Source organism: Hakea prostrata, chromosome 3 (assembly GCF_041222555.1).
Source record: "Hakea prostrata isolate BN-2017 chromosome 3, UWA_Hpros_2, whole genome shotgun sequence".
NCBI lineage: Eukaryota > Viridiplantae > Streptophyta > Magnoliopsida > Proteales > Proteaceae > Hakea > Hakea prostrata.
Genome location: NC_142602.1, coordinates 35568487 through 35640575, shown reverse-complemented (window position 1 = coordinate 35640575; position 72089 = coordinate 35568487). Strand labels below are relative to the sequence as shown.

The 72089-nt window shown below is 40.4% G+C and overlaps 1 protein-coding gene across 2 annotated transcripts; it reads right to left on the bottom strand.

Annotated features, from left to right (window-relative positions):
• Window positions 1-33326: 33326 nt before the first annotated feature.
• Window positions 33327-57559, bottom strand: LOC149022163 (topless-related protein 4-like). 2 transcript variants are annotated; one of them, XM_089150329.1, is made up of 25 exons: window positions 56875-57559; window positions 56569-56748; window positions 56242-56355; window positions 55972-56130; window positions 55683-55854; window positions 55473-55590; window positions 54894-55009; window positions 54577-54745; window positions 54291-54400; window positions 54119-54191; window positions 53874-53947; window positions 53624-53719; window positions 53451-53546; window positions 53175-53302; window positions 52794-53028; window positions 52513-52677; window positions 52352-52441; window positions 52028-52177; window positions 45512-45622; window positions 45248-45427; window positions 45038-45166; window positions 44814-44909; window positions 40406-40594; window positions 34505-34671; window positions 33327-34425 (listed from the first exon to the last, which is right to left on the bottom strand). In XM_089150329.1, exons 1-25 carry the CDS (start codon window positions 56952-56954, stop codon window positions 34227-34229), a joined length of 3396 nt encoding a protein of 1131 aa, XP_089006455.1. In that variant the 5' UTR covers window positions 56955-57559; the 3' UTR covers window positions 33327-34226. The 2 variants fall into 2 exon arrangements, with proteins under 2 accessions (XP_089006455.1, XP_089006456.1); XM_089150330.1 differs by having other exon boundaries at window positions 33329-34425; window positions 55473-55587; window positions 56875-57558.
• Window positions 57560-72089: the final 14530 nt, after the last annotated feature.

Genomic DNA, 72089 nt, shown 5'->3' with positions numbered 1-72089 from the left:
GCAGTTCGTGACGAGAGGAATGTTCGGGAAGGACGGGCTGTTCATGATGATCGAGTAGCACGGGATGATCGTGTTAATCGAGGTCGTGATCATATTGCTGAAGATCACCCGACCCAGATTGGTCAAGAATTGGCCAACATCAATGAGAAATTAGGGCAGTTGGCTAAGGGAAGAATAACTGAGGATATTTACTCAGTCATTCGGAAGACTCCTTTTTCTGAGCCAATTGCGGGATATCGGTTTCCCCATAACTTCCGTTTACCTACCTTCTCAACATTCGATGGCTCCGGAGATCCAACAGCTCACATCGGCTATTACCAATGGACCATGGCAGTTTCGGGTAATTTCGATGAAATTTTATGGTGGTTTTTGGTTCATCTTTAATCGGAGCAAGCACAAAAGTGGTTTTCTAACCTCCCCTCGGAAGGATCGTAAACTTTGACAAATTGGCGCGCCAATTCATAGGGCGATTCCAAGAGTGGGATACAGGTCAAGAAAACGGAAGAAACCTTGTTTCTTGTCAAACAAGGAAAGAGCGAATCGATCGAGAGTTTCTAAAAAGATTCAACAAAGTGACGATGGAGATAGAAAACTTGGAGGAACAAGTAGCCGTAACCGCTCTATTCACGGGACTCACTAACCGGAAACTCCGGAGTTATTACTACGGGATATACCTACGACTTATGCTGAGTTGGTACAGAGATGCCGAAGCGTGCTGAAGTCATGGAGATTCTAGATGCGCGCCAAGGAGATAATAAAGTCTCCAATAAGGAACAAAAGGCTCCTGAGCGAATGCGAAGCCAAAGAAAAATGTTCGCGATCGGGTTGGAAAATCCCAGCCTTGGCGCCAAAGATCCCCCGGTAGAAGTGAGTACACTCCATTGAATGCTCCTCGGGCTGATATTTTGAATATCCTCAAAAGAAAAAATATTTTGAAGTGGCCACCTAAAATTCTTTTGAAACCCGGAGAGCAGCAGGATCGGGAAAAGTATTGCCGATTCCACAAGGACTATGGTCATTATACTAATGACTGTCGTCATTTGAAGGCAGATATTGAGAGATTGATATCTCAGGGACATCTGTCCAGTTTTGTTAGCAGGAGAAGGGAGGAGCCACGTGGGCCACGTGCGGCTGCTCCAAAGAGGGATTGTTCGGTTAGTTCAGAACGATCGAGGGAGGCCCCGAAGTCTAAAAAAGGCAAGGAGGTGATTGAAGCTGCTACTCGGTCACCGATCCTTACCATCTTCGGGGGACCAGAGCCCGAATCATTCCGGAGTCTGAAAACCAAATCCAAATTTGTTGGAGCCGGAGAGGTGCAGAAGCGGAAGAAGCTGAATGGTGAAGATTCTATCACCTTTAGCGAGGAAGACGAAAGAGACGTTTGTTTACCTCATGATGATGCTATAGTCATCAAGGTAGAGATTGCACGGCGGGAAGTGCATAGAGTTTTGATTGATACAGGGTCTGCAGCTGACCTAATTTCCTACGAAGTGTATCAAAAATTGAAGGTTGATCAGGACTTGATGAAACCTTCATCTACACATTTATATGGCTTTGCGCGGGTCATCTGCAGTAGCGGAAGGATCGGTTCAGTTGGATTTATCCATTGGAAGTTTTCCTAAGGAAACAACTGTCTGAATCAATTTTTTGGTGGTTCGAGAACTACCAGCTTATAATATGATTCTTGGGGGACCATCTTTATCCAAGATAGGTGCTATTGTTTCGACAAAACACCTGAAGATAAAATTCCCGACTGATATGGGAATTGGTCAAGTCTCCTCGACCTTAAGATCTCTCGGCAGTGTTATGTTGCCTATTTAAAAGACAAGGAGGGTCCGAGGAAGGTTACTGCCCTCCCCATAGAAGTTCAAGATGATCGGGAAGAGACAGAGATGCAAAGGCCCGAACCAAAGGAGAAATCGGAACAAATCCAGCTGTGAACCGAAGATTAGAAAAAGATTACTTATATCGGGTCCTGAACAAGTGGAAGAGTTTAAAGATGAGTTGAAGTTTTTTCTTCAACAGAATAAGGATGTATTCGCATGGTCTGCTGAGGACATGCCGGGGATCGATCGGGCCATTGCAGAGCACAAACTCTTGATAGACCCTAAGGCGAAACCAAGTGATACGAAAAGAAGAAATTTCTCTATTGAAAAGTATGAAGCCGTTCGAAGCGAAGTTGAAAAACTTAAGAATTCTGGTTTCATAGAACCAATCGAGTGCCCAACTTGGTTGGCCAACGTGGTGATGGTGAAATAGGTGAATGGGAAATGGAGGATGTGTACAGACTACACAGATCTAAACAAAGCTTGCCCGAAAGATTGCTACCCGTTGCCTCGGATTGACCTCTTGATAGATGCGACTGCAGGATATGAAACTTTAAGTTTCATGGATGCCTACTCGAGGTATAATCAGATCCTTATGAATAAGGAGGATGAGAAGTATACGGCTTTCATGACTGATCGTGAGAGCTATTATTACAAGGTCATGCCTTTTGGCTTGAAGAATGCAGGAGCAACATATCAGAGGGCCGTCAACAAGATTTTCAAAGAGCTGATTGGAAAGAATGTTGAACCTTATGTTGACGACATGCTAGTGAAAAGCTTTACAAAAGCAAATCATATTGCAGATTTGACTGAGGTTTTCTCAGTACTGCGGAAGCATCAAATGAAGTTAAACCCAGAAAAATGTGCCTTTGGAGTTTCCTCGGGCAAATTTTAGGGTTTCATGGTATCACAGAGGGGAATTGAGGCTAATCCTGCCAAAATACAAGCTCGATTGATATGGAGGCTTCGAAAACCGTTCGGGATGTACAATGTTTGACAGGGAGAGTTCGTTGCTTTAAATCGATTTATCTCCAAGTCCGGAGAAAAATGTTTGCCTTTCTTCAAGGCACTTAAAGACCTAAAGGGCAGTAAGGAAGCAAAGTGGACTGAGGAGTGCCAGAAAGCTTTCGAGGAATTAAAAGAAGCACTTGGACAACCACCGATCCTGTCTAGGCCAGAGAAGGGGGAAATATTACAGCTATAGCTAGCGACGTCCCTTTCGGCGGTCAGTGCAGTACTTGTTCGGGAGAAAGATAAGAAACAAGTGGCCGATTTACTATGTAAGCCACGTGTTGCTAGATGCGGAGACGAGATATTCGCAGATTGAGAAGCAGTGCTCGGCTCTCATGATGGCCGCTAGGAAGCTAAGGCCATATTTTCGAGCTCATCCAATTGAGGTATTTACAACTTTTCCTCTTAGTAAAGTTCTTAACAAACCCGATTTGTCCGGAAGGATGGTGTCCTGGTCGGTTGAGCTCAGCGAGTTCCAAGTGAGCTTTAAGCCCGGAACCGCAATCAAGGCTCGGGCATTAGCCGACTTTGTAGTAGAAACTACTCGCACCAAGTGGAGCCCACCATTGAGGATCCCATTATACCCACCACTTGGGAGGTATATGTGGATGGTTCGAGTAATAAAGATGGAGCAGCGCTAGAATTCTATTAAAAAGTCCAGCAGGATTTATTATTCGATATGCTTTGAGATTCGCATTTGATGCAAGTAATAACGAAGCGGAATATGAGGCCTCGATAGCAGGACTTCGGTTGTCAAAAGCATTAGCTATTGCAGATGTTACTATTTATAGTGACTCTCGACTTATAGTCAACCAAGTCCCGGGGGAGTATGGCATTAAAGAACCACGCTTGCAAAAATATCGGGAGATAGTGCGGGCATTTCAAAACCAATTTCGAAATTTGAAGATATCTCGATTTCGAGGAATGAAAATTCAAATGGCGAGATGAGCTATCCCGACTAGCCAATGCCAAGGAAAAGAATCTAGACCCTTCGGTCTACATTGAAGAGATAACTTTTCCAAGTTATCATGAGAAAGAAATTTCTTATTTTGAAGCGTAACGTTCTTTGGATGGATCCAATAATCGAATATCTAAGGGATGACAAATTACCCGAGAATCCAAAGAAAGGCAAGGTTGATCAAGATTCGATCAGCTAGATTTGTCATTCGGAATGGGAGACTATACAAAAGATCTTATGCTGGACCCCTTATGAGATGTATAGGCCCCGAAGGAGCAAAATTAGCTTTGGCTGAAGTTCATAAAGGAATTTGTGGAGCCCACATGGGTGGCCGAGCCCTGGCCCACAAAATTCCAAGACTTGGGTTATATTGGCCTAAGGTCCAAGAGGCTGCTATGGACTACGTTCGTCGATGTAGTAATCTGTCAAATTCATGCTACGAAGATCGAAGCGCCCGGCGGAAACTATGACTTCAATTCTAAATCCCATTCCCTTTGCAATGTGGGGAATTGATATCATGGGCAAATTCACCAAGGCATCAAAGTGGACGGGAATATCTCGATAATAACAATTGATTACTTCACAAAATGGGTAGAAGCTAGCATCGGCGACAATTACCGAGAAAAAAGTGGAGAAATTTGTGCTTGAATCAATCATATATCGCTTTGGGATTCCAAAGATTATTGCCACTGACCATGGTACTCAGTTCGACTGTCCACAATTTGAGCAATTCTGTGGAACATATATGATCGAGCATCGTATGTCCTCAGTGGCATACCCCCAAAGCAATGGCCAGGTAGAGGTTACTAACCGAACGCTACTGGAAGGAATAAAGAGAAGACTCGAAGCTGACAAAGCTTCTTGGGTCGAAGAACTACATAATGTACTTGTGGTCTTATAGAACTACGGTTCGAACACCTACAGGGAGAAACTCCATTCAAGGTTGGCATATGGATCCGAAGCATTAGCACCAGTGGAGATAATGGCGGGGACATTACGGGATCGTGAGTTCGAGGAAAAAGCAAATGAACAAGGACTGCTTGATAGTCTTGATTTGTTGGACGAAGTTCGGGCAAAGGCAATAGCACGAACTCAACATTATCAAAGAAGGATAGCGTCTCATTATAATACTCGAGTGAAGAATCGTCGGTACTTAGCCGGAGATTTGGTGTTGAGAAACACCCTAGCTTCCGACCCGCGTCACCAAAGAAAGTTAGACCCTTCCTGGGAAGGACCTTATATGGTTGTGAAACCGGCGGTTCAGGAGCTTACAGGCTGAAGAACATCGATTCCCAGAAAGAGTTGGATCGTTCGTGGAATGCTAGGCATCTCAAAAAGTTTTATCCTTGAGGATGATTTCAATTTTGTTCGCGATGTAATCATTTTCAACTCAATCAATGCAATTTTTGGCTTTCAACAAACTATCTTTTGATTGGGGGCATCATACACCACATTCAAGAACAAGATCCAACTATAAGGCATCGGATGAAAATTCGTATGGGTCCTTCAACACTTCAACACTTATGGAAATTTTTCGAACTTTCTTAAGTCGGGGCATTGGATGAAAATCCGAGTGAGTTCCTTTTGCAAGGCGTCGGTTTGAAACCCGAGTGAGTTCCTTCGAGACTTATTGAATTTTTGAATTATCCTTAAGTAAAGGCATCGGTTTAAAACCCGAGTGAGTTCCTTCTCAGACTTATTGTATTTCTCCGGAAATCCTTAAGTAAAGGCATCGGTTTAAAACCCGAGTGAGTTCCTTCTCAGACTTATTGTATTTCTCCGGAAATCCTTAAGTAAAGGCATTGTTTCAGACAACTAAGACCTAATACAACGGCGATTCAAGTGGCTAGCAAAGTTCAAGATAAAGTAATTTCTTATTTCTTCAAAAGATCCAAAGAGGCCAGTATCAAAACAATTACAAGAGCTGGATACAATCTTCGATCAAAGAAGAAAGTCATTACAGGTGACTGTTAACAAGTTATACAAGATCGACGCGACTTTGCTAGAACAAACATATGAGTCAACCATTGGTGGGGATTCAAGGAAAAGAAGAGAAGAAATGAGGATTACAAAAATATTTCGGTATGCAAAAAATCCTCCGCAATTTCATACTCTTTGTCCAGCTTGTCCAGAGAAGAATGGTCCTCGACCAAACTCGCATTCAAGACAAGCTCGTCATAATTGACTTCTTCTAGCGGAGAATAAACAGGAGAATCTTCCAGATATTGCATAATATCTGGATCGGAAGGTGCAGGATCAATCTTATCCTTGGTCCTGTCGGGAGGAGAAATACCCAGGTTGGTAAATACTTCAGGATGGCAAACAACACTGTAGGGAGTCGTATCAAAATGAGGATCTTTCTTTAATATTGATTCCCATACTTCGTTCTCACCATCCCGGTACGCCTGCAAGTTATAAGCATTCAGCATATCAACAAAGGGCTTACTGTGTAAATACTTGAAGACGCAGGCTCTGCGAACTTCAGTTGGAAGGGATTCGGGCAAAGGAACGACAGCTTTCCTTTCAGGTAACGTGGCAGCTGCCTTTTGCTTCCTGACCTCGCGCTCGGCAGCAGTGACACGAATTTTCGAAGCTTCGAGGGCTTCCTTGAGGGAGATCACTTCTTCCTCATGCTTTTTCTGCAGCTCCACGGTAGTTGCAGTTAGCTGGTCTATTTCAGAATTGGCCTTGGCCAATTTCTCTTCACAAGTTTGCAGCAAGGAGCTGGTGCGACCAACCCGGCTCAATGCTTCCATGTGTTGATAAAAGCTCAACACATCATTCCTGGGAAGGCGGAAGATATCAGAAGAAGTCATAAGAAATTATGAAAACATAAGTAATCAAGAAGACCGGTACCTTGTAGATTGACTAACAAGGGAGGTGTCATCCAGGGCTTCAAACTCCCGGCGATCGAAGGAGCAAGACCGAGGGAGCTCCATTCTGCAGCTTTCTCGGGATCCCGAGTAACCCCGTCGGTCATCTTCGGGGTCCACCGGGGGATGAAGACCTCCTCACCATCCGTCGAAGCTTTGGATTTTTTGTTGGAGGGAGCATCAATTGTGTCATGCCTCCTCTTGGTTCGGGCGGAGGAAGAGACATTAGCCCTCTCCACCATTGGTTTCTTCCCTTTACCCGAAGCATCGGCTACGGGCCCGATATTCCCGATACCCCTATAAGAGGGGTCGGGAGAGGGAAGAGAAGCCTCTTGATCTACGGTCAAGACCCCCGGGCGATCGTTGCTCGGCTGTCACAACGGCCCTAGCGGCCTTCACCCGCAGCTCTCGGGGTTCATTCCCGGGAGGCACCGCAAAGAAGAAGGACAAGAGTCGAATTCAAAACATATCACTTCAGTCAAATCAAAGGATGATGGTTAGAAGCTCACAATGAGCCAAGCCCCAAGATCGTAAGGATGGAGTTATACTCCACTTCATATCCATGTATCTCTTGATACCACGGAATGGATTTGATCTTTCCGATGGCCGCCTCGTCTTCTCCGGATAAGGGAAGGCCCCGGTTACTCTCGGACGAAGAAGTAAACCTCCTCCAGGTTGTTGGGAAGTTAAGATCCGATGGAGGCGCTCGACAGAAAAAGTATCGTTCGCCCCATCTTTTGTGGTTAGAAGGGCAAGTTCCTTTGACAAGGATGCTGCCCCTCCAATCAAGTTCAGCCTTATTGCGTTTGGAAAGAAAGACCCATCCGGGAGGATGGGAGATAGAAAGAACATGAAAATGTACAAAAAGAGAAAGAGATGGCGTAATGCCAAGCTCAAAACACAAACCCAAGAAGCCGACGATGAGACGCCAACTATTGGGGAGGAGCATTCCGGGACAAATGTTCCAGTGATTCAAAATTGCGGAGAACAAAGGATTAAAAAAGGGAAAGCGAACCCCGCTTTCCAAAGTGCATCTATATACGGAGAAAATTCACCCGAAAGGGATGAATCAACCCTCTCATCGGGGTGGGGAGCCCTAACTCGATATGAGGAAGGAAGATCAAAATCTTGGACAGCTGAAAGAAGGGTTTCCTCATTGTAAATGGAGGGAATGCAGAGCCAGTGTCCACCATTGGACCCGGAGGTTTGAGGCTGCCTAGAAGACTCGACAATCTTGGAAGATCCAGACTCGAGAAGGAACAGAGAAGTTTCGGTTTTTCTTTCAAAACCTTGTTGAGAAACTTCGGCGAACTCCTGCTAGAGGACAGTTAGGGTTTTGTTATCACTATCCGACTGTTCGGGAGCAGGAGAAGCAAAAGCATCACTGCTATTACCAACATGGGGTACCAAAGAAGCCCTATCGTCCGCCATTACTCGTTTCAGTAAACTACAAAAGGAAAAAGACCAGTAAACTTACTGATTCAAGTGAGACGGAAGCTTGAGAGCAGGAAGGCGCGAAGGCGGACAACAAAGGTTCAAATTCTAGACAGGGAAGAATGAAACCTACGAAGACAACGAACCGCTTTTAAAACTCCCGCACGAGTGTTCGGGAATCTGAACGATCGAGATTGATTCAAAATCAGCGATCATGATTGAAAGACGTTTTGAAAGTTTGAACTCACGAATCCGAAATAGGCGTTTGGAAACCGTCGCTTGGATGACGTGAGCCACGACAGATCAACTGCAACGAGATATGTGGCCTTACACTCACAACGCTCGAGGAAAAGTGACCACCGCATTAAATGTGATATGACATTTAATGAAGCACGTAGAGATCATCACCCGACGACGAACCAGTTAAAAACCAAGCCCCGGGATCGACCGAACGCTTGGTCTCGGGGGCTCGTGATACGGAGAGTTTATGATCAGACCGGGTTCATACCTGGTCCGACCCTCGATGTGAAACCCAGCCCTAACCTTGACCCGGAAACCTTGTTGTTTGTAGGTCCGATGACCCGAAGTAAAGTAAGAAGTCAGCTTTGGGCCATCCCAGAGAGGACTTGGTGTCCGGCTTTGAATCCATGAAAGTTGATGATGAGGTTCTATTTATGGAACCGAATCCGATGAAGATCTAATTAGTTGATGGACTTGGAGTGCTCTCTATCTTGGTTTGAAGGCATTTCTACCTATTAGGTAAGTCACTTGACTTGTGTGCAAAACCCCTTTAGGTTTGGATTTGATCTGGACCTTCAATTCCCTGCTTTGGCCTTGTCCAGCATTGGTCGACTCGATTGGTCGATCGGCGCCGACCAATCCACTCGACCAATGAGTGTCGTCTTTGGCAATTAGGTTGATTCTTGCTCTATTTAAGTCCAACCTCGAGTCCACTTCGTATTTGCGCCTCCAAACCCTCCGGAACGAACCAAAGACCTCCGCAAGTCATCTCTCTTGCATCCTTGGTGTTTTCTTGACGGATCTTCGTCGGAACTCTTCTTTTTGCATCAAAAGGTATGTCTACTCTCTCTTCTTCTCCTCCATCTTTGTTTTTCTTTCCTTTTTGAGTTGAGACAGAGAAGAGATGCTGCATCCTCTCGTTGCAAACATCTCCGAACATGTTCTCATGATCATCCTAAGGATTTAAGGCTAGAACAATGATCTTAACCATGATCATTGCAAGCTTTTGAAGGATTCATGATCAAACCATGATTTAATCTCGTTAATCTTCTAATCTGAATTCTGATCTCTTTGGATCTTCTTTCATTGATCATGTTAGTGGTTAATGGTTGTGTTTTCTTTCCATGATCCATAATCCATAGAATTCTAGTTGTTCTCTTCTACCTTACTATGTGTTCTTCATGATGCATGATAGTTACATATATGGTAGGTTTTATTTCCTTATTTAGATTTATGCTTCTAAGCCTTATTCCATGAAGACCTATGCATGTTTTCATGTTTTCATTACCGAAAGCAATGATCCATCCTCCTATAGTTCTTGTCCTTGTTTTCTATTTCAAATTCATCAAGATCCATGTTTGAGTTAATTATGGTAACTTTTTGTTTCCTAATTTGGATCTTGATACCTTGATTTGATTAGTGTTTTGAGGTCCCCTATATGCTAGAATACTACGATGTAGTCTACCCCTTGATTAGTACCCTTTGAACCACCAAATTCGGATTTCATATCTTAAAACTCGATTTTATAGGTTATCGTCGCATTGGTCGACCGATTGGTCGATGGACCACTCGACCAATCCACTCGACCAATGAGTACAGCAACTCCGAATTGGTCTGCTTTCGGATGTTTTGATATATTTTCTGTTAGGGATCTTTCCTAATATGTTGTATATACTTGGTTAGGACCTTCTTCTCAAGTTTGCCAAGATCTTACTTGATTTCTTAGGATCCTTTTGTGAGTTATAAAAGGTAAGGATGGTTATTTCCTTAATTACATAGATAGCATGAATCTAGTTTCTATATTTGAATATCATGAATATGTTTCCTAAATTAGATTCTTACAATGATATACTACTGTTGCATAACTTTGATTACAGTAGCATTACTTATTCATATTGAATTGATTCATGTATGATTTACTTACCAATGTTATACAAGTGATTGTAATATCGATTTCTTTCCATATATGTAGTTACCATATATGTGATGATATGAATTGATGCATGTGTATGCTTACGTATGGTTTGGAAAGGAGAGGTGTCCTTTCGACACTTCGTCCTTGGACTACTACGGGAATATTATGGGATGTTTCCGGAGATGCCCTCCGGACACCTTCCTAAACCGTTGGATGACATATCTAGGATTGTCTAGTAGTGTTTGGCTAGGATGTCCTGTTATGTCGACCCTAATCGGAGGGGTATTGAGACCGAACGACCCGTGGTAGCAATGGGGATTCATGGGCGCTCAAGACCGGTAACCAACCCGTGAGAGGACAGGAATCACATTGTGGGGGCCATTTATTGGTAGGGTTGCATATGGTTAGACTTGGGCTCACGGGCGCTTAAGACCGGTAACCAACCCGTGAGAGGACGTGAGAGCTTCCCGCTTACCATATGTGGATGATCAATAGGGTTGATGAGTCCGTAGTCCGAGTTGGTTGGTGCCATAGGATACGCCGACTCTAGTGTGAAGGATACTGGAAAGGATCGCCGTGGACGAGGAATGGAAGTATCTGGATCCGACTTGATGTAACCAAGTAGAAGACTTGCATTTGGCTAGGTTTTACCCCGACATGCGCCAAGACTTATACCAAATGGTTGTGAGAGAGTGTGTTGACTTAACCCCCGCCAAGGTTTGTCCCGAGGGATGAAGGACCCATTACCAATCGGCTGCCAAGACCGGTGAAATGATCCGTGAGAGAATCCAAGATATCTTAAATGATTGAGGATGTGAGTGGACTTTCCTAAAGAAGTACGGTGCTATGACTTAAAGCATGTCCGCCAATAGAGACCAGCATCCATAGAGTTAGATTCATTCATTCATTGTTTGTCTCATATCATATTGCATTTATGTTTGTTCGGAATCCGCCATTTATGTTATTATGGATTTTAACCGCCTCACCGGGTTTCTTTGAAACTCATTCCTTTATTGTACAATGTTGTTAGACTATCCCTGCAGTACCGAGTATTATGACGGTCCCTATGAAGAAGCGCAAGGCGAAGAGACATATCTCCAGGAAGGTGATTGCGGTTACCACAATTACTCGAAGATCCCGCGAGTGGTTATGCTCCGTACGATGCTTAGTCCGACCATTGAGTGGAAGCGCCCTTGTGCTATTTATGAGATCTATACATACAAGGATGTCGTCTATAAAGTGGAGAATAATTTAGTTACCCAATGTACTTGCTATCGGGATTAGATTTTGTCTAGTTTATTCTTTAGAGCTACTTTTCCGCTGGATGTAAAGTGGGATTTTTGCTTCACTTTACTTATCGCTTGATACTCCGATTATATCTATTATTCGATTCATTTATGATTCATTCTTTCATTATTGGATCTATGATTTATCTTCCGCACTCTTGTTATGATTGTTCATGATTATGTTATTGTTTATGTGGGAGGTTGATCACTCGATACCCGATCTTCGGGCCGTGGATCACACTCTCTGCGTGCCCTAATCTTACTTATGGATTAGGGTAATCACCCTAATGATGGCAGACTCAAACTGACGGCTGTGGATAATCATTATCGGAGGGATAACCATCGCATAACCTAAAGGTTATCTCAGGAGTCCTCTACTAGCCCAAACTAGTAGAAGTATATCGCTCAACGGATCTCACTGATAAGATCCAACGACTACCCGAAGAAGGCTCAAGTGCATCCAACGAAGGAGATTCGAAGGTACACTCTATATAAACCTCACTACCATACAAGGTGAGAAAAGGATCAATCGATCAAAGAGAACACTATCTGAGACTCAGGTTCAGATACATAATGATAGACCTAAACTATCAGCGATCTGCTATCTAGATCACCTTTCCCCGTTCTTCATTCCTTAGCTCTGTGCTTCTAGCAGAGCCGTTTGTGATTAAGTTCATCAACTGACTTAGCCTTCGGAGGTGGACTCCCGACCCCAGCGGTCGGGCCACATCTAATGCTTTCGTTTTGCAGGACATCACGTGGAGATCCAAGGGCTGGGCAGATTTTGGACGCATCACTCTCCAAAATGTTGAAAGGGGGATACCGAAGGATACAAATGAGAGGCTATGTGCATGCCCTACTGAAGAGGAAGTACACTCAGCAGTGAAGGAGATGGGGCCTTAAAATGTCTTGGACCTGATGGTTTCCTTCCCACCAATTTTCTATAAAAAATTCTGGGGTACGGTGAAGCTTGAAGTGATGCAGTTTGTGGAGGAATTCTTCAGGAGTGTTGTACTAAATGTGGAATATAATTGGACAATCATTTACTTGATACCAAAGGTTCCTAGTCCTAAGAAAGCTGAACAGTTTAGAGTCTTTAGACCAATCAGCCTCTGTAATGTTGTTGTGAAGATTATTACAAAGATATATCAATGAGATTGAGGGAAACATTACCAGGTATTATTTCTCCATATCAATCTACATTTGTACATGAAAGGCCAATTTCTAATAATATTATTATGGCTCATGAATTACATCAAGCATAGAAAGAAAGGAAAGAAAAAATTGATGGCCTTGAAATTATATATGAAGAAGGCCTATGATAAACTAAAGTGTATTAAGGTGGGGGGGGGGGTTTATTATGGGGTGGATCTGGATCTGGTAATCAAATGTATTAATTCAGTCTCTTATACCATCCTTGTTAATGGAGCTGAAAGGGGCTCTTTCACTTCATCAAGAGTCCTTATATAAGGTGATCCTCTCTTCCCCTTCATTTTCATTTTATGTGCCCAAGTCCTCACATCAGTCATCTCTGGGGCTGAAAGGGAGTATGCTTTACATGGTATTAGGGTCAAATCTAGAGCTCCTTCTATGTCATGTCTCTTGTTTGTTGACGACTACCTTCTATTCTCAGAAGTAAATTTGAATCAGGTCAACAAGATAAAAGATTGTGGGGAGATTTATTGCAAGGTGAGAACTATAAAAAATCCTCACTCATCTTTTGTGAAATCCTACCTAACCCTAACCCGAAAATCTATATTGTAGGTTTGAAGACCCGAAGTGAAGGAAGAAGACAGCTATGGACCCTCTCAATTTGAATCCATTAAGTCTGACCTAGAACCTTTGGAGCTAGATAATGATGATCCCAATATGGAAACCCCAAGTGAGTTTGGAAGATGAGATGATTAGAATGAAGTTTGACTTGGAAGGCGGACCAAGAAAATAGTGATGACACCTTTGGAAGGTCCTCTAAAGTAAGGTAAGACCCTTTCTTAAGTTGGTGAAGGACCCAAGTGAAGCTTGTGGCTGGCAGAGACCAAAAATCTGATTTTTGGCCTTACTATCAAGCTTGGTCGCTTAGCTTTGGTTGCTTTAAGTGACCAACCACCAAGCGAACTAGCCCTCCCAGGGACAATTTGTTCACTTTTTGGAAAATTAGGTTTTTGAAGCCCTATTTAAGTGTTTTTCGTTATAATTCATCTCATAATGTTCTAAAGCCTCTAGAAAATGTGAGAAGAACCCTAGAGCCTCCTCCACAAAGGCAAGGAAGATCCCCAAGAAGTTTCTCCTTTGAATCCTCTTCTACAAGGTTAGTAATCGATCTGTTTCTCTTTTCTGTTTCTACCCAAATTCGTGATTATGAGGAAGGTCTTACACTACTGTAAATGGTTTAATCTTAGATCCTCATAATCTTAGAGTGAATGGGAATTCACTTTATTCTCTCCGTAGACAATACGGTGTGATTTTGGTGTTTAACCTAGATGATGACCATGATCTTATTCTAATTTGAGTTGTTTGATTTCTAATCTCTTTTAGATTTATGCTTAGGTTGTTTTCTAAGCATGATCTACTATTTTCTTATCTCTAGAATGAATCCCCATTCATTCTAGTCTCTCTGTGAAATCTCGGATCAATCTGCGGATCAAGCCTAATTTATGATCCGATTAGATTTCTTTTCCAAAGGCCATATGTGAAATCTAGCCCTATCTTAACTCTAACCTTGACCCGGAAACCCTGTTGTTTGTAGGTCCGAAGACCCGAAGTAAAGGAAGAAGCCAACTATGGGCCATCTCAGTGGAAGGCATGGTGTTTGACCCAGAACCCATGGAAGTTGATGATGGTGTTCCATACTTGGAAGCTTGTTCAAAACTGGAAAGGAAACTGCACTTTGTTGAAGATGAGTCTAGTTGATGGACTTGAAGTATAGTTAGACATGATTCGAAGGCATTTCTCTATACTAGGTAAGTCATATGTTGTGTTGGGAGAAGCTCATTAGGTTTGGACTTAAGTTGGGCCTACAATTCCCTGTCTTGGCCTTGCTGACTGGCTTGGTCGACTGGGTGGTCAATTGGGCCAATCGACCAACAAGGTCAGGATTTGCCAGAATCTTCTATTTAGGTCTGTTGATGCTCTATTTAATAGAAGTATGAGATTCATAGCCTCCTTTGTTTCTAAAACCCTCAGAGAATGTGGGAAGACTCTCTCAAAGCCTCTCCTTGGTGATTGTGAAGAACTTTGCAAGATCTCAAGCTTCTCATTTCCTATTCTTCAATCAAAGGTTAGTAATCTCTCTTGTGTCATATAGATCTACTCTTTCTATGTTTTATTCTTTATGATTGAGACTATGAAGAAGATGTTACATCCTTGCAACCATCTCTTTTACAATCTCTTTTCATTCTTAAGGTTTTATGATCTTCATATTGATCTTCGCCATGATCATTGTGAAATCTTCATGAAACCATGATCATTCATTTGATTCGATTTCTTAAGCATGTCAGATCTATTTTGCATGATGTTTTCATGTCTAATCTCTTGCTTATCTTCTACTAGAATGAGATCCTATCATCTCTAGATTTTCCTTTGGATTCATAGCATGTTTTCATCAAAAACTAGGGATTTTACCAAAATAGAAAGTCATGATTCCAAATTAGTAAGTAGTGTTTTTTATCATTGTTAATGGCTAATCTATACCATTTTAGAGTTAGATTACTATTCTAGAGGTTTTCTCCAAGTTTTGTAGTGTTTCGGATCTTGTAGATTGAGTTTCGGATCAAAAACCACATTTTTGCTTCATACTGTTTCAGGCGGTCGATTGCTTGGTCGACTGGACCAAGCTAGGCAGTAGCTATGTTTTTCGTCCGATTTGATTCTTTTGATCTTCGATCTTTTAGGCCTCTTTCCTAATGATGTATCTATGATTGTTTAGGGTTTATTTGCTAAGTTTGGAACCACTCTCTTTGATCTTTGGATATTCATCGAAGCTATTTAAGGTAAGGACAGTTATTTCCATAATTACGTAGATTGCATGAATCTTAGTTTCTATTTTGGGATTCTCTTAGATTCACTACCATAATGTATTTTCTTATTATTCTATTACTGATGCAAGTACTTTAACTACAGTAGTATCATGTTCATGTATTCTTTTGATTATGAATACTTATTCTTATCAGTTATATATGCGATTGATCATGTTTATGTGTATCTTTCTATATGATGAGATATCGGTTGTGTATGTTATGACTAATTTGAGAATGTGATTGAATAGGTATGATTTGGGATTGGGAAGCGTCTTTTTGACATTTCTATCCTTGGACATCAGTGGGAATAGTATGGGATATTTCCAATGGTGCCCTTTGACACTTTCCCGGATTATTGATTTTCATACCTAGGGCTTGTATAGCAGTGTTTGGCTAGGATGTCCCCGTTATATCAGACCTGATTAGGAAGGGTATTGAGACCGAAAGACCCGTGGTAGCAATAGGGATTCGTGGGCACTCAAGACCGGTAACCAATGTGACATCCAGCCCAAACCTAACCAGGACACCCTAATTGTTTTGGGATAAAGAAAGACTTGTTTGATATTAGACCTTAAAGTTGGACCTTGATTTCAGTGTTATTATCTTTGAAAGCCTTAGGAAGTCATGCCAGACCTTTCCCTTAGGGTAGACCTGTAATATCTGGCCTTATCCTAACCTTGACCCGGCCCGAAATCTGTTATGTTTGTGGGTCCGAAGACCCAAAGTGGGGGGAAAAGATACTTGTGGACCCTTTTGGTTGTTGATGTCGGAGCCCAAGCCCTTGGACATTGACGATGATGCCCCTCACTTGAGAGCATTGTCAGTGTTAGTTTTGAATCTGCGCACCGAAGAGGGGTGAATTAGTTGAAATATCTAATGAACTCTTGTGCTCAATCCGATTATATTTCCCGAAAATAGACTTCTTGATGGACCTATAGGAGAAAACCCCACTCAATTTGACCCCATATAGCCCTCCAAATCCCTGTCCGAAGTTGCTGAACTATGTCTGGCAAATCCTACTTGTGCAACGAAGAAGGTGAGCTTAGTTTGTGGACCTAATGAACTCCCATGCTTGATCCAAAGGTATTCTGGAAACTAGACTTCTTGATTGACTTTTAGGAGAAAACCTCACTCAATTTAACCCCGTATAGCCCTCCGAATCCCTGTTCGAAGTTGCTTGAACTGTTTCTGGGTTTTCTGCTGAAACCTGTTACCTATTTTGGTCGATCCTTTTGGTCGATGCCATCAACCAAAACCATCGACCAAAGTTACCCAAATTCGAGAAAAAGATGCTTTTTGGATATTCCTTCCTCTATTTAAGTGAAACCTCGAACCTAGAACGATATTTTACTCATTTCAACACCTGAGAAAGTGGGAAGGCTCCTCTTAGGCTCCTCTTAGGCTCCTCCTTGGCTTGGGTGATGATCTTCTACAAGAATCATTGTCTCTCTTCTCTAATCTCTTCTCCAAGGTATGTAATCTCTCACTCTCTCTCTAATCTACTTCTACCTCATCTTGTTCTTGCTACTGAGTTCGTGAAGAAGGTGCTGCAACCTTGCAACCACCTCTTCTACAAGCTCTTTTGCTTTGATTAAACCTCTCTTCATCCTTTCCATGCTATGATTCTCATACATGATGTTCTTGCTTCCTTATTTTGATTTTTCTCTTCCTTACAACATGAATTCATCTCTTAATCTGATTTTCTCTTTCAATTAGGTCTGATTATATGTTAGTATGTATCTCTAATATATTGCCCATCATTCCCTTAATTGAATTCCTAAGTTCTCTTGCAATTGCAATTGATTTCATTGAAGAACATGATTCTTGCAAGTTTAAACCTAAGGCTTCAAATTGGGGGTTTTCAATTTGACCATTGGATCATGTTAATTCTTGCTACATAGTCTCCTGCTACTATTCCTAACCTATTCCCCAACTAATTCTCTAGCTTCCCTTTCAATTACATCAAATTCTCATGAATGCTAGGATTATTGTCTTTAGAACATAGGACCCCAATTTGGGGTTTTTCATTTGGACCATTGGATTGTGATAATACTTGCTAGGTAGTGTTCTTACACTGTTCCTAGCATTCCCTCCAAGTTTCAAATCGATCCGAGCCCCTGAAGACCAATTTCGGACCAAAATCCCCAAAATCCACTATTCTGTCCCGAAGAGAATTTTGGTCGATACCATCGACCAAGGACCATTGACCAAACTTGTTGCTGACAGCAACCTTGCTCCGTTTTGATCCATTCGACCTCCGATTTTCTCGATTTCTTTTCTAACCTTTCATTTGTGTTTGTCTAGGGTCTTATTACCATCTTTGGATCATTCTTTTGAGATTGTTGGGTTATCATCATCGCGACTTTAGGTAAGGACGGTTATCGCCATATAACATAGACTGTATGACTTTTACGCTGTTGTTGGTAACTTAGTAGACTTAACTTATTAGTTGATTTTAGACATCATATGACTACTGTAGTTACCTTATGACAGTAGCACCATACTTAATTACTTGGTTTATCATGTTTACTTATTCCTGTCATTTATTTATACACTGTAATATGAGATGTTATGACACGTTTTCAATATGATAATGTATTGTTGATATGCAATGGATGGAAATAAGCATGTGATTGCTTAGGTATGATTTGGGATTGGGGAGTGCCCTACTGGTACTCCTGTCCTTGGACATCGGAGGGAATAGTATGGGATGTTCTCCGAAGATGCCCATCGACGCTTTCTTGGATCATTGGATGACATACATAGGACTTGTTTAAATGTAAGGCTAGGATGTCCCTGTCGTATCAGACCCGAATCAAAAGGGCATTGAGACCGAACGACCCGTGGTAGTGTATGGTTTGATGGGCGCTCTAGGCTGGTAGCCAATCCGGTAAGAGACATAAACCATGCTACGGATACCCGAAAGGGGCCATTTATTAGTAGGGTTGCAAATGGCTAGACTTGGGCTCACGGGCGCTCAAGACCGGTAACCAATCCGTGAGAGGACATGAGAGCTTCCCGTTTACTATTTGTGGATGACCAATAGGGTTGATGAGTCCAAAATCCGGGATTTCGTTGACTCTAGTGTGAAGGATACCGAAAAGGATCGCCGGGGGCAAGGAATGGACGTATCTGGATCTGACTTTACCGACTAAGTAGATGACTTGCATTGGGCTAGGCATTACTGTGACATGCGCTAGTACTTATACCAAATGGTGATGTGAGAGAGTGGTGACCGATTCCCTTACCATGGTTTTTTTTTTTTAGATGACTTTACCGAACTTCCCTGGGCAGACCCAAGATATCTTGTATGATTGAGGGGGAGTGACTGACAACCCAAATAAGTATGGTGCTATGACTTAAAGCATGTCTACCATAAAGACTAGAATACATAGAGTTAGAATCATAATTGCATCATGTGTTTCATATCATATTGCATCATGCTATGTTTTGTATCATGTATCTATGTTATTTTTGAATAACCTGCCTTGCTGAGTTCTTTTGAACTCACTCCTTTTTGCAACATTTTTGTTAGACTCTACTACAGGTACCACCACTGTTGACTATGATGGTCAACACTCTGAAGACCAAGTTGATGACCCATACCCCACTGGTCACGGTGTACAAGTTGATAAAGACCAGTTGTGAAATCCCGCTTAATCCTAGCCTTGCTAATGTGCCAAATCCATACCTACCATATGCATTATTCGATTTATTCTCTGTTGTATGAGTTGCCTAGTTTCATTTGGTGGAAGTTTATCTCGAAGCTGATCTTTTTCCCCTTCTATTTCTTCCCTTTGATGAGAGAGTGATCTTAAGTCATTCCCATGATTGATTTTCTATACATGCTATTGTATAGAGGATCTCCATGCACTCTATAATGATCCCTCTACCCCTGCTATTGTAGAGTGGACCTCCATACACCCTATAACCTTGTGAATTCTCCACATGACAATTTAGAAGAGAAATCAAGTGTGATATTAATGATTTGTTACTCCTTCTAATTGTTCCAAGACTTTAAACCTTTCATCTCATGTTCCTCAATCAAAGGTTAGTAATCTCTCTTGTGTTGTATTGATCTACTCTTACTATGTTTTATTCTTTATGATTGAGACTTAGAAGAAGATGCCGCATTCTTGCAACCATCTCTTCTACAATCTCCTGTCATTCTTATGGTTTTATGATCTTCATATTGATCTTCGCCATGATCCTTGTGAAGTCTTCATGAAACCATGATCATACTTTTGATTTGATTTGATTTCAAAGCATGTTAGATTTATTCCTTGTTTCTTATAAAAGATGATGTTAATTGTTTTCCGAAGATTTTGAGAGAAGAAAGGTCAAAATAAAAGCAATGTCCTCCATCTCTTTAGAAGCCTAGTACTCTCCCAATTTCGAGGACGAAATTATTTTAAGGGGGGGAGAATGTAACATCCAGCCCAAACCTAGCCCGGACACCCTATTTATTTTGGGATAAAGAAAGACTTGTTCAATGTTAGACCTTAAAAGTTGGACTTTAATTCCAATATTATTATCTTTGAAAACCTTAGGAAGCCATGTCAGACCTTTCCCTTAGGTAGATCTGTAATGTCTGGCCTTATCCTAACCTTGACCCGGCCCGGGACCTGTTATGTTTGTAGGTCCGAAAACCCGAAGTGGGGGAAATGAGACTTGTAGACCCTTTTGGTTGATATTTTGGTGTCGGAACCCAAGCCCTTGGACATTGACGATGATGCCCCTCACTTGAGAGCATTGTCAGTGTTAGTTTTGAATCTGCACACTGAAGAGGGGTGAATTAGTTGAAATACCAAATGAACTCATGTGCTTAATCCGAATATATTCCTGAAACTAGACTTCTTGATGGACCTATAGGAGAAAACCCCACTCAATTTGACCCCATATAGCCCTCCAAATCCCTATCCAAAGTTGCTGAACTATGCCTGGCAAATCCTGCTTGCGCATCGAAGAAGGTGAGATTAGTTGGTGGACCTAATGAACTCCCATGCTTGATCCAAAGGTATTTCTGGAAACTAGACTTCTTGATTGACTTGTAGGAGAAAACCTCACTCAATTTGACCCCGTATAGCCCTCCAAATCCCTGTTCGAAGTTGCTAAACTATTTCTGGATTTTCTGCTGAAACCTGTTACCTGTTTTGGTCGATCCTTTTGGTTGATACCATCAACCAAAACCATCGACCAAAGTTACCCATAATCGAGAAAAAGATGCTTTTGGATATTCCTTCATCTATTTAAGTGAAACTCGAACCTAGAACGATATTTCACTCATTTCAACACCTGAGAACGTGGGAAAGCTCCTCTTAGGATCCTCTTTGGCTTGGGTGATGATCTTCTACAATAATCATTGTCTCTTTTCTCCAACTATCATCTTCCAAGGTATGATTCTCTCTTTTTCTCTCTATTCTACTCACTTCCCTTCTTCTTTTACTGATGAGACCATGGCCATCATGCTGCAACCTTGCAAACACCTTGCCATGAACGTCTCTTCCCATTTATAATTGTTTTTCCTTCATTCTTGCTATGCCTCACTTGCATCTTGATCCTTACATATACATTACCATGATTCATTGCTTAACAACTTGATTTCTTATACTAAACTGAGATGTGGAGTATGATTAGTCTAATCTTTGGCTTGCAAATGATTGTAATCATGTTCCTAACCTATTCCCCAACTAATTCTCTAGCTTCCCTTTCAATTACATCAATTTCTCATGAATGCTAGGATTCTTGTCTTTAGAACATAGGACCTCAATTTGGGGCTTTTTGTTTGGACCATTGGATTGGGTTAATTTCTTGACTTATAGTGTCCTACTACTGTTGTTAAGCATCCCTCCAAGTTTCAGATCGATCCGAGTCCCGGAAGACAAATTTCGGACCAAAATCCCCAAAATCCACTATTCGTCCCCGAAGAGAATTTTGGTCGATCCTTTTGGTCGATACCATCGACCAAGACCATCGACCAAACTTGTTGCTGACAGCAACCTTGCTCCGTTTTGACCCATTTGACCTCCGATTTTCCCGATTTCTTTTCTAACCTTTCATTTATGTTTGTTTAGGGTCTTAACAATTCTTTTGGACTAATTCTTGGTATTCTCAATTCATCATCAACTCAACCTAAGGTAAGGATGGTTATCTCCATAAACATATAGATCATCAACTTATGATTTATGTTCTTATTTATGAATAGAATCTCTTGATTACTTTTAATCTTTATAAGACTGCTATATATGTGTTAGAACAGTAGTATTGAAATATTTATACTCTTGTCATGTTACATTACTATTCTTGTTTACTTATGTCTATGATAATTCATTTCAATATCATGATTTAACTTGTATTATGAAGATGTATTGGATGCATGAAAAGTGATGAACTTGAATATGTGATTGCCTACGTATAATTTGGGATTGGGGAGTGTCCTATTGACGCTTCTGTCCTTGGGCACCAGAGGGAATAGTATGAGATGTTCTCCGAAGGTGCCTATCAACTCTTTCCCGGGTTATTGGATGACATACATAGGACTGTCTAGTGGTTTGGCTAGGATGTCTCTGTTGTATCAGACCCGAATCAGAAGGGCATTGAGACCGAACGACTCGTGGTAGCAGTGGGGATTTGTGGGAACTCAAGACCGGTAACCAACCCGTGAGAGGTCATAAATCTCATTGTGGGAGCCATTTATTGGTAGGGTTGCAAATGGATAGACTTGGGCTCACGGGCGCTCAAGACCGGTAACCAACCCGGGAAAGGACGTGAGAGCTTCCCGTTTACTATTTGTGGATGACCAATAGGGTTGATGAGTTCGTTATCCGGGATTACGCTGACTCTAGTGTGAAGGATACTGGAAAGGATCGCCGGGGGCGAGGAATGGATGTATCTGGATCTGAGATGATATGACTGAGTAGATGACTTGCACTGGGCGAGGCTTTACTGTGACATGCGCCAGTACTTATACCAAATGGTGATGTGAGAGAGCAGTGACCGATCCCCTTACCATGGTTTTTGAAATGACTTTACCGATATTCCCCTGGCATTCCCAAGATATGGAATGGGAGAGTGACTAGACGACCCAGAGAAGTATGGTGCTATGACTTAAAGCATGTCTACCCTAGAGACCAGCATTCATAGAGTTAGAACCATACTTGCATCATGTGTTCCATATCATATTGCATCATATTATGGCTTGTATCATATGGTTTATATTTTATGGAATGACTACCTTGCTGAGTTCTTTTGAACTCACTCCTTTTTGCAACATATTTTGTTAGACTTTTCTATAGGTACTACCACTGTTGACTGTGGCAGTCAACCCTCTGGAGGCCGAGTTGAAGACTTGTATCATACTAGTGGCGATGAACCAGTTGATAAAGACGACTAGACCAAGATCGGGACTTGTTTGTAGCAGTTCAGTTTTATATTTGTGTGTTAGGGATGCGATGTCGCCTCATTCCCTTTTTAACCTTTTGTTTTTGAATTGTCGGGACTATAGCTTAGTTGTTTCACTTGTTATTTGGTGAATCGGTTGTAACCTTTAATTTTAGTCGTTTCATCTTCCGCTAATATTATAGGATGGGTTTCCTCCCTCCTTTTTACACTTGATTGTTTATACTAATGAAATCCTTTCCGCACTCTGATGTTATTTGTGAATGCTTCTGAGGTACTTTCTCGATTTTTATTATTAAATTATTTGGATACAAGGAATTGTTCTTGCTTTTGATTATATTATTGTGCTAAGTGACTATGATCGTTCCTAAACTTGATCGGCGGGACTGTAATTCACTCCCCGGGTAATCCAGATAGGGTATCCCCTTGGTGGATTTAGGGCGGGATGTGACATTTGCTATCGCCAATGCTTTTGACAATTTAAGTTCAGCTATTAGGGCCTCGTACTCCGCCTCATTATTACTTTCCTCGAATGCAAATCTTAATGCATATCGAATAATAAATCATGTCGGACTCTTCAGGAGAATTCCAGCTCCTGCTCCCTGGTTGTTACTCGAACTGTCCACATATACCTCCCAATTGGTCGGGATAGTGGGTTCGGCAATTCCATTGGTGCAGTAGTCTCTACTACAAAGTCAGCTAGTGCTTAAGCTTTGATTGTCGTGCAAGGTTTAAAGCTCACTTGGAACTCACTAAGTTCAACCGACAAAGCCACCATTCTTCCAGACAAATCAGGTTTACAAAGAACTTTACTAAGGGGAAAAGTAGTAAATACCTCGATCGAATGAGCCTGAAAATATGGCCGTAGTTTCCTAGCTACTATCATAAGAGCTAGAGCCTCCTTCTCGATCTGAGAATACCGTGTCTCCACATCAAGTAGTACATGGCTGACATAATAAATTGGCCACTGCTTCTTGTCTTTTTCCCGAACCAGTATTGCGCTGACTGCCGAAGGGGATGCTGCTAAATATAACTGTAAGACTTCTCCCTTCTTCGGTTGGGACAATAGCGGTGGTCTTCCCAGGGTCTCCTTCAGTTCTTCGAAAGCTTTTTGACACTCCTCGGTCCATTTTTCCTCCTTACTGCCCCTCAAATCTTTGAGTGCCTTGAAAAAAGGTAGACACTTTTCTCCTGACTGTGAGATGAAACGGTTTAAAGCGGCTACTCTCCCCATTAAACATTGCACATCCCGAACAGTTTTGGGGGCTTCCATATCAATTAAAGCTTGTATTTGGCAGGATTAGCCTCAATACCTCTTTGTGATACCATGAAGCCCAAGAATTTTCCTAAAGAAACTCCGAAGACACATTTCTCCGGATTCAGCTTCATTTGGTATTTTCGCAGTACTAAAAATACCTCTGTCAAATCTTCAATATGTTTTGCCCTTGCAATGCTGTTTACTAGCATATCGTCAACATAAGCCTCGACATTTTTCCCGATCAAGTCTCTGAAAATTTTGTTGACGGCCCTCTGATAAGTAGCTCCTGCATTCTTCAGGCCGAACGGCATGACTTTATAATAAAAACTTTCACGATCAGTCATGAAAGCCGTAAACTTTTCGTCCTCCTTGTTCATGAGCATCTGATTATATCTTGAGTAGGCATCCATGAAACTCAAGGTTTCATATTGTGAAATCCAGCCCAAATCTAGCCAGGACACCCTATCTGTTTTGGGTAATGAAAGGTTAGTTTAATGCTTGACCTTGAAGTTGGACCTTGATAACAGTGTTGCTACCCTTTGAAAGCCTTAGGAAGTCATGTCAAACCTTTCCTTAGGATAAATCCAAGGTCCTGAAGTGAAGGAAGAAGTCTTTGTGGGCCCTCTCTATAGAAGACATGGTGTGTGACCCGAAACCCATGGATATTGTTGATGGTGCTCCATACCTGGAAGCATTGTCAGTGTTTAGTGAGAAACTGTGCATCGAAGAGGGGTGAATTATTTGAAGTACCTAATGAACTCCTATGCTCAATCCTAAGGTATTTCTAGAAACTAGACTTCTTGATTGACTTGTAGGAGAAAACCCCACTCAATTTGACCCTGTATAGCCCTCCGAATCCCTATTTGAACCTTGCTGTTCTGCTTGGTCGACCAAGCACTCGACCAAAGGTTTGCTAAATCTGAGAAAATGCAATTTTAGGGTTTTTCACTTTTATTTAAATCCTACTTTGAGTTTCTTAGTTACGGCTGCCTCCTAAACACTTTTTGAACATGAGAAGACCTCTCCGAAACTCTCTGGTGATTTTAAAGACTCCTCTGCAGATCTGAAGCCTCTCATCTCTGATCTGACAATTCAAGGTTAGTACCTCTTCTGAATTTTAAATTATTCCTTCTTCGATCTTGTTCTTGATTCAGATTAGGAAGAAGATGCTGCAATCTTGCAACCATCCCTTCACGATCTCCTTCGTTTCTTTGAGATCTATGATCATCGTCATGATCTTAACCCTAGCCTGTTTATTTTCTTGAAACCCTGACCTTGTATGATCTTTCTGGAAACCTTTGGTAACCTCCCATGCGAGGGAAACCTCATGGGCAATGTTTCTATTAATCTAAACTTGGTTTTCTATGATTTTCTTGTTATAATTGGCCAAGCATTCATTCCCTCTCATTCCGTGATCATAACCTTTTCATGGGAGCCATAAAGGTTGAAACCCTAGTTTCTTGGGTCAAATCAAGAACCCATCTTTTGACCATGACTTGATGTTTTTATCTTCCTAAATGATTCTAATACATCCTAGGAAGTTCCCCTTTGAATTTCGGATCAATCCGACTTCAAACGAAGAAGTTATGGCCAAATCAGTTTTTACTTTTCCGTACTGACTCGATTGGTCGACTGATTGGTCGACTAGACCACTCGACCAAAGGAGTCAGTAGCTTCATTTTTCGCCCAATTTGATTCGTTTGCTCTCTGATCTTTTAGGCATCTTTCCTAATGTTGTATCTATGCTTGTTAGGAGTCTATTTGCTAAGTTTGGTCTCTCTCTCTTTGATCTTTGGATTATCTTCGGCGATAATCAAGGTAAGGACAGTTATTTCATAATAACATAGATCGCATACTCTCTGGTTTCTACTTTATGAAACTATGAGTTTGTTTACTGTTCTTGTACTTTATACTTCTGATATACTATTGTAAGTACAGTAGCACTTGTTTATGTATTCTTTTTCATTATTCAAGCTTATATGAAATGTTTATTACTGCTTGATCGGATTATGCTTTTACATTCTCTTTTATATGATGAATTGTTGGTTGTGTATGTCATGACTGATCTGAGAATGTGTTTGATTAGGTATGGTTTGGGATTGGGAAGTGTCCTTTTGACACTTCTGTCCTTGGACATCGGAGGGAATAGTATGGGATGTTCTCCGAAGATGCCCATCGACGCTTTCCCGAATCATTGGTTGTCATACCTAGGGCTGTCTAGCAGTGTTTGGCTAGGATGTCCCCGTTATATCAGACCTGAATCGGAAGGGTATTGAGACCGAACAACCCGTGGTAGCAATGTGATTCACGGGCGCTCAAGACCGGTAACCAACCCGTGAGAGGACGGGAATCATATTGTGGGGGCCAATTATTGGAGGGTTGCATATGGATAGACTTGGGCTCATGGGCGCTCAAGACCGGTAACCAACCCGTGAGGGGACATGAGAGCTTCACGTTTACCATATGTGGATAACCAATAGGGTTGATGAGTCCGTAGTCAAGGACTATTAGGACTCTAGTGGAAAGGATACCGGAAAGGATCGCCAGGGGCGAGGAATGGACGTATCTGGACCTGAGTTGATGTAACTAAGTAGAAGACTTGCATTTGGCTAGGCTTAACCTTGACATGCGCCAATACTTATACCAAATGGTGATGTGAGAGAGCGGTGACTTAAACCCCAACCAAGGTTGTCCGGAAGGTGTTCCTACCCACTACCAAACGGGGTTGTGTGATGAGACCTACCCAAAGAAGTATGGTGCTATGACTTAAAGCATGTCTGCCAATAGAGACCAGCATACATAGAGTTTAGATGCATACATACATTATCTGTTTCATACTGCATTGCATCTTGTTATGTTCTGATATATGTTATTTATGCTATTATGAGTTAACTTGCCTTACTAGGTTTCTTTCAAAACTCACTCCTTTTGTATCATATCTTTTGTTAGACTTCTCTACAGGTTCGGAATACCATGACGGTACGTACGAGGAAGCACAGGGTGAAGAAGATGAAGACTGAAGAAGAAGAAGAGCTGACTGAAGATGTGGAATAGTGTTCTCTACATTCTTCTAGACTTTTACTTTACTTGTATTAGCTTAGAGCTTTACTTAGATTCGATCTACCTTCCGCATATGTTGTGGAGTATATTTCTGCTATACTCTACAGTTGTCTTTTGATTTGGTATCTTGTTAATTCGCACTCTGATATTCTTAGTGATCCTTTTGAAATCTTTTCTTGAATTTTATTATTAACTTATTAGAATACAATGATTTGTTCTTGCTTTTGATTATGTTATTGTGCTAAATGGATATGATCGTTCCTAAACTTGATCTTTTGGGCTATGGATCACTCCCCCGGATAACCCAGATAGGGTATACGCTGGGTGTATTTGGGCGGGATGTGACACATATCCTGCAGTTGCATCTATCAACAGATCAATCCTAGGCAACAGGTAACAATCTTTAGGGCAAGCCTTGTTAAGATCTGTGTAATCTGTACACATCCTCCACTTCCCGTTTGCCTTTTTGACCATCACCACGTTGGCCAGCCAGATTGGGCATTCAATTGGTTCGATGAAACCAGAACTCTTCAATTTTTCAACTTCGCCCCGAAAGGCTTTGTATTTTTCCATGGAGAAATTTCTCCTTTTCTGGATAACTGGTTTCACCTTTGGATCTATCCAAAGTTTGTGCTTTGCAACATGCCAATCAATTCTTGGCATGTCATCTGCAGACCACGCGAACACGTCACTATTTTGTTGAAGAAAAGACTTCAACTCCCCTTTGAATTCTTCCAGCTGCTCAGACCCGATATAAGTAACTCTTTTTTCATCATCGGGATACAACTAGATTTGCCCCAGTTTTTCTACCGGCTCGGGCCTTTGCATTTCTGCTTCGTCCCGATCATCTCGTACTTCAATTGGTAATGTCGTTACCTTCCTCAGGCCTTTCTTGTCTTTCAGATATGCAACATAACATTGCCGAGAAATTCTCTGGTCAGATGAAACTTGATTGATTCCCATCTCAGTCGGGAATTTTATTTTGAGGTGCTTCGTTGAAACGATAGCACCTAACTTTGACAAAGATAGTCTCCTGAGGATGACATTGTAAGCAGGAAGATCCCGAACCACCAAGAAATTTACCAGAATAGTGGCTTCCTTGGGGAAGCTTCCAATTGACAAATCCAACTGGACCGATCCTTCTACTATTGCAAATGATCCTGCAAAGCCATATAGATGTGTGGATGATGGCTCCATCAAGTCTTCATCCACCTTAAGTTTCTGATAGGCTGCATAAGATAATAGGTCTACAGCAGACCCGGTATCAACTAACACCCTGTGTACTTCTCGGCGTGCAATCTCTACCTTGATGACTATGGCATCATCATAAGGTAAACAAATGCCTCTTTCATCTTCTTTTCCAAAGGTGATCGAACCCTCACCATTTGGCCTTTTAAGCTTCTGCGTCTCTTCGGTCCCAACAACTTTGGATTTCGCTTTCAGGTTCCGGAGTGATTCAGGCTCGGGACCTCCAAAGATTGTAAGGATCGGTGACCGAGTAGCATCAATCACCTCCTTACCCTTCTTAGATTTAGGATCCTCCTTTGGTTGATCTGGGCTAACCGAACGGTCCCTTTTTACTCCTGCATCACGTGGTTCCTCTCGCCTTCTATTGACGAAATTGGACAAATGTCCCTGGGATATCAATCTTTCAATATCCGCCTTTAAATGTCTGCAATCATTGATATAATGACCGTAATCCTTGTGGAAACGGCAATACCTTTCTCGATCCTGCTCCCTAGGTTTAGTAGGAAGCTTTGGAGGCCACTTCAAGATATTCCGTTTCTTGATAATGTTTAAAATATCAGCCCGAGGAGTATTTAATGGAGTATACTCACTTTTGTCGGGAGATCTCTGCCGCCACGCCTGATGAGGCTTTCCAACTCGATCTCGAATATTTTGCTTCGGCTTCTGCTTGTTTTCAGGAGCCTTCTGTTCTTTCGTGGAGGCTTTATTATCCCCCTGGCGTGCGTCTAAGATTTCCGTGACTTCTACTTGCTTTTGGCATCTCTGTACCAATTCAGCATAAGTTGTAGGCATGTCTTGAAGTAATAACTCCAAGAGTCGTCGATTAGTGAGTCCAGTAAACAAAGCAGTTTTATCTACTTGCTCATCTAGATTCTCTATCTCCATTGTAACCCTGTTGAATCTTTTCAAGTATTCCCGAATCGATTCACTCTTCCCTTGTCTAATAGTAAACAAGGTTTCCTCGGTCTTTTTAATCTGGATTCCACTCTGGAATCGCCCTATGAGTTTGCGTGCCAACTCGTCGAAATTCACGATCCTTCCTGAGGGGAGGTTCGAGAACCATTTCGTGCCACTCCCAGTTAAAGATGAACCAAATACCCTGCAAAGAATTTCATCAGAATTACCTGCAACTGCCATAGTTTGCTGATAATAACTGATGTGGGCCGTGGGATCTCCGGAGCCATCGAATGTGGAAAAAGTTGGCAAACGGAAATTGTGAGGAAATTGATATCCAGCAATGGGCTCGGCAAATGGAGTTTTTCGAATAACCGAATAGATATCGTTAGTTATCCTTCCTCTCGCTAATTGCCCGAGCTTTTGATTGATATTAGCCAATTCTTGACCAATATGTGCCGACCGATCTTCAATAACGCGATCACGACCTCAAACAACCTGATCATTATCACGAACAACGCGTCTAATAGTTGGTGAGTGAGTTCTCACTCTGTTTCATCGATCAGTCTTTGATCCTGCTGTGATGCACGCCTTCTTGCATCACGATGGTCAGGCTCTTGTGGTACCACCACTTGTCTGGTCAGTGCACGGAGTGCCTGACTTACCTCCAGCATCTGGAGTTTCAGTTGATCCAGTTGATATTGGAGTGAATCTGGAGGATTATTACATCCTTGACCACCATCTACTTCGAGCAGTCGACTTCCTTCCAGAATGTCTGGATTGTTTACTCCGGGAATTTGGACGCTAGCATCTCGCAACACAGCAGCTGTTGCTGCTGCTGCCGATCTAGTCACCATAGCTTTTTGAAACGTTTCCCATAGACGGCGCCAAATGATGCGTCCAAAATCTGCTCAGCCCTTAGATCTCCTGAGAATGACCTGCAAAATAAAGCGTCAGATGTGGCCCGACCGCTGGGGTCGAGAGTCCACCTCCGAAGGCTAAGTCAGTTGATGAACTTAATCACAAATGGCTCTGCTAGAGCACAAAGCTAAGGAATGAATAACTGGAATACGATTCAAATAGTAAGCATTTGAGTGTTTTCGTCCGTTCCCTACCTTGTGGGTAGGTGATGTCTTATATAAAGTGTACATTCGAATCTTCTTCGTTGGATGTATTTGAGCCTTCTTCGGATAGTCATTGGATCTTAACTGATAGATCCGTTAAGTGTTAGACTTCTACTAGTTTGGACTAGTAGATGACTCCTAGGATAACCTGACTGTTATCTGATGGTTATCCAAATGATAGCGATGATTGGCAGCCGCCGAATTCTATTAGCCGTCACTAGGTTGATTAACCTACTCCGAAAGTATTGAATTAGGGCTTGCTTGTGACTGAGTAAATTTTCTTCCTCAGCAAGCTATCTCATGGACCCGGCTTGCTCGAAAGCGAGTCGATTCCTTTTGTCCCGACCGGAATCGAGGGTCGAACCAAGAATGAACCAAGTTCGATCATATTTTATCCGTATCACACGCAGAGGAGAAACTGGAAGCTTACCGAGGGAGCCAAACTTGATCGTCGTCTGTAGCCATTCGCCTTGTCTTCCCCTTCAAAACCCACGTCTCTTTCTCTCTCAGTGTTCGTTCGCTCACAGAAGTCGAAGTCGAATAAAGAAGACGAAAGCACTAGTTCGTTTTCCAGGTGCTACCACAAAGCAACAAGTCGTTGTTCGTCGTTGAAGCCCTTCACCTTGCTTTCCCCTTCAAAACCCACCCCCTCTCTCTCTCTCTCTAGGTTTTCGTTCGTTCACATTATCGAAGTCGAATGAAGAAGACGAATGAAAAGGAAAGAAAGCCTTGGTTTTCCCTCCCATCTGCGACTTTGAAATCTCAATTTGAGAGAGTGGGTTTGGTCCGGTCAAGTTAGGCTGGGTTGGGTTTGCTGTTGAGTCAAACGGTTTATATGGTTTGCTTACTTAAATTGGTTAAAAAAGCACATGTGATATTCAACAGCTGAGATTTTATCTGGTAAGATGGCTTCATCCGGACCGTAGGCAGCTCAATGCTGCGCATTTATTACGCAGCACTGAAGCAAATGGATCATCCCGTGCTACTCAGGGGTTGGGAGTGAAACCAGGTCCATGAGGAATCAAAACGCCTCTCTGACCGAGCAAACTTGCCTCGGAAACCGGCGAGAAAAGCAACTTAATGTCCCATCGGTACCGGACTCATAGCTGTAGGTGCGAACGATGCAAAGGCAACTCCTGGATATGAAGGTTTCCTGCGGAGTCTCGTTCGTTAGATTGGAGCACCGAGGGCTCCAAACCACTACAATCAGGAGCAAACCCGAAGGCAAGCCAGGGGCTGCAGGCAACCGTCGCCTCCCTAGAGATTATCAGTGCCGAGAAAGAGGTGATCGTAATCAGTTAGCGATAAATAATGAAGCTAACGAGGATTCACAGAACGGAAAACGAGAAGCAGCCGCTCGAGTAGAAGCTAACTCTCATATTAATCACGTTGAATATTCACATGAAGTGATTTTAGCATCTGCCAGAACCCAGAATCAAGAAAATTTGGAAAACTGCCACATGATGCCCATTACAAAAGATTTCAAAACATTGTATCCTGAATGTACGAAAATGAATGGCAGTTCCCAAGTTAAAGATATCCTTACTTGAGGTAGTTTCGCCACTCTACATTTTCCAAGCTGAAAGAAGACTAAACTTTAGAACAATCTGCATTCTGCTCTACTAAAATTGATTGCACAGGAGATTATTTCTGCTTTTAAAAACCTCTTAAATCAGGTTAAGTTTCCGAAGTAAGCTGGATGCGTACAATTATTACCTGACCTGAAGAAGGGAAAGAAATTGTAGAGATTACTACCCTTCATTCCCTTTTTTTGGTAATATACTACTCTTCAATCACGTAGTTGCAGAAACGGAGAGTTTAGCGTTTTGTTTTTACCATGATACATGGTGATTCATCACTTAGGCTTTCTTTTCTTTTTTTCTTTTTTTATCAATCAATATTCTTAACTATGATAATTTTTCATTATTGGTATCTATTATCAGTTTTATTTTTATTTAAAATAATTGGAAAACCTCCAAAATCTATAATAGACTTTTTGCATTATGGTGAGAATTTCATTCTCTTTATTTATATATATATTTTTTTTCCTAAAATACCTCTAACTTTTATTAAAATGATATAATTAATTATGTCTACAATTATAATTTAACACTCATAAATATAATTAATATAATATTTATTATTAATTGAATCTTCAAAGGGTATTTGGGAATCCCAAACAATTAAAACCTCTTAATTGGTCCATTAAAAGAAAAGAAATATAATAATTTTTATTAATTGATATTTACTAATAAATCCTCAAAGGTTTTGCTTGAGAATCCCAAAGGTTTGAGGTCTCGCCCATTAAAAAAATAATAAAATAATAAAATAATAAAATAATAAAAAAGTAAAAACTCATCAAAATCATTGATATTCATTTAATTAAAATCGTTTATATATATAGAAAGATGAAAACAAACCTTTGACTTTCACTTGACACCCATGAGAGTTACAAGATGGAAAAAACTGTGTTTTTTTTTTTTTGTAAAAATATTATTTACGTCATTGCTATGAAAACATATAGATTTTAGACTTAAATTTAACTCAAAGAAAAAAACATAAAAATTTTAAATTCTACAAAAAAAAAAAATCTTATTCCAGAACACAACACACGTGCGTATATCACAAATAGTTTATTCAATTAAATAGTATATATATATATACTTAAAATTTTATAGTTAAGATGGGATAAAATAGTCAATACATATTTTTTTTATAAAAATCATAATTTTTATATCTACTTAAAATTTTATAGTTAAAGATGGGGTAAAATAATCAATATACATTTTTTTTATAAAAATCATATTTTTGTCATCTTTTCTCACTTATTATCATTTTCTAACAATTTTTTATTTTGACACCAAACTTATTTTTTATTTCATAATTATTTTTGACAAAATTCACCCAACCATTTTCATTCTTGTACTTATTTTTTTAAATAGGCACAATAGAGAACAAGAATTGATACCAAAAGAGCCTTAACCTATTATTAATTGATACATAATCTGAAACATAAGGAAAGTAAACCTAATAGAATAAACTCCAAGAAGCGTAAATATAATTCTACAAAAAGAAAGTGTAAATATAACTATCTGCAAACCTAAGGTGTAAATTCAGTTTGCTCGAAAAAAAATTCAAGAACGCACAAGGCGAGCCTCATGGTACAAACAACAAACAGGGGATTAAAGAGAAGAAAGGGAAGTTATATATATAACTGACGATTCTCTATTACCAACAAAAGAAAAGGAAGGATACAATTTCCTGCATGTTGATTACAAAAAAATAAACAATATAAAACAAACATCTATTTAGTATACATAAGGGGGGGGGGGGAAAGGATCACCGATGGGGCAGATTTCATCCCAAACCTTGATTGGTAAATGAAAGGCAAGTTTCAGATTCAAACCTAGATGCCCAACCTCCCCTGAACTATATGCCTCAGAAACATTTACATCATCTTGACCACACTTAAATTCTGGATCCCACAGTGTGATGTTGAATTGTACAATGAGGAACACGCTCTGAAGATATGTTACCGAGCTACCTTCATCTAGCAGCATCCTGTTATATTGAACTCTACAAGCTACCATACAGACATCCTCCACGTTCTCCCCGTAAAACAAAATGGGGAAACACCTTAGGGAGATAATTCAAGATGTCATTAGTCAGTCACTAACTATCGTTGTTACCTTGATGGTCGATCTGAACCAACCATACCAGAAGCAATACTAGGCCCTGCACCATTTTCGGAAGGCGGCATGGTTCCCCATTTTCCTTCTGCCTCCAGTGGCTCTAGAACATACACTCCACCGTCTGTTAGTCCCAAGGCAAACTGATTGGGTTCCATAGGATGAGCCGCAACAACAAGTGGATACAACCTTGAGCTGTTAATAGCACCATTAGATGATTAGGAGGGAAACCAAATATGTTCATCTAGGCATCAGCTGCAGTGAGCTGACGTACCTGGGATTAGAAGGCAGATAAGCAGCGGGGCTGATCCGACACTTTAATCTGAGTGTTGTGGCAACAAAAACTCCAACACTTCCATCATCAAAACTTGAATATATTGATTGGCTATCACAGGAATATGTAGCATGCGTGATAAGGCTACCTGATTCCTTTGGGAACCACTGATGGAAACAAGATTTTAAAATCAGAAACAGGAAGACCTAATTAAAAAAGCATACACAAGAAGGATAAAGGAAAATAGCCGTTCCTCACATGCAAGCCTAACTTAGCGGTTCTCCTCATTAAACCAATCGGATGTAATGGCTTTTTGACTAATCATAGAATAGGTTTTTCTTCATGATACATTTTTTATGAGTGAAAGTAAGACCAAACATATTAATGCGTCTGGATGACATCATAAACTAAAAGGTAGGGAATACAAATGTCCCACAAATTAAGGTGAAAAGTAAATTCCCATAGCATGTAATAACTCTTAGTTAGAGACTTGCTTAGAAACCAAATCAGAGCCACCTTGGTGTGAAGGTATTCATGCCATTGGCTGATAATTTGAGTCACTATCAAAACATAGACCACATAGGCATGTCATGACACATTGACAAAGTGAGACATCAGCATGGCACAAACGCTACTTAACATGGTGTTGAAAACATGGACTAAGGTTTCCTAATTAGAATAGGATTATGTTTCCTCATAAGTCTAGAGTTTTACTTATATATTTCATTTTCCTACTTAGTATAGGACTTAACTAGGTTGTAACTATAAGTACTTTATTGGGGTCTTGTGAATAATATACTTTTAGAGAAGCAATTCCTCACATTACAACATGGTATTAAAGCAAGGTTTTGTTTTCATCCTACAGAGGTGCGGTAAAAATTTTTTTTGAAGTCGCTAATCACGTGTTTGTTTTCTTTTCGGGTATCCTGGAACTGTATATTGGGTGATTAAGTGCATGTCTAGAAAAATTTTGTCTAAGGAGTCTGGCATTTAAGCAGACCGGTTGTGTCCCTTCAGTCTTTCCTGGTGTACTTTGATTCAACAATATATCAATTGGAGGTAACCTAAGGAGATACTTTTCACGTGAATTAGTGGGAGTAATTTTTAAAATATTTCAGGACTTTTTCATAATTCTGAAAACGTTCAAGGATTTTTTGCAATTTGCAACAATTTTCGGGGACTTTTTCATAAATTTTGAAAAAGTTCAGGGACTTTTTTAATTTCTCCTTGCAATTATGGCTAATCACATATCTCCTTTATCTGGTACATCTGAAGAGTCTCCCATGTCTTCCATTCATAAGGATCGTGAGTTTTCTCTGCTTCAGATAACCAGTGTGAAACTTAATGGGACAAATTATCTTAGATGGTCTCGTTCAGTTTCCCTAGCTGTTGGTGCTCATGGTCTTACTGGTCATCTTGATGGGACTTCTACAAAACCTTCCACACCTGGTCTACAACTTTCCAAGTGGTATACAGATGAATGTTTGGTCATGAGTTTTCACATCAACTTCATTGAATCTAGCATATAGCAGAGTTATCTCCTCCTTCCTGATGTGGCAACTATTTGGAAAGTTACTAAAAATACATACTCCAGAGTTGGCAATGATGCACAGTGCTTTGAAATTAGACGGAAAATCAATCAGTTACAGCACAAGGACCTTCCTCTTTCTCAGTACTATAACATTCTTCGAGGATATTACCAGACTTTAGATTTCTATGGGAAGTTTACACCGAAGAATGCTGAAGATGCTATCGCCTATCAACAATGGGAAGATAAACAGAGAGTTTATGATTTTTTGGCAAGATTGAATATAGAATTTGATCAAATTCGCACACAGATCCTTTCGAGAGAGACTTTCCCTTCTCTGGCCTATGCCATGGTAGATACCGAGGACAGTCGAAGGACAGCTATGGTACACACTCAAACATATGATAGATCTGCATTGGTGGCTGGTTATGGTAATAATAAATCTAGTTCTGGTACCAATAAAGTGCAAGTATTGTGGAAAAGAGCATCATACAAAGGACAAGTGTTGGAAGTTGCATGGACGTCCAACAAATTCCCTTGGAGGAGGTAGAAATGGAATCAGGGGCAGCAATCAAACATCTGTAAATCAAGCCAATTCTGACACCCTAAGTACTCCAACACCTCTTTCCTCAGATGAGCTCCAACACCTTCACCAATTGATGTCCAGAGTTGACTCATCTTCTCTAGTACAAACTTCGAATACGAGTATAGCCTCTGTCATTGATCCCTCTGTTGATCCACAAATCCCCACAAATATTTTTGTTGTCACAATTTCAATTTGACTTATCCCTCCTGAGTAATCGACTCTGGGGCAACCGACCATATGACAGACTCATCTACTTTGTTTCATACTTATTCATTTGTCCCTATTGCTCAGGATGTTTGAACGGCTGATGGGTCTCTCTCCCCTATCTCTGGGAAAGGATCTATTATATGTTCGCCTTCTCTTACCTTATCTAATGTCATGCATGTTCCTAAGTTTTCGGCTAATCTTTTATCTATCTTAGCCTTACTCATGATATGAACTGCAAAATAACTTTCTTTCCTTTTCATTGTGTGTTTCAGGACCTGGAAACAGGGCTTACGATTGGCAGTGGTAGACAGAAAAGGGGGCTCTACTTAATGGATGGGTCCCCATCAGCTCTTTCTACGGTCTCTAGTTCCACCTCCCTTGCACTTTTTACCTTATTACAGTGGCATAATCGTCTTGGCCACGTTCCTTTACCTATTTTGTCCAAATTATTTCCTGATCTGATTAAAAGGTGCAATTTAAATGATTTTTATTGTGAGACATGTATTTTGGTCAAACAGACCAGGCATGTTTACCCTATTTCAGATAATTGTAGTAAAATTCCTTTTTCAGTCATTCACTCTGAAGTGTGGGGTCCTTCTTGGACCGTGTCTATAAAAATATGGTCATAGATGGCTTGTTACCTTTATCGACTATTGTACTAGGACCACATGGGTTTACTTACTTCACCAAAAAAGTGACGTTTTCTCGTGCTTTCAAAATTTTCATAATATGATTAGGACTCAGTTTGGGGCGACAATCAAAATCCTTCGTACGGATAACGGAACTCAGTACTTGGGTGGCGCATTCCCTTCCTACTTAGCAAACCATGGCATCATACACCAAACTAGTTGTGTCGACACTCCACCTCAAAATGGGGTTGCCGAACGCAAGAATAGACATCTACTTGAGATAGCACGTTCCCTCATGTTTTCTATGCATATGCCTCTTCGGTTTTGGGGTGAAGCCGGTCTTGCGACATATCTAATTAACCAAATGCCTTCCCGAGTCTTAGACCAACGTTGTCCCCTTGAGGTTCTTTTAGGTACATCAGTCTTTACAGTCTCACCTAAGGTTTTTGGATGTGTTGCCTTTGTCCGGAACCACCATGTTCATGGAAAGTTAGATCCTCGTGGGTTAAAGTGCATTTTCTTGGGTTATCCTCTTACACAAAAGGGGTATAAATGATATCATCCTAGTTCTCGTTGTTTTTTCGTCTCTATGGATGTTGTATTCTAGGAACAAATTCCCTTTTTCTCCTATACACCTCTTCAGGGGAAGAGTTTTAGTGAAGAGGTTCCAATGTTGATTCCTCCTTTCGATATTTCTCCTGAGATTCCTACAGATGATCCTCCTTTGGAAGATGGAATGACCGGACAGGAACAGTTGGTGGATGATATACAGGGGGAGACTAGACCTCTAAAGACCTATCAAAAAAAGCAACAAGTGACCCCTTCTGAACCAAGCCAGTCAAAAGCTTTGGTTCCTGGCCTTGAACAATCCATTCCTCCAGGTGAGTCTGTCTTTGACCCTTCTAATCTTACTTTAGACTTACCAATTGCATTAGAAAAGCAGCCTCGAACTTGCACCAAACATCCTATTTCCAATTATGTTTCATATCAGTCTCTATCTCCAGAATTTCAAAGTTTTATTTCCTCTTTATCCTCTACTTCTATTCCTAACACTTGGTATGAGGCATTATCTCACTCAAACTGGAAAGAAGCTATGGATGAGGAAATGCAAGCTTTGGAAAAAAACAAAACGTGGGACTTGGTGACTTTACCCATAGGAAAACAGACTGTTGGGTGCAAATGGGTGTTTGTGATCAAGTACAAGGTAGATGGGATTGTTGAAAGGTACAAGGCAAGATTGGTGGCCAAAGGTTTAACTCAGACTTATGGCGTTGACTACCATGAGACATTTGCCTATGTTGCCAAGATGGACACAGTTCGTAGTATTATTTCATGTGCAATTAATAAAGGGTGGAGTTTACAACAATTAGATGTGAAGAATGCATTTTTGCATGGAGAACTCCAAGAAGAGGTATATATGGATATACCACCCGGGTATTCTACTACAGAGGCTTATAGGAAAGTGTGCAAGTTAAAGAGGGCTTTATATGGGCTGAAGCAATATCCAAGAGCGTGGTTTGAAAGGTTCCATAAGGCAATGATATCTAAGGGCTATAAGTAGAGCAATGCAGACCACACTTTGTTTATTAAAAGAGATGGTTGCCACACTACTATACTTTTAGTATATGTCGATGATATTGTGATCACAGGTAGTAGTGAGGATGAGATTTTAGCATTAAAGACTTTTTTCGGAACTGAATTTGAGATCAAAGATATGGGAAAACTAAGATATTTCCTAGGTTTAGAGTTGGCATATTCTACTAGTGGTATATCTCTATCCCAAAGGAAGTATACATTGGATCTTCTTGAGGAAACTGGAATGCTAGGATGTAAGCCTGCTGAGACTTATATTGAGTCTAACCTACACTTGAAGGCAAAGGAAGGACAACCAGTTGACAAGATAAGGTATCAAAAATTAGTGGGAAAGTTGATCTATCTATCTCACACTAGACCTGACATCACTTTTGCAATTAGTCTTGTTAGCCAGTATATGCATAATCCATATTCCTCACATTTAGATGTAGTATATCGGATCTTGAGATACTTGAAGACTACTTCAGGAAAAGGAATTTTAATTTCAGCTCATGGACATTTGAAGATTGAGGCATATACAGATGCAAATTGGGCAGGATGTCCAGATGATAGGAGGTCTACCTCTAGGTATTGTGTATATGTGGGAGGTAACTTTGTGACTTGGAGAAGCAAGAAACAGGCTGTAGTTGCGCAGTCCAGTGCCAAGGCCGAGTTTAGGGCAATTGCTCAAGGCATTTGTGAAGTATTATGGCTTAAAGGGCTGCTTCAAGAGGTTGGGACAGATTTGGAAGTTCCTATACAGTTATACTTAGATAGTAAGTTAGCAATCAACATAGCTCATAACCCAGTACAACATGATAGGAATAAGCATGTGGAGATTGACAGACATTTCATCAAAGAGAAGCTTGAGGCTGGGCTGATCCATATCACCTTTGTTACTTCAAACGAGCAACGGGCTGATGTGCTCACAAAGAGCTTGAGCACGAAGATATTCAATTACATTATGAGCAAGTTAGGCATGATAAATATCTATGCTCAAACTTGAGGGGGAGTCTTGAAAACATGGACTGAGGTTTCCTAATTAGAATAGGATTATGTTTCCTCATAAGTCTAGAGTTTTATTTATATATTTCCTTTTCCTACTTAGTATAAGACTTTACTAGGTTGTAACTATAAATACCCTATTGGGGTCTTGTGAATAATATACTTTTAGATAAACAATTCCTCACATTACAACACATGGTAACACTGCATAGGAAACCAATATGAGAATCCTAATCTACGAAATAAAAGGGCAAACAGTCCACGAAGCTTCTGGAACTGAGGGGTCTAGGAAGCACCAAAATGTATGCAGCCTTACTGCTGCTTTCTTAGAGAGAGAATCCCAAATGACTAATGTTGAAGTATATTCATCATACCTGCCCAAGGCACTCGAATTTAGATACATCATATATAGATAGCTGTGTTTCATGGACAACAAGTAAGTGTATCTGATCTTGGTGAAACTGGACACGCGTCTCTGCGAGAGCAGATGGAACATGCCCATTAGGAATCTGCAAGAACTTACTAACTTGCTTCTCCCATTTATCAGTGCTCCAAACACAAATCTGCAAAAGGAATGGAAGATGACTTACTTAAAATTCAAACTTGAATCTGCAATAAATGACTAATAACTCTGAATTTCAGAGTTTACAATTTTCAGCTTTCATAAGAACATCAGCCCACCACCACAAATAAAAACAGCTGCTTGCATTTCAACCTGTTGAGATCCTCGGAATGATGGCTCATGTCAGTATCATTACCGCTCCTTTTACTTATCATAGAAACACAAAAACCTAGAACATTCTAATAAGATAAATACCAAGATTACCATTTATACACTGTTACGGTCATATTTCAACACTCCCTCAACACCCCTCCTCACCCTCTTAAGTTGTTGCATAGATATCATACAAGCTCTATATCTCTAAGCTTATACAACCTGGATACAATTGGATGAAACAGCTCATAACCTAAGCCTTTGGTAAACATCATCTAACTGATTACCAAACTTAACACAGAAAAAATAACAACTCTTAAGTTCTAAGTTCTAATCATCTAGGATGAACAATATGAATAAAGGAAGGACTGGAGACTCATTGAAACTGGCCCAAGGTTCACATGAGGGTCAATTGGGCCTTAGGAAACCTAATTTCCATGGTTGGGTTTTATAGGCCTCAAGTTAATTTGGCTTATTATTGTGTAATGGACCTAACATATACACGATGTTAGGTCCAGGGATTCGTACTCAGGAATATTTACTTTTTCACTTACTCTTTACTTAAGTCTTATTTTGGAGTTGTAATCTTAACCAGGATCCAACAATGGACCCAAGTTACAAATCCCAGCTTTTGTTTAATTCATACTTCTATTTTAAATCTTTTAGAGGAATTAGGAGCACAGACCAAGAACTTGAACTCGAAGATAATCTCGCCCTTCTAAATAGCAAGTTGGGCTGAGATCTCAATGAGATATTTGTAAAGGTTTTTTTTTTTTTTTTTTTTTTTTTTCCTTTTAACTTGATGGTCCATCTTGAGGGGTATATGGTTTCATTTGGGATTGAAACTTGTTGTCCAGCCCGTTTCAGGCCTTTTGAACACAATAAACCCCTAAGATTTTTTCACTTACTCTTTACTTAAGTCTTATTTTGGAGTTGTAATCTTAACCAGGATCCAACAAGGGACCCAAGTTACAAATCCCAGCTTTTGTTTAATTCATACTTCTATTTTAAAACTTTTAGAGGAATTAGGAGCACAGACCAAGAACTTGAACTTGAAGATAATCTCGCCCTTCTAAATAGCAAGTTGGGCTGAGATCTCAGTGAGATATTTGTAAAGGTTTTTTTTTTTTTTTTTTTTTTTTTTAATCCTTTTAACTTGATGGTCCATCTTGAGGGGTATATGGTTTCATTTGGGATTGAAACTTGTTGTCCAGCCCGTTTCAGGCCTTTTGAGCACAATAAACCCCTAAGATTTTTGTTTTTTTTGGGGGGGGTGGGGAAGGGAACAAAGTGTAAATGGAAGTTCCATTTTAGATCCCATTTTGAAATTCTCAAAGCTGAATGAAAAAATTAAATGCCCTATAGTATATATTATACATCCATAAAAGACCTCGAGTCATTAATGTTTAAAGAAGTTTTTAATGCAGTTCAACTGGTTCTGGTCCAACCTCAAAAAGGATTGCTCAAATGGGGTTTGGTCCAACAAGCATTGGACTTAATTAAAAAAAATTATTTCAATTTAATTTCAGTCTTCTAATTGTTCCAGTATTCCTACACAAAAGGGTTTAAGACTTTGTTTCGGATTCTGTTTTGTGTTCTATATTTCAACTGGGATTTGGCTTTTATTCTTTCAAATAGCTTGTATTAGGATACTATATGAGGTTGAATAAAATGAATTAAGTGTAATTAGATTGAGAGATTCCCTTGCCCTCTCCCTAGTTCCCCCTTCTTCCTCTTCCTATTCTCCTGATTCTCCTTCCTTGAAGCCCACTATCGCAGTCCTATTTAGGCCCGCATAACATGTTAAAACTTTAAACACCAAAATTCATGTATCAATCCAAAGGTACAACGCAAGACCTTATAGTCTTATGTCCACAAGATAATAATCAGACAACTCCAGCTTCCAGCAGTACAAAAGGGGCCAAATGGCTGTGTCTCAACAAGATTCAAGATTGATGCTTAGACAATACACATGTTCAAAGTACATACAACCCAAAGGAACACTTAGGACCCTATGGAAGTATCTTCCACTATTAAATGCTACGTAATAGGGTTACTTTAGTCTAATCTCGATCCTTAACAATCCAAGTCATATTTTCAGCTTTTTTCTCTTACCTTTAACCTCCCTCGGATGTTACTTCTATTTTCCCTATATTTCGAGTAACGAATATAGGCTAGACATGTTCTTGCCCCCATCAATTTGCACTCTTTTGCTTTTTCTCTTTTCTCTTCTCCTTCCATTTTAATCTTTCCCAACCTTCTCAGCAACTTCTCACCGCTTCTTCTTGATACTTCTATGCTAAAAACTTCAAAGTTCCACATGATGAAAATCCAAAAACATTCAACCTTACTGATGTAGATCTGGCACCAAAGAAAGCTTTTTTTCTTAGCTATCAACCTAAGATTAACAGGTATATGGGTTGGGTCTCTATTGGTTGGTTTCCCCTTGTAATCCGACAACTTAATGGACCTCAAACATGGGTTCATGAGTCAGGTATGAAGATACCATAGTTGGTTTATTAATTGGTCCAATTTAAATGAGGGTAATAGAGCATTTTTCATTTAGTTTATGTAATTAGAGTAGAAGTTCTAGTTAATTTAGAAATCCTTAAAGAAAAGGTTAAGGATGGGCTAGTAGTTATGATTAGGTAGGATATTATCATAGAGTTTGTTTAGGATTCTTTTATTTCTATTTTCAGTCCAAGGAGTCTCCATTGTACAGCTGTTAGCTTATAATTTAATGCCCCAGGTGGAAGAGTAAAGATAAATTTGAATGGAGTATAAGTATATGGATATGAGCTGTTGAAGCTTGCATCACGTTATCCATTCCAGGGGTCATAACAAGACTTGGAGTCAAGACTCCATTATCAATCATGCCTGGGACCTCCGAAGCTGCTGGACAGGCATCCATTGCTGGCCAAGCAAGGACCCAAAGGGGAGTGTCAAGCATGCTAGGTTCCTCATCTCTGAGACCTTTTCTTCCCCTTCTTTTGTCTTTATTTTTCAGCCTTTAACAGCTTCTAGCAGACCTGGTTCAAAAGGCACTTTTCCTCCAAATTAAAGCCCTAATAACTCCCCATTTCAGCACTGGATCCCTTATCATTTAATATACCAGAGCCCCATATCCACCCTTTCCTCCAATGAGAATTCCAACTTGATCATAAACCTAGAAGACAATTTACCAGAGATCCCTAATTTCAGTCAACAAAATCCTATCTGTTAGGAGCCTCCATTAAGGCTGAAATTCAAATCAGTCCTCCATGACAGTCCTAGACCTACAGCTACTCAAAAAAAAAGACCCACCAACCCCTCCATGTGAAGCCTACATTGCTGTTCAAAAATAATCAGATTTAGTTCCATTTCAAGAGAGTCCTGGTGTATGTCATGCTAGGATTGCCCTAACCCAGGCTGCATTATGCACAAAAGGGTAAAGTGGCTCTATCTGAGCAAGATCGAGTTTCAACTCGATCAAGTTGGGATGGTTTTAATACACTATTTTGGGTCGAGTTCTCAGTCAAACTGAAATCTCAATTCAAAATCTCAACTCAAACAAGTTGGAGTATCTTTTAATTTGCAACATCTCTCATCTCATTCTCATGAAAAAGCAACATATATCAAATGTTGTCACCTAGATCTCGTGAGTTATCATTCAATGATTAGAAAACCCTGTTACCATATTAATCGACCAATTATGACTCTGTACAACCTTTTTTGAATTTCAACCAGACTTTGAACCACATCCGGCTTGCCATAATTCTGCTGTAAGTTTTCCTTAATTTTTGGTTAAGCCTTAATCCCTGTGATTCTAGTTTTCATTTGACTTTCTAAACCCTATTGTGTATGTGGCTAGAACCCCATTAGGAAGACCCAATAAACCCAGTCCCATGCATAACACACTAATATTCTGTACTTTATGCTTCAGGACCCAAGCCTAGACAAAGGAGAAGGGTTAGCACATCAGGTCAGCAGCCGGCAGCCTGGCATTTCAAAATCTTTAGCCAAACCCCTGTGTAAACACAGATATTTTTTACAAGGAATAGACAAACTTAATTGCATAAATTGCATACCTGAGCATCAGCTCCTGATGAGACAAGCACATTTAGACTGTGGGAAAAAGCAAGTCCGGTTATTCTCTTTTGATGACCTTTGAGCTTGCTTTTAACCTGTGGAAATGATGAAAAAGAGCTGACATTACTCTCAACTTTTGTTTACCAAAAAAATGCTCTCAATTTTCATAAATTTATTCACATCTCCTAGTCACCAAGTTCAGGCAGTTCAAAAGGAGGATTACCTCATCCACCCGAACATTGTAGATTTGAATTGACGAATCATCCATGCCTATGGCAATGACATTATTGTCCTGTGGATGGAAAGCAAGAAATGTTGCTGCTGGGGGTGGAGCCATGAATGTTGTCATTGTCTGCACAAGAAACATAGGCTAATCACTCATAAAAATCATAAAACAGGGAAGAATGATCAAGCATACATAAACCAAACTCACCTTGAAAGTCATCATATTGAAGAGTGAAATTTTCCCACCCGATGCTGACATAACATAGGAATCATTCTTTGAAAGTGCAAAGCATGGAACAGCATCTTCAGCAGTTGTATTATTTATCTCATTGGTCATCAATATTCCACTTGAAGGTTGCCACAACTGTGGTGCTACACTAGCAGTTGCCTATGAAAGACAAAGCAATTGATTGGGTCAAGTCAATGGGAAATGAGAAGATTCAAGGGAACTGGAATACAGCTAAACAAATACCTTCCCTGTTGGATTCCGATCACTTTTTGACCATTTCCAAAGCTTGTGTATGGCATTTGATGCTAATGCCAATATGGCAAGTCCTGAATTAGTATAAATCAACCTAGAAACCTGCAAGATTGAAAGAAAGGGTGAAAACTGGAAAGTACAACGAGATGAGAGACTGAATCAAAAGTTACTTCATCTCCGACAGAAATTTATAATCCTAGCATGCTATCAAGATAACAGCACATCTAACAAGCTATGACAGAGAGTCACGCAGATGAGAAGATAAAGAAACAACTTCTACCATTGTCAATATGGAGTATACAACAGAACCCACGAGGCTACATTTTTTATATCTATTTCAATTGGGGTGTGGAGATATTGCATAAAATCTAGTCAATCTGTATAATTCAGCTAGAAATGGTTAGGACACCAATGTTGACGGACAAACACTGCAGGGGTAAAGTACAAGGGAGTTGTACGGGATCAATTCCAAGCATGGAAAGTATTTTGTTTGGATTGTGTTCATTAGGATTGTGCTAGGCTATATCAAGGGGAAAAGAGGGACTGTGAGAGAAGGAGAATTTTGTGTCAGGAAATGGTGAGCAGCGCTTGTAGGCATGAGGATGAACCTTGGTTAAGGGGCAGTTCGAATAGGGATTTCAGCTTAGGGTTCATCTTGTATTGCAGTCCTTTGCTATCAACTTTGGGTGTTGGTTTAATCGAGTACTCTATTTACAGTTTAACTTCAAGTTCTGATTTACTAACGAATTGCAGTTTGCATGTGTGGTGCTGTGTATTTGTCATTGAGATTGAGCAGGAGAGGAGCTTCGATGACTTTATCCAATCAATCAGGGTTGTATCTAGGGTCTTAACATCTGGTATCAGACCGATCAGGTCCAAGGGAGGTGATATGGAATTGCCTCTCTGTTTTCCGATAAAGGGAGGGCGCAAGAATGGCTTACAGAGGTCGTACTCTTTTGTGAGAAACAACAGATCGCGTGCAAGCATCGGTTGCGAGTGGCCTCCAACACCGAGAAGGATATGCCTTGGAATGGTTCTACCAGAGAGGCTGGCCAATGCTTAGCTGGACGAACCTCAAGGAATGACTACAACTCATCAATGGTGAAGGGGAAGAAGAAGATAGAACCGAGCTTATGTATATCAATGCAATTGAATCAAAGAACCACGCTGCAAAAAAGGCCGGAAGACAGTGTAGAACAGATGATGGGGTAGAGGGCCGGCTGTTGCTACTCACTGGTTTTGAAGAAGATAACATAGAGGAAGCTCTAGGGTTTGTTTCGTCTACCCTAGGGCCACCATCAATGCGATTGAATCAAAGAACCACGCTGCAAAAAAGGCCGGAAGACAGCATAGAACAGATGATGGGGTAGAGAGCCGGCTGTTGCTACTCAATGGTTTTGAAGAAGATAACATAGAGGAAGCTCTAGGGTTTGTTTCGTCTACCCTAGGGCCACCATTGAGTGTGGCCCAAAAAAATGGGAGACAAAGCCCTCGACCTATGGGCCCAAGTCAGGTCCTCTTTGTCTCAGGCCCAAAGCCCAGACATAAGAATGACTATAACTGCTGCCAGGGTGGGTCAATTTGAAGGCCTGTCAGATGATAAATAATGCCCTTTCGAAGGGGCCTCATCAAAGGGCTCTAAGGAGAAACGCTAGGGCCAGACTAGTGGGTGGGCCAGGAAGTGCGCAGGCCCCAAACACTTACGGACCAGAAGTAACAGCTTGTGAACAAGGGTATTATTGGAAATCCCCTGCTTCTTCCTTCATCACCTATGCAAACCAACGCAAACAGAGGCACCCCGCGGAGGCAAGGAACCGTGCATTGATTCCAACAGAGATAGTGATCTGTCTCGCCCTCAAAGATGACCTCGGAGGGATGATTGGCACAAGGATTTATCAAGGGAATCCATTCACCGGGAAACCCTTGAGATATTCCTCGATATCAGTTTCCAGGTGAACTTGGTTTCTGAAAGTTCCCTTGATTGTGAGTATAACACTTGTACCGAAGGAGAGGATTTCAATAGCAGCCTGCAAGCGTTGGTTCGTGCTATTTAGGTGGTTGAAAAGAAAAAAACACTTAATAACCCTTGTAGATCTGCTTGAAAAACTACAAGCCCATGCTTCTTCCAGAAACTTGGACACGAGAAGGCGACAGCGACCTCCACAAGAGGTGTCATGAAAGGCAGAGGCAACATGCTACAAAGGCGGAGAAATTGAGGTTACAAGCACTGAAAGCTGATGATCAAGAGGCGCACATACATTGGTGGAGGAAAGCAAGAATGAACAACTGTACAATGCCTCTAGGGAAAACCAATGAGCTTCTTGTTCATCAGCGAGCTGCAGTTCAAAGGCAAAAACATGCTAAACACTCTGATCTCTGAATTTGCATTTGTCTGCTTCTGAGACTAAAATCCCCGTGGATGTGCTCCCTGGTGATGACATACACCTAGTTGGTTTAGATTATAATTGATGTCAAAACCAATGATTTACTTGAAGGCCAGAGGCAGCATAATTTTGTCATGCATTCAATCCAGGTGAAGGTGACAGAGCAACCAGCCATGCTTCAAAGGGGACAATTAAGACCATACAAGTTGGAGGGTCTTCAGTGGATGCTATCTTTGTTTAACAACAATTTGGATGGGATCTTAGCAGGAGGAGCTTTGATTGCAGGCTTTAGCCAATCAATTAGGGTTGTATTTAGGGTCTTAACAAACATACATAAATGTAGTCAAATCAAAGCATACCGCAAATGACACCGAATCGATTCCCACATTTTTCCTTGCAACCATTGAGCTTTCTAGTAAATTATTATTATTATTATTATTATTTTCATTTTCTCTCTATTCAACCATGGATTTCAGGGGCTTTCTACTTTTGCAACACAACCAACAATTCTACCTGTGATTAGGGGTATTTCTCTCACATGTCTATCATGAGTTGTGCTAAGTTGCAATTTCTTTTTCTTTCTCTTATTTACATCTCATCTCCCAAAGGAGGTCTTTGTAATTCTCAAGATTGTCGATTTGAGTTAAATAGGTGAATGAGTGAGTATAGCTCATTCACAATTTCGTTCTAATTTGTTTTCTTCCTCTCATATCTTCTTCTCCTTTGTCTCTCAATTCTCTACTACCAACCCTTGTTAACCTTTTTAATCATCCACCCTCTTTTCCAACTTGGTATTAAAGGACGTTTGAGAGTCCACTCAGCCCACCAATTCTCTTCTCCTCTATTTGAACCCTAGAAAGAGAAGGTTCTATTAAAAGCCATATACGTAAATACCTCATTAAGAAGTTCTATGGGAAATCTAACCTTTCTTTATGTTCTGTAATGGAGGCAATGATGCAGCCCCAATTCAATGAGGCTGCTTCTTTCAAGATCTTTTTAACAAAACCAACTCATATAGTCATATGGGACCAAGAAAGGGTTTCTTGAAATGTTGGCCATGGACACTGGGGGTTCTTTGTGATCTCTGATGTGGTGGGATTATTCCTAGGGAAAAACTTAAGTTACGGATTTATGGTCAAAGATAAAAGGATACTTGGGGTATCAATGATACTTAGCCCGTCCCATGGGAGGTTGATAAGTTCCTTCAAATGGGGTATGATGTGAACCAGAATTCAGCACCTTGCCAAACCCCTGGAGTGGGCCCAAGGCCACTCCAAAGTGGCGCACACCTAGGCTATCCGAACCTTCCAAGAGGGGTAATTTGGTCCATCCCAATCCCAATAAGTTACTTATTTTAATTTCAGAATTTACTTTCTTTGTTTTTTCCAAAGGAGTCCTGGTCAGTTAGGAGTCTAGTTTGAGTTAAAGATAAGTTCATCAGTTCTTGGGAGTCCTCTTTAAAGATAAGATTCTTTATCAGTCTTTATTTACAAGAAAAATCCTTTAGTATTTGAGTCTTAGGGGGAATCTATTTAGGAGATTCCATTAAGTTTTTAAGTATTTATTTGCACGGGTGAGATTATTTGGAAGGGGATCCTAATCTATAAAGGAAACCACTTAGATTTGAAGTCTTTTAGTAGATTATAAGCCTACTCTTTCTTTGTAGTTTCTCAAGTCTGGATTAACAAAAATATTTGCAGAATTGAAGCCAAGAAGGTGTGGCAGGGTGCTTTTGAGGGGAACCTTGCAGTTATCAAGAGTTCTCTTTCTTTATCAAGTCTGTCCTGCAATTCCAGCAAGAAATCCAGCAATCTGCCTCTTCCAGATTCTGCAAACAAGTTGGTTGAACCCCTCACAACCCCAGCCCTAATCTCTCCTCTCTCCTCTTTGCCCCATACCCTGCGGCTCCTATTGCTTGCTGTTTTAGACCAAGAAAATACCAAGAATCTCCAAGAACCAATATGTCCTGTTCCTGCAGTCCAAGAAAGACCCTACCCTCCCATCGCAAGCCCCTGCCCCCACCTTGGCAGCAGCCAAGAAACCTCCCCCACCCTTGCGGAAACACCTAGACCTCACCCCCACCTCCCCAAACCTTATAGACCCCTTTTTCCCGTTTCCTTCGCTCTCTGCTCCCTCTCTCTCCCTTCTCTGACTTGTGGCAGAATTACAAGAAAGAAAAACAGAAAAGAAAGAGAAGAAAAGAAGAAGAAAGAAAGACAGATTACCCAAGATCTTCAAAACCTTATCCCATCCCATGAGTAGAATTGTTTTCCCTCTGAAGTTCCACCCAGTAGGGATTGCTTATAACCCTAATTTGTCTCAAACCCCAGCCAGTCTTTACATTTGTTAAAACCCTAAAATCTCCTCAATCCATCCCATACCCAACTGCAGGCTTTCTCAGGAATCCTTAATATACCCTCTCTCTCTCTTTGTTATATCCCACATTAATTTTAACTATCCTATTACCTATTAAACCATCCCATCATAGGGTTTTGATAAAACCATAATTTTACCCTTTCCCAACAAACCCTACCCATCTGATATGTGATAATTGAACTTTCCCATATTAAGTCTAGGATCATCCTTGATACCTTAGATCAACCAATTAACTTTTGGAGATTAAATGCTGGAAGATTCTAGGCAAAACCTCAATTTTAGGGAATTATTCCAAGAAACCCTAACCCTAAAATTGGGTTCCCATCATGGTAACTTTGAGATGGGATGAAAACTTAAGAGAATGGGATAAATACTAGAGAGAATTTTATATTTTGTGCCTTAGAATAATCTCTTCCAGTGTCAATGATTTTGAGTGGGGGATTGGGAAATATTGGGTGTCTTGATTTTGGAGGGAAAATAGGATGACAATAACAAGGATGGGCAGATCTAGGGTTTGGTTGATTCATTATGGCTGAAATTGCAATCAAAGGTCACTCAGGTTGGGGAGATGATGTCCCTAAAGTTTGGGACAGACCTAACAGTCAGATTGGTGCAGTTGTAACATTGAATTTGGGTCTCTAGAAAAGTTCAAAGATTCAAGAAAATTCAAGAAAAAATATAAAAGATGTGGAAAGGAGAAAGGAATTGATGCAGGCTGCCAGTAATACTTGAATGGAGCCTTGAGGATGGAATATTTAGATAGAGAATGAAGGTTGAAGAGGAACCTAGAGTTCAAGGAGAGCAGTATACTTTATAGTTTCCTTTACAATCATATGCTAACACCAGAAAAAAAAAGGGGACTTTGCTTTGGTGTTTATTGCGCAGCACCATACAGCCTATGGTCTAGATTGAAACTTTTGGTCGAGACGAAATCTCGACGACTCGTTTCGCAGTTAAACTTTACCAAAAAGAAATTCATTTACGTGAAACGAGACGAAACAAGTGGTAGAGATTTCGTCTTGGCCACAAGTTTCAATCTAGACAGTAGGCTGCAGAGTGCTGCAGCAGCACCAAAGCAATTCACAAAAGAAGGAAGCACATGGCCGGCTGACAAAAGAAAACACACTACCATAAAGAGTGAGATACCTCACAAAAGCAAGATTTCCTTCCATAGTAAATAGGCAAAAGACAAGTATACAACAATAATTCCTTAACCCATTTGAAAACAAACCATTTCCTGCCTATATGGGCTTAAACATCCAAGACAGATAATTACTTACACCCATTTGAATACAAAATTCAATCTCCCAGGTTTATCTGCAAGTAAGTAAAAGCACATAGCATGACTGCCATGCCAGTAACAAAAATACATAACACATGCAGCCATAAGCAAACCTTACACATAGCACACAGGCAATATGTTTAGTTCGCCTACCATCATACCACAGAGTAAACTAATTTGTAGAACTGTATACACATCATATTCTCCATTTCTTGAAACAAATACTTTTAAGTATACTTTATTTCATCATGAAACATAAATACAGTGGATACAGCTCCCAACAAAATAAATTAATTAATCAAATAATACTGCACTTCTCATCAACAAAATGACTAACAAATTCAGAAATATAGTATGTTGAAAAGTCAGCTTTACTTGTTGGCCTTATTATCCAAAACCCATGGGAGATCTTAAATAAACAACTTCATTCAGTAACTTTAAAGCTAGTGCATGGAGAAGATATACCTTAGACGGCATCAAGGTATCGTGAAGTCTCAATGAACAACACTGAGATTGTTCATTGATCTCAGTCAACTTCCAAATCTTAGGCTTCTCTACAGAATCCTCTACAACTCTGGGTGGTTTGACATCAGGCAAAACTCGGCTATCTCCATTCTAGAGAAAATTAGAAGGCTGTTAATAATTGGCTACATAAAAGTGGCAAAAGTCCCTCAAGTTAAATATAAAACCAACAGCAACGTTATGGGTTATTCCGTTAACTTAATTAATGGCTACAGACCAACAAATCCAAGAGCTTTTTTCCAGAACTATTCAAAGATATTAACTTACCAGTCCAACTATCATTGCTGGAGGACCTCGATCGACAACACCAACATTTGTGCCAGTTGTTATAGGACCAAATGTGTTGAGTGTAGGAGCCTGCAATGTAAGCCATTCACTTAACAAGCAAGGCATAAGCTTTTAAGCACAAAGTTTCTCGACCAAACTACCTTCACAATAGAACCAGAAGCAACTCTTGAAGCATCAAATGGGCGATTCTCAAGGGTATGTATCAATCGAAGCCCATCTGCATTTGCTAGAATTTTGATACCATTGTCATTTGTTGAAACAGCCAATAGTGTCCCATCTTTGTTGAAGCGAACATGTGGAGATTGCTAAGGATATGTTCAAGATAAGATTGGTCAGAGACACATGAAACTTATTCAGTTAAAGGTGACAACATACTAGGGGGAAGAAAAGAAAGTGAAAACCCATCCCAACCATTATTTACCGGCAAACCACCATCTGCATCAGTTGTTGTCAAGAGATTGACATTGTCCACATCCCAAAATTTAATCATAGATTCATCACCAGCAGCCAAAAATCGATTCTTAGTTGTATCAAACTGCACAACAGCTGCAGATCGCTTCCCAGCACCATGATATGTACGTTTCACTGCCCCTTCACTTTCATTCCATTCCACAATATATGATTCCCCGTCTTTACTTGTCCCACAAGAGAAAAGCCTAAGAATTTTACATTGACCATGGAGATGGTACTTCAGTTTAAGGTTCCACAAATTGAAGGATTCAACGTGTCATCAATCAAATGACAGAAGTTAACCAGAATAATTAAAGAATACTTTAGTAACACTTTAGTAACATATATAAACCTTGTCCCATCAGCACTGTAGGTCATCCTCATGCATGCATGTCCTGGTGCATCATAGTCAACTCGTGAACCCAAGTTATCATACAACCAGGCCTTAATCTTCCCATCCATGGCTGTTGAGAAGATAAACTGAAAGAGAGAAGAAAACCAGAGGGTTTGAAACAATATGAACATTTGAGGACAAATTTATTAAGCAGAAAAGGCTACACAGCAATAAAAATATAAGAGCAGAGTAATGAGGGGCCTTCAATGAAATAATTTCAGAAGATGATGGTACCTGAATATTTTCCTTATAATGGGGGCATACGGAAAAGACAGGGGCTTCATGACCTTCGAAAGTATAAAGTTTTGAACCATTGACTGCATCCCATACCTGCATCCACATTGAGCTTCAATAACAAACCTATTGAGCTCATATCTCAATGAAAAGCCATAGTCAACAAAACAAACCTTGATAGCCTTGTCATCTCCACACGTAATAATGCACAATTGTTTATTTGGATTTGAAAAAGCAAGATCATTAACACTACCAACATGAGCATCAATCTGTACCACCACAAAATTTAATGACAAACTAAACAATATTTATGGAAAAGAACATAATTACCAGCTTGTTGAAGAGGCCAAATGGAAATTGTTAATAAGTAAAGATCAATGGACCACCCATGTAGACAAATACAAAATAGTTGACAGAACAAACCTCCAGGTGCTGCCGCAACTCATCACCACCATTGTAGGAATATACATGCACGACATGCTTGGAGTATGCAACACCTGAAGTAGAGAAAAGAAAGGTAGGGATTGAAAAGTTAGCATTGAAAGCAACGCCTTCTTAGCATTAAATATTTAAGTATTTAATGCCAAATGCTTCAATGTTCTTTAAGTTTTTAGCACATAAAAGCACACAAAAGTTTTCAATCGATAAATGCTCTCCTGCATACATACCAAAAAGAGTGCCATCAGGAGGAGACCACACTGCACGGGTCACAGACAGAGAGCCTTCTTTACCCCGAATTGTCTATACAAATAACAGAAGAATGTGATTCTCCTAAATGGTTGGAAGTGTTAAGAAGCACTAAATAGATAATGTCACCACAGAATTATTTAGAAGCTATACCTGTAGACTCCCCGAGGATTCTCCAAGGTCCCAAATCTTGAAGATTCTGTGAACAAGCCTTTCCCTGCTACTGACCTCCCACACCGTGATGTCACCAACAGATGTTCCAACTGAGATTGAAATCCAAGCAGTCATACAAATAAATGTTAATGTAAGGTTTCCACCAGTATTCAATATCCAACTGCCTTCCCCTCCACACCAAGAAAAAAAATAAAGAAGTTGATGTAAAGGAAAAATAACTCCGTGCAAAAACAGGAAAAAATGCTTTCAGGCAGCAAGTGATAACCAAGAAGTAGTGTCTGCTGAATTGGGTGGAAATCCATGCTCCTGACAACAGATCCTTGATTTAATGTCATGACAACAGTCTTAGGCAAGTCATCTGGAGAGTATAAGGTCTGAGCATGACTCTGGTTGGTGAATGGAATAGGCATTATATTTACAGTCGGATTATTGACCTACAAAGAAAGAGAGGATACATTTTAAAGACAATGGCTCCAAATGAATACTTGTAGACTTAGCAATACTTGTAGACTTAGCAACCCACAGTAGTTTACATGAAGAATATAAAGAAGAAATTGAGAGCCTAAAATAAAATGTGAGCACCTCATCTGGCATCCCCAAAGGTCTCGGCCTCTTCAATACATGCTCAGCTTCAGCTGTTTGATAATCCACAGCCAGGTTGTTCGTTGGAGGAGTTCTAGGACGCTTTAGGATAGCAGCTGCAGTGACAAACGTGGGAAAAAACAAGGTGCAGAATTGAATGAATTCAATGCCATGGGAATCATGCTATTCTAAATAAACATAAGTCTAAATGGGAAAAAATTACTAGGTCATCCCTGATAACACAATTCACATCATAGCTCTTTACAATTCTCTAATGTTTCATCATAGCTCTTTACAGTTCTCTAATGTTTCATCATAGCTCTTTATGATTCTCTTTTTCTCCCAAAAAAAAAAAAAAAAATAAAATTTGAATACTATTATGAGTTAAAGTTTCTGGAACAAGAAGACTATAAGAGACATCAAGTTAGCAACACAATAGATGTGTTTGCATGTTAACTGTAGTCGGGAAGAATGACAGAAACTTCAGACTGATGTGACCCAAATCACATGATTAGGACAGCATCAAGCTACAGCTTCAGGACAGTTACATTCACAATGAAGACTTACTATAATTTTTACCTGCACTATTAGGAGGAGTTAAGCCTATTGCCCCAGCAGAAACTGTGGGATGGGGTACAGGGGATGGATTAGCCATCCATGCAATAGAAGTTGGATGAGTCGATGCAGCTTGAAACTGCTGAGCAAATTAACACCCAAGTCAAATTAATGAAGAAAAAAACTGTTAGTCACTTATATAAGGAAGAGAAGTTTTTCCTTAATCCGACTTACACCATGAACACCCAGTTGAGGGAAACCTCCAGCCTTTGGAATGGAACCCATAATTGGGGCAGGGGATGGAGCTCGAGCTCCATTCGGCTGTCCACAATTATGATCCACAAAGAGGGTCTTTATGTCAGGGTTAGACCTCGGATTCTTGCAAAGTTGGTGTTGCCAATTTAAACTGCAAAGAGGCATAAGGAAATGCAGCTAAACAATCCTCCACTCAGCCCTTACAGAGAATTCGTCTCTACCATTAGATGACAGCAAAACCAGAATAAAAATGTGTAACCATAAGTACCTCTGATTGATTAGAGTCCTCAGTCTAGAGTTCTTAAGGGCAGGAAACTGAAGTTTATCACGGAAAAGGGGATTTGCCTCAATCAACTTTTTAAGCTCGTTAAACATTATACTCCTGGCAGACTTGGTATCTGCATACTTAGAAAGCTGCTCGTTATCCCTGTAAGTAAGACATTGCCATAAGAACTCCAACAAAACTAAATAACTGATCTTACTTGTAACTTACCACTAACTGAAGCTACCAGGTGAAGGTTGTAATGTTCACACATACCTGAAGTTATCCAATGTGAGAAGTTGTGTTATTTCTTTGAAAAGCTCCTCGTTAAAAGCTGAAAATACTTTCAAGTCCTTCACCAAAATCTCTACAGCTTTTGAACGGTCGTACCTTCAAACACGTCAATAAAAGATTTTGCCTCAATTAAAAGATCATGGAGACCAAAACTAGAAATGGGAATTTTAAACCATCAAAACGAAAACGAAAAGTAAAAACAAAAACAAAAAAAAAACAAACAAACAGAAAAACAAAACCAAACAAATATAATAAAACAGATAAATAACCAAATGAAAAGAAAACCAATAACACCCATCGAACACCTACTTGTCTAGGGCTTCAAGGTATTTCTGCTTGCGGATCTCAAAGAATATCTTCATTGAGTATCTGTTATCATCCACCTTCGTAAATCCAGAAAGATACCGTTCGACCTCGTCCCATTCCCCGTTTGTCACGGCATCCTCAAAATACTTCATATTGAAGAAAAACCCAGACTCTTGCTCCAATCTTATGTAAGAAGAAAACAGACCAGCAAAACAATTCATCAAATATCTCAAATTTCAAGCCAAAGAGGTTGAGATAGTCAAGTAACAGAAAAAAAATTAACCACAATCACAAGATAGGGATCCTTACTTGTGAACAGTTTCTTTGAATTTCTCTTCATCAAGAAACTGAAGTATCAAAAATACCAGTTCTCGGCTAAGAGAAGACATGTCCGTCTCCTCTAAGATGAACACACACCGTGGAACAATCAAAGCCCTTGCAGATCGATTAATTCTAAACCAGAACAAAATTTAAGACCAAACCCGTTATAGCAAAATAGGGTTTTACTTTCACCAATTCAGTTCTCAACAAAACGATTACCAAACACTTCTCTGCAACAAACACAATCATACAAGAAGAAAGCAATTGTAACTCCCTCCTCCGATTAGATTAATCGAAAGGGAGACAGAGCTAGAGAAGGATAAACAGATCGACCCTAAGAATGAATTGCAGAAGACGAGAACCATGACAAAGACGACAATAGGTCGTTTTAAATAGTCTTTTCTTCTCTCTCTAAGACTTCCCTTTTTTTTCTCTCTAAAACGGAATTGAAAGAGAGATGAGAAATACCAAAAAACAGTGTGAGAAGATGGGCTAACAAACAAAATTAAATACAGACGAAATTGAAAGCGAGATTTCGATTTCTGTACAGAGAGGAAAAAAAAGTGATAAGACCAGCTGCTTATGATAAGTTATTAACTTCTTAAGTCAGATATGATAAAGTAGCTCCACGATGATATGATACTATGCTTATACGAGGATGCTAAAATAAAACACAGGTGAGTGGGTTATCCGGCGGGATTCGCGGGTCCTTCGAGCAGAAGCTATCCTGTGTTCTTTTCCAAGCCCCAAAACTTTTCTCCAAAAGCCTCGTGTGAAGTGACGACGACTTTACATGGGCATGTATACCATGTTTCGCACTATACCATCTCTCTGTACTTCTCAACAACATCAATATCTTGGCCAGTTGGCTGTATATTATGTTTTGTTTGTTAGATAAAAAAAGTCTCAAAAAAATAAACATGCAATGATGCAAGACGCACATATAATGGGATAGAATAATCAAAATAATTTTATAAAGGCTAAAATTATGAGTCTCACTTTTATTACATTCTTTATTTTTTTACTTCCATAGATTGTTAGGAAAATTCTTACCAAACAGTTTGAAGAATTTAAAGTAAACTAGTAAACTTTTTTGTGAAATCTTAAAACATGGTTTGTTTGTAACTTTTTTTGAGAATTATTTTCTATTTTCCCATCCCATTGTAAGTGGATCACATATTTATTTTTCTTACCTCTTTTTATTAGCAAACAAATAATGCTATGAAGTTTCATGAAATAATATGAATGACTTTTAAAAGATATGAGATAGGAAAAGTGAGATGTCACTTAACGGAGCAAAACATTCTCTCTTGCAGAGCGGAGCAAAACATTCTCTCTTGTGCAGAGCAGTACACCACTCCAACTTGACATGTCTATTATTACAATAAATGGTTGAGATTTAAACATTGATGTTAAATAAAATAAATCCAATTCTAAGACTCATTTAACCAATACCCACCCACAGAACCCAATTAAACAAAAACTTCCACCTTTTCTTCTTTTATTATGGAAAATTGTCTTTCTCTCCTAATTTCTCTTTTACTCTTTTGCAAATCAATATGTGATACGTCCAAAATCTGTTAAGCCTTTAGATCCTTGAAGAATGACCTGCAAAACAGTATTAGACGTGGTTTGACCGTGGGGTCAGGAGGCTACCTCCGAAGGCTAAGTCAGTTATGGAACTGATCACAAAGCTTTGACGAGATTCAGAGCTAAAATTGAATATAATAATGGAGGGAAACAATTCAGATACCTCACGGTGCGGAGATTCCTCGTTTATATAAGTTCTACCTTTGATTCCCAATCGTTGGATTCATTCGTGCTTCCTCTTGGTGGCCGTTTGATCTTAGGGTTTTGCCCTTCTTTTAGAGATGAAGGCTATTTCCTTTGAAGGCACAATCCTTCACCCCATATTAGTGGTAATTTCCCGTTGTGACTCAATCACGTATCCCGAATTCTTCGAGGTCACGTTTATCTTTTGAACCGCAAGGTTCCTTCCTTCTTACGTATCAACAACTCGATCGGATGTATGGGCCCGACCATGTTAAGCCGTACTCGACTGTGGTTAAGGACCGAACCAAAGGTTGACCCGGTTTGATACAAATTTCCCCATATCATGAACCCCCCCCCCAAGCCAAGCTTTTGGGATTACCGAAGGTTTGGTTTGCTTTTGGCTAATCTCGATCATTAAGACGGGGTATGCTAATGGTCAAATGCTCTCCCGAATATCAAGCGTCACATTGATTACTCTCTGCATCACTGTACCTCTAAAGCAGCTTGCATTCTTTGTATTTTGCGCCAAAGACTCCACGTGTCCTCTTCCAGCCATAGTCATCATTACCTCCAGGTTCGAATCGACAACTCTTTGCAATTGTTGGATTGGATTATTCTTATCCATCAGATTAAATCACGAAACGCCGCCCAATCTCGATCGTTGATTCAAATGTATCTTGACCGTACACGATCCAATGCTTTTGCTTATTTAAATTCATTCGAATTTTAGCTTCAAGCTTCACCTTCTCATTTGTGAACTTGTTTGTCTGCAAATTCATCAGCGTCTTCTCTGCACTTGCAAGTCTTTCAATCTTCAAGCTTCCCTTTTCTTTCAGTAAACTCAAACAAGTAAGTTCATCAAACTTCTTCTTGCTACATCTTTCACATGTTTTTCTCTAGTTGCTCTTTTAGGTTTGAGCTTCTCTCCCTTTTAAACTAGTGAAAAAATCTTCTCTTTCTGCAATGGGTAGTGGCAAGACCTCTGATGATGATTCCGCTGGTAATAATACTGGACGAGAGATTACGGTAATCAACCTACCGCCTCTGCCTCCGTTGAGTTATCTGGTGACAAAGGTGATAGGGTCACCGATCGTTGGCTCGATGAGCCGAAAACGAAACCCTAAGGGACCTAGCTTGCCTTCCTACTCCCGAACGCAAAAATCTTCCAAAACCATAGCTAAGTCTTCCCGTCCATCCAAAAGACATGTCCAGGACCCCAGTTATTTTGTCTCTCATTTCACCAATGATAAGTTGGAATATGTTGCAGATCATTATTCCTTGCCCCCGTCATATCTTCTACGGGTTCCCAACCTAAACGAGAGAGCTAATTTTGACCCCCTCAAGGATTTGGACACTCTTAAAAGTGGTGTCCGATTTCCATTCTTTTCCCCTTGTTCTCTAAAGTATTGAATCACTGGGAAATTTGCCCAGGGATGCTTCTCCCGAACAGCTGGCATCATATCATTGCTGGCACCACTAGTACTTTTTCTGCCGAGCGCCACCATCTGACCTTAACTTCCCTATCACTTGGAATCAGGTTGATTCTTATACTGAGGCAAATCGTGCTCTAACATTGTCTCCCGATGACAAAAGCGCCGCCAAGAAGATTAAGTCGATCGAGGCGTATTAGAAGATCCATGGTTTAGAGATGGAGTATGAAGCTTCCCTCCAACATTGGGGTCTAGCCCCCGGTGAGCTCCCGAATTCACTTATAGCCTTGTTTAATTATACTTTGTTGTATTGTTCAATGTAACTCTCTTCTCTTTTTTCGTGTAATGCCTCCAAAGTATAACCTAAACGCAAGGAGTGTCACATCCGTCCAGCCGGTACTGTCACATCCACCCAGCCGGTACCCTATCTCGCATACCCAGGTATGTGATCCACAGTCCAAAGATCAAGCATCGAGGGACCATGCCTCCCACATACGCAATAACACAATCATGAACAATGATAATCAAGGTAAAAGCAATAAATAACAGATATCATGAATAAGATATGAACAAATAATCAAAGTGCGGAAATAAATGATACCAAGTATATAAGATTGATTATAAGAAAGAGAAAATGAGTTGAAGTCACTCTCTCAATGGCAGCGGAAAAGTAGTAAAATCAAGTTAAGTTACAATCCCATATCTAAAGAGTAACTCAATGAAAGTTAATTATATATCCCAAAGTTTAACAAAAATCCAGGGGAATGGAGCACTAAGCAAGGGTTTCTTCTATCTTAATAATTATATCCTCATAAGTGTGGACGAAGAAAGCCCAGCATGGCCGCTCCCTCACCACAGTGGGGCTAACCTTGGTACGCAGGTAATCCTCCTCGGCACCATAACCCTGATCTTCATGGTAGCTACCACCTGGAGGGTAGTATGTGTGAAATCCAGCCCAAACTTAGCCCGGGGCACCCTATTTGTTTTGGGACAAAGAAAGACTTGTTTGATGTTAGACCTTGAAGTGGGACCCAAAGCTCAGTGTAGATATGTTTAGAAGACCCTGTAAAGTCAAGCCAACCCTCTCCCTTAGTGTTGATCCGGGTGTTGACCCGAAACCCTTGGACATTGACGATGATGCCCCTCACTTGAGAACATTGTCAGGGTTAGTTTTGAATCTGCAGCCTGAATAAGGTGAGCTTATTTGGTGGACATAATGAACTCCCATGTACAATCCAAAGATATTTCTGAAAACTAGACTTCTTGATTGACTTGTAGGAGAAAACCTCACTCAGTTTGACCCCGTATAGCTCTCTGAATCCTTGTCCGAAGGTATTTCTAGAAACTAGACTTCTTGATTGACTTGTAGGAGAAAACGCCGCTCAATTTGACCTTGTATAGCCTTTCCAATCCACTCCTGAAGTTGCTGTCATGCCTTGGTTGACTGCCAGTCAACCAAGCCAGTTGACCAGCAGTAATGAAATCACAAAACTCTTTACCATTTTGACCCTACCTTTTTGGAACTCGTGAATGAGGGTCTACCCTGATCATTGGCACTCCAGAGAACGAAAAGTGACACTCTCTTGAGCCTTCCTTGGTGTTTGTGAAGATCCTTGACTCCAAGCATTAGTTTTCCACCTCAATCATCAACTCAAGGTATGATTCCTCTTATTCTTCTTCTAATCTATTCATTATTCTATCAATTTATGATCTTAAGACCATGGTTGAAGTGCTGCAACTTTGCAAACACTTAACCATGAGTTTCCCCCTTTCAATTCCATGATTATCACCTCACTCTTGCTATGTTAGGCTCCCATTAGGATTGCTTACATTTCATTGCTTTGATTCCTTTCATTTCAACCTATTCTTGATTCAAAACTGATATGTAGATGCATGTTAGGTCTAGATTATTATGAATTCATGATTCTAATTTAATTCTTAACATTCACTTGATTGATTCCCATCATTCTTTACAATTTCAATCAATTCCAATTCGATTCTTGATATTTATCATATAGAACATAGGGCTTTGATTTGGGTATTTATAATTGGACCATTGGATGGTCATGAAATTTAGTGTGTAGTGTCCTCATATCATTATAATCATGCCCTCCAAATTTCGTGTCGATCAGAGCACCGGAAGATTGGTTTCGGGCCAAATCTTCAATTCTGCCCATTGTTAACAAGTCTTGGTCGATTGCCTTGGTCGACTGACAGTCGACCAAGCCAGTCAAGCAAGAGATGTTAACATCCCTGTACTTGGCCGAATTGCTTCATTTGACCTCCGATTCGATTGTTTTCTTCTCTGATGTTACTTGTATGTTGTCTAGGGTACCAACACTGACTTTTGGGCTATTCTTGGTGATTATTGGTATTATTTCCGACTTGATTAAGGTAAGGATGGTTATCACCATAAATACATAGGCTATGTGCTTATGCCTTGAATTTCATAACTTGGTGAACATGGTCTCTTTATTACTTTTGAACATCATAGGACTGTTATACATGCTTTAGAACAGTTGTATTGTGATTTCATATATTCTTGTTATAATGATTAATTATTATTGTCGCTTATACTTATGATGAATCATTTCAATATTATGACTGAACTTCTGTTATGATGATGTATCAAATGTATGTGAGATGTTGGACTTGAGTATGTGGTTGCTTAGGTATAACTTGGGATTGGGGAGTGTTCTATTGACGCTTCTGTCCTTGGGCATCGGAGGGAATAGTATGGATGTTTTCTAAAGGTGCCCATCGACACTTTCCTGGGTTATTGGATGACATACATAGGATTGTCTAGTTGTATGGCTAGGATTTTCCTGTCGTATCAGACCCGAATCGGAAGGGCATTGAGACCGAACGACCTGTGGTAGCAATGGGGATTCATGGGCGCTCAAGACCGGTAACCAACCCGTGAGGGGACATGAATCACATTGTGGGGGCCATTTATTGGTAGGGTTGCATATGGATAGACTTGGGCTCACGGGCGCTCAAGACCGGTAACCAACCCGTGAGAGGACGTGAGAGCTTCCCGTTTACTATATGTGGATGACCAATAGGGTTGATGGAATATCCAGCCCTATTCTAACCCTGACCCTAACCCGGATCCACTGTTGTATTTAGGTCTGAAGACCCGAAGCGGTGGTAGAAGAGACTTATGGACCCTTCTGATTGATAACTATGATGCAGAGACTAAGCCCATGGACATTGACGATGATACCCCTTGCTTGAATGCATTGTCAGTGTTTAAGGAAAGTCTGCGCATCGGAGAAGATTGATTTAGTTGAAGTACTTAAGGACCTCCCATGCACAATCCGAAGGTATTCCCCGAAACTAGACTTCTTGATTGAATTATAGAAAAAAACCTCACTCAATTTGACCTTGTATAGCCTTTCAAAACCCTACCTAAAGTTGCTGAACTAAACCTGTTTTTCTGCTGAGAAATATTTTGGTCGATCCTCTTTGGTCGATGCCATCGACCAAGGACCATCGACCAAAGTTTCCCAGTCAGCAAAGTTAATGATTCTATGGAATATTCTATTTTCTAATTATAATAACATCGAGCCTTGAGCCCTATTGCAATCATTTTCACTCCTGAAAACGTGGGGGGAGCTTCCCAAAGCAACTCCTAGCCACCAAAAACTCATTGTTTATCATTGATTCTTGCCTCCATCTTCAACAAAAAGGTATGAATCAGCATTCCACTCTCTATTCTACCTTTTTCTATTCCTCTCTTGTTGTTGAGACATTGGAGATGGTGCTGCAACCTTGCAACCATCACTCCAAGTGTCCACTTATGCTTAACCCATGATCTTCTTAGCCATCTATTGATGCTATGCCCCCATCTCAAGCCTAGCATATGTATTCCTTAAATTTCCTCTTAACATCATGCCATTTTGTACAAAACTGAGTTGTATGGTATGCTATGTTCATGTTTATCACTATTATATGATTCCAATCGAAATTCCATAAGTTCCCCTAGCTATTGCATGCCATTTCTATGTCAATGCAATCAATCCCAATTCATGCCATGGTGCTTGTCTCTTGAACTTGATAGCTCAAATTGGGGCTTTCTATTTAGACCGTTGGATTATGTTATTTTCTTGATTTATAGTGCCCTCATACTGTTCTTAAGCATTCCTCCAAGTTTCGGATTGATTTGAACCCCGGAAAACCAATTTCGGATGAAAACCCCCAAAATCCACTATTCTGTCCCGAAGAGATTTTTGGTAGATGCCATCGACCAAAGTTGTTGCTGACAGCAACTTTAGCCAGTTTTGACCCATTTCACATCCGATCTTCCCGATTTCTTCTCTAACTTATTATTGATGTTTGTTTAGGGTCTTAACAATTCTTTTGGACCATTTCTTGGTATTCTCAATTCATCATCAACTCAACCTAAGGTAAGGATGCTTATCTCCATAAACATATAGGTCATCAACTTATGAATTGTGTTCTTACTTAAAGAATAGAATCTGTTGATTACTTTTAATTATCATAAGAATGTTATACATGTGTTAGGACAATAGTATCGAAATTCTTATACTCTTGTCATGTTAAATTATTATTCTTGATTACTTATGTCTATGATGATTCATTTCAATATCATGATTTAACCTTTATTATGAAGATGTATTGGATGCATGAAAACATGATGAACTTGAATATGTGATTGCCTACGTATAACTTGGGATTGGGGAGTGTCCTATTGACACTTCCGTTCTTGGGCATCGGAGGGAATAGTATGGGATGTTCTCCGAAGGTGCCTATCGACACTTTCCCGGGTTATTGGATGATATACATAGGATTGTCTAGTTGGGTGGCTAGGATTGTCCTTGTCGTGTCAGACCCGAATCGGAAGGGTATTGAGACCGAACGACCCGTGGTAGTGTATGGTTTGATGGGCGCTCTAGGCCGATAATCAATCCGGTAGGGGACATAAACCATGCTACGGATACCCGAAATGGGCCATTTATTGGTAGGGTTGCAAATAGTTAGACTTGGGCTCACGGGCGCTCAAGACCGGTAACCAATCCGTGAGAGGACGTGAGAGCTTCCCGTTTACTATTTGTGGATGACCAATAGGGTTGATGAGTCCATAATCTGGATTACATTGACTCTAGTGTGAAGGATACCGGAAAGGATCGCCAGGGGCGAGGAATGGACGTATTTGGATCTGACTTGATACGACTGAGTAGATGACTTGCATTGGGCTAGGCTTTTTTGTGACATGCGCCAGTACTTATACCAAACGGTGATGTGAGAGAGCGGTGATCGATTCCCTTACCAAGGTTTTGAGATGACTTTACCTAATTTCCCTGGCAGACCCAAGATATCTTGTATGATTGAGGGGGAGTGACTGACAACCCAAAGAAGTATGGTGCTATGACTTAAAGCATGTCTACCATAGAGACTAGCATTCATAGAGTTAAAATCATATTTGCATCATATGTTCCATATCACATTGCATTATGTTATGTTTTGTATATGTATGATTTTAATTATGGAATAACTACCTTGCTGAGTTCTTCGAACTCATTCCTTTTGTACAAATGTTTTTAGATTATCCTACAAGTACCGAAGATTATGATGGCACCCCCTTCGAGACGGACTTTGATCCCGCATACTACCCTCCGGGTGGTATCTTCGGTGAAGATTAGAGTGTTGGTGCCAAGGAGGATTACTATTCGCACCAGGGTTAGCCCCACGATAGTGCGGGAGCAGCAGAGCTGAGCTTTCTTCATCCACACCATTGAGGAGACCATCATTAGGATAGAAGAAACCCTAGCCTAGAGCCCCATTTCCCTGGTCTATTTATGGAACCATTGGACATGTAATTAACTTGTTTTGGATTATCTTTTGATACTTGGACTTGTAATTAACTAAATCAAACTTCATTTTCGCTGCTCTAAGAGGGTGATTATCACACATCCTCTCATCTTTATGATCATAGTTATACTTTGATATTATTTGTTTTCCACACTCTGATTTATTGAATCTTATCTTATTCATGATATTTAGTATTAGTTGTTTTTACCATGATCATTATTGTTCATGATTATGTTATCGTGTATGTGGGAGGCATGGTCCCTCGATTCTTGATCCTTGGACTGTGGATCACATTCCCGGGTATGCCAGATGGGGTACTGGCTGGGTGGATGTGACAGTTAATGAGTCCGTAGTCTGGGACTATGCTGACTCTAGTGTGAAGGATACCGGAAAGGATCGCCAGGGGCGAGGAATGGACGTATCTGGATATGAGTTGATATGACTAAGTAGAAGACTTGCATTGGGCTAGGCTTTATCCTGACATGCGCTAGTACTTAGACCAAACGGTGATGGGAGAGAGAGATGACTTAAACCCCAACCAAGGTTGTCCGTAAGGTGTACCGACCCATTGCCAACCGAGGATGAGTGAATTGAGACCTACCCAAAGAAGTATGGTGCTATGACTTAAAGCATGTCTACCTTAGAGACCAGCATTCATAGAGTTAGAACCATACTTGCATAATGTGTTTCATATCATATTGCATCATGTTATGGCTTGTATCATATGGCTTATGTTTTATGGATGACTACCTTGTTGAGTTCTTTTGAACTCACTCCTTTTTGCAACATATTTTGTTAGACTTTTCTGCAGGTACTACTACTGTTGACTGTGACAGTCAACACTCTGAAGACCAAGTTGGTGACTCGTACCACACTGGTCGCGGTGAACACGTTGATAAAGATTAGCAGTCCGAGACTGATATTTGTCAGGAGCAGATGTGGCCTGGCTTAGTTTCTTATAATTTTGTTATTTAGGAAACATTGTATAAGTTAGAAGAAACTATAATTTAGTTGTTTACCTTTCCTTTCTCTTCTTTTAAGAACTGGTTGTAACCTGCACCTTATCTCGATCTAACTTCCGTTGTTATTATAGAATGGGTTTCCGCCTTAGTTCACATTTTGATTAATTATTTTATTAGTATCTTTCCGCTCTCTGATGCTCTTTGTGAGTCTTTTGAGATTCTTCCTTGACTTTTATTATTAAGTTATTTGAAAATTTTGATTTGTTCTTGCTTTTGATTAAATTATTGTGCTAAATGGATATGATCGTTCCTAAACTTGATCTTTTGGGCTGTGGATCACTCCACCGGGTAATCCAGATAGGGTACCCTTAGGGTGGATGTGATAGTATGTGGAATCATAGTCTGTCTCATAGGGTACACCCAATGTTCGAAATGTCGACCCATGTCGCCGTGTCGCCCCCAGCGACACCGGCGACACGGCGACATGGGAGACATATCGCCGAAAGTCAACCGACTTTTGGTAGGGGTTCGATGAAAAATCGAACCCCTATTTTGAAGGGTATTTCAGGTCATTTTGACCTGAAATTTGACGTGTAACCTAATTTGAGGCCAATAAACACATTGGGAGTGTTATTTTGACCTAAAACATCACCTAACCTAAAGTTTATAATTGGCACATGTCCGGCTATATGCGGGCAAAACTGGAAGTTTGGAAAATTCATATAAACTAATGTAAATATGCAAAGAGAACACAAATACACTAACACAATTAGTAAAGAGATGTACTAAAGTTTACAATTCATTATACAATTATGTTGAGTATGGCTCATGCTTCACATATTGTTGCCAACGGACACGGGCCTCCCCGGTGAGCGGGCGGGGGTCCGGGGGAGGCCGCCCCGCGGGGGTGTGGGGGTAGCGCCCCCGGAGCTTTTAGAGGCCCTATGTCACCTTGGCAAAAAACGAACGAAAAATCGGCGAAAAACAGTCAAATATGGCAAATTTAGCGTTATATATGGCAAACTTTAGCGATATATCGCCGACACAGGGCGATATATCGCTGACATATGGTAAATGTTGTGTCGCTGGGGGGAGTCGTGTCGCCCCCCAGCGACAGGGCGATATATCGCCGACACAGTGAACCTTGGGTACACCATCAGAGTTTTCAACACCTGCAGGAAAATCTAACAACATTTGCACAAAAGGAATGATTTCAAAAGAACTCAGCAAGGCAGTTATTCCATAATTCATAACCATATAAGTACAAATCATAACATGATGCAATATGATATGAAACACATGATGCAAGTATGATTCTAACTCTATGAATGCTGGTCTCTATGGTAGACATGCTTTAAGCCACAGAACCATACTTCTTTAGGTAAGTCTCAGTCACTCAATACCGGGGGAATTGGGTCCTGCATCCCTCTCGGACAAATCCATAGTTGGGGTTTCGGTCACCACTCTCTCACATCACCATTTGGCCTAAGTATTGGCGCATGTCAATGTAAAGCCTAGCCCAATGCAAGTCATCTACTCAGTCGTATCAAGTCAGATCCGGATACTTCCATTCCTCCCATCCTGGGATCCTTTCCGGTATCCTTCACACTAGAGTCATGGATATTACCCACCGGACTCATCAACCCTATTGGTCATCCACAAATAGTAGACGGGAAGCTCTCACGTCTTCTCATGGATATGACTCACCGATCTTCGAGCGCCCATGAGCCCAAGTCTAGCTATTTGCAACCCTACCAATAAATGGCCCCTTTCGGGTATCCGTAGCATGGTTTATGTCCTCTCCTGGGTTGGTTACCAGTCTTGAGCACCCATCAAACCATACACTACCACTGGTCGTTCGGTCTCAATGCCCTTCCGATTCGGGTCTGACACGACAAGGACATCCTAGCCACACAACTAGACAATCCTATGTATGTCATCCAATAACCCGGGAAAGTGTCGATAGGCACCTTCGGAGAACATCCCATACTATTCCCTCCGATGCCCAAGGACAGAAGCGTCAATAGGACACTCCCCAATCCCAAGTTATACCTAAGCAATCACATACTCAAGTCCATCATATCGCATACATTTGATACATCATCATGATAGAAGTTAAATCATAACATTGAAATGATCCACCATATATACAAGTAGCAAAAATAATAAATTATTATAACAAGAGTATATGAAATCACAATACTACTGTTCTAAAACATGTATAGCAGTTCTATGATATTCAAAAGCAATTAAGAGGCTATGTTCACTAAGTTATGAGCATTAAGACATAAGTACATAGCCTATGCATTTATGGCGATAACCATCCTTACCTTAAGTTGAGTTGATGATGATTCAAGAGTCACCAAGGAATGATCCAATAATAGTGTTAAGACCCTAAACAAACATAAATAAGAGATTAGAGAAGAAATCGGGAAGATCGGAGGTCGAACGGGTCAAAACTGGTTGAAGTTGTAGTCAGCAACAAGTTTGGTCGATGCTCTTGGTCGATGGCATCAACCAAGGAGGATCGACCAAGACAATCTCAGGGCTACATATTGGATTTTGGGGATTTTGGTCCCAATTCGGTCTTCCGGGGCTCGGATCGATCCAGAACTTGGAGGGATGCTTAAGAACAGTATGAGAACACTACAAATCAAGGAATTAATATAATCTAATGGTCTAAATAGAAAGCCCCAAAATGAGCACTAAGTTCAATGGACAAGAATCATAGCATGGATTGAAATCAATTGCATTTGCATTGGAAAGGCATGAATTAGCTAGGGGAACTTATAGGAATTTGATTAGGATCATATGCTAGTGATAAACATAGACATAGCACACTATATACCTCAGTTTTAAACAAGAAAGCATGAAGTTAAGAAGAAAAATCAAGGAATGCATATGCAAGGCTTGAAATGAGAGCATAGCATCAATGGGCAAGGGAGAGAATCATAGGTTAAGTAAGAGTGAACACTTGGAGTGATGGTTGCAAGGTTGCAGCATCACCTCCAAGGCTTCAACATCAAGAAGAGGGATAGAAAAGAATAGAAAAGAATAGAATAGAGAGTGAGAGTGAAGAATCATACCTTGTAGTTGTTGATGGAGACAAGGAACAATGATTGACAATGATTTGGGTGGAATCTTCTTCACCAATGCCAAGGAGGTGCTTTGGGAAGCTATCCCCACGTTCTCAGGAGTGATAATGATTAGAATAGGGTTCAAAACATGAGGCTAGCCTAAATAGGATAGGGAATATTCCAAAGAATCATTAACTTCGAGTCTGGGAAACTTTGGTCGATGCTCTTGGTCGATGGCATCGACCAAGGAGGATCGACCAAGACAGGTTTCAACAGAAAATCCAGAAGTAGTTCAGCAACTTCAGACAGGGGTTTGGAGGGCTATACAGGGTCAAATTGGGTGGGGTTTTCTTCTACAAGTCAAACAAGAAGTCTAGTTTCCAGAAATACCTTCGGATTGTAGACGGGAGTTCATTAGGTACTTCAACTAATTCACTCTTCTTCGATGCGCAGATTCTCACTAAACATCGACAATGTACTCAAGTAAGGGGTATCATCGTCAATGTCCATGGACTCGGACTCTGACTAAAAATTATCAATCAAAAGGGTTCACAAGTCTCTTCTACCACCACTTTGGGTCTTCGGACCTATAAACAACAATGGATCCGGGTTAGGGTCAGGGTTAGGATAGGGCTGGATTTTACAGGTACCAATCTTGATTACCCGGAGGTGTGATCCACAACCTCGAAGATCAAGTTTAGGAACGATTATATCCACTTGGCACAATAACATAATCAAAAGCAAGAACAAATCATTGTATTCAAGTAATTTAATAATAAAATCAAGAAATGATCTAAGAAGGATCACAAAAGAACATCAGAGTGCGGAAAAACAAGATACCAATCTAAAGATAACTGTAGAGTATAGGGGAAATATACCCCACAACAACCACGGAAGGTAGATCGAAATCTAAACCAAAGTCTAAGCTATTACAAATAAGAGTAAAGGTCTAGAAGAAATAAGAGTAAACTAATCAATATCTTCCATCGGCTCTTCTTCTTCTTCAGTCGTCATCTTCTTCACCTTAGGATTGCGCTCTTGTAGTTCGGGTCAGCATCTAGCCACAATCCCATCAACGAATAAGATGATGCCGGCTACCATCAATAGGAGCCGTCAGTGCAGTCCAAAACTGTGTACTAGTCACACCATTTGTCAAGACCTTCTCCATTGACTTCGAAAGTTGAACCAAGTAAGGAAGGGTCCTCCGTACCATAGTACGGGTTCTCTTCCAATCCTTCAAAAGCATCTAAAAACATGTTCCCTGAAGGGTAAGCTCAAAAAGAACTTAGCAAGTAGTCCAATCACAATAAACATCTTCACACACAATCCAAAGCAATATAAATGCAATGATATGAAACAATAAATGCAAGTATGCTTCTAACTCTATATATGCTGGTCTCTATTGGCAGACAAACTTTAAGTCATAGCACCATACTCCTCTGGGTAGGTCTCAAATCACTCTCCCTCAACCTTCCCAGTATCTTGGGCTCTCCGTTGGTAATTGGGTCCTGCATCCTTCCCGGACATTCCATGGCTGGGGTTTAGGTCACCACTATCTCACATTACCATTGGTCTAAGTATTGGCGCGTGTACAGGGTAAATCTTAGCCCAATGCAAGTCATCTACTGAGTCACATCTAATTAGGGTTAGATACGTCTATTCCTCGCTTCCCGTGATCCTTTCTGGTACCTTTCCCACTAAAGTCACCGTCTCCTTCCCGGCTACGTAGACTCTTAACCCTATTGGTCATCCACAAATAGTAAACGAGAAGCTCTTATGTCCTCTCACGGGTTGGTTACTAGTCTTGAGCGCCCATGAGCCTAAGTCTACTATTGCAACCCTACCAATGAATGGCCCCCACAATATGAGTCATGTCTTCTCACGGGTTGGTTACTGGTCTTGAGCACCCACAAACCCCCATTGCTACCACGGGTCACTCGGTCTCAATTCCCCTTCCGATAGGATCAGATATGATAGGGGTTTCCTAGCCAAACACTTCTAGATTTATCGGCAATGAACCCTCCATTTGGAAGAAGTCCTCATAACCTGCACTATAATCTAATAGAAAAAGACATATAAAAGGAATGAGTTCAATAGAACTCAGTGAGGTCAACTCAACATCATAT

Coding starts and splice junctions, on each gene's coding strand:
- LOC149022163 (XM_089150329.1), bottom strand. CDS start 56,954: ATGTCTTCTCTTAGCCGAGAACTGGTATTTTTGATACTTCAGTTTCTT. Junction 54,192..54,290: donor AATCCTCGGGGAGTCTACAG/GTATAGCTTCTA, acceptor TTATTTGTATAG/ACAATTCGGGGTAAAGAAGG. Junction 34,672..40,405: donor AATTCGAGTGCCTTGGGCAG/GTATGATGAATA, acceptor TGTTTCCATCAG/TGGTTCCCAAAGGAATCAGG.